The 60,948-nt window shown below is 42.0% G+C and overlaps 2 protein-coding genes and 2 non-coding genes across 7 annotated transcripts; 3 read left to right on the top strand and 1 right to left on the bottom strand.

Annotated features, from left to right (window-relative positions):
* The first annotated feature begins 2,823 nt into the window (after nucleotides 1-2,823).
* On the top strand, nucleotides 2,824-3,189 carry LOC125360978 (26S proteasome complex subunit SEM1-like). Its single transcript, XM_048359175.1, has one exon. The coding sequence runs from the start codon at nucleotides 2,874-2,876 to the stop codon at nucleotides 3,084-3,086; it is 213 nt and encodes a 70-aa protein (XP_048215132.1). The 5' UTR covers nucleotides 2,824-2,873; the 3' UTR covers nucleotides 3,087-3,189.
* A 3,581-nt stretch (nucleotides 3,190-6,770) lies between these two features.
* Nucleotides 6,771-54,891, top strand: Tbc1d31 (TBC1 domain family member 31). 4 transcript variants are annotated; one of them, XM_048359166.1, is made up of 22 exons: nucleotides 6,771-6,913; nucleotides 9,644-9,790; nucleotides 15,549-15,664; nucleotides 18,439-18,617; nucleotides 25,349-25,500; nucleotides 26,703-26,862; nucleotides 28,544-28,744; nucleotides 30,740-30,916; nucleotides 32,729-32,808; nucleotides 33,704-33,850; nucleotides 35,146-35,279; nucleotides 37,334-37,467; nucleotides 38,645-38,824; nucleotides 40,446-40,678; nucleotides 41,196-41,348; nucleotides 41,668-41,803; nucleotides 45,054-45,146; nucleotides 47,940-48,080; nucleotides 48,997-49,191; nucleotides 51,334-51,472; nucleotides 52,558-52,650; nucleotides 54,550-54,891. In XM_048359166.1, the coding sequence occupies exons 1-22, from the start codon at nucleotides 6,837-6,839 to the stop codon at nucleotides 54,681-54,683; spliced, it is 3,201 nt and encodes a 1,066-aa protein (XP_048215123.1). In that variant the 5' UTR covers nucleotides 6,771-6,836; the 3' UTR covers nucleotides 54,684-54,891. The 4 variants fall into 4 exon arrangements, with proteins under 4 accessions (XP_048215123.1, XP_048215124.1, XP_048215127.1 ...); XM_048359167.1 differs by lacking the exon at nucleotides 54,550-54,891 and adding an exon at nucleotides 53,236-53,455; XM_048359169.1 differs by lacking the exon at nucleotides 15,549-15,664 and having other exon boundaries at nucleotides 6,789-6,913.
* On the top strand, nucleotides 35,960-36,090 carry LOC125361121. The gene has a single exon (XR_007212905.1). It is a non-coding gene; the product is annotated as a small nucleolar RNA SNORA54 (small nucleolar RNA).
* Nucleotides 54,892-58,098: 3,207 nt separating the features above from the next.
* On the bottom strand, nucleotides 58,099-58,171 carry Trnam-cau. The gene has a single exon. It is a non-coding gene; the product is annotated as a tRNA-Met (tRNA).
* Between the last annotated feature and the right edge of the window lie 2,777 nt (nucleotides 58,172-60,948).

Below are 60,948 nucleotides of genomic sequence, written 5' to 3'. Positions count from 1 at the left end.
CCCCAGCCCATGGTCACTGTTTTTACTATTATTGTTATTGAAGTTTTGAAGTGCTAAGCAGTTTGTTTGTCTCGCAATAGTCTACCTTGAAACCTGCTGGGTAGGCCAGGGAGCTTTGAATCCCCAATCTTCCTCCCTCAACCTCTGAGTGCTGGAATTAAAGGTATGTACTACTGGTCTCCTTCCTTCCTTTTCTACAGATGCTGTTTTTGTTCTCTCCTCTACCTCATTCTTCCAACCTGAGCCTATCTGTTATACCTCCTGAAACATTCCCTTACTCTTTTTTCCCCTCCAATTTCATATTCTCTAGAAATAGAGGACAAAAATCTAGCTCAGGTAACCAAGAAACAAGGAAGACAGGACAGTTGAGCTTCTGGACAATTGGAATAAGGAAAAGGAACATAGATGCTACCAGAATGTCCTCTTGCTATGGGGTTTGTTTGGCTTTGCTCTACTTTTTCGTGAATCTTCTGTTCACGCACCATCAAGAGAAAGTCGGAACTATTCTGAAAGTTCCCAGTCTTTGCTACTGAAGAAGAGCCTGAGAATCACTCTCGTCGATATTCCACAGGAGGTAAAATAATACACAGACTGAAATAAACTCCAAAGATAAGGACACAAAGGGCCTCTCCTTCATTTGTCCGATCGTTTTGGATGACTCTATTCTTTACCTCATGTAAGGCGTATACACTGGCACATCTGAGGGAAGGTGGGGGAAGGGCACAGAATCAGGTGACAGTGTTCAGCAGGCGGGCCCATCAGCTATACTCAACATTGATGAAAGTGAACCAAGCAAGTCATGGGCAGAGATGGGAGGAAAGGAATGGGAGAGAATGAGGGAACAGATGATACTCAGCAAAAGGAAAGAAATGTACTTATCACCTGACGTATGTAAAGATAACCTCTCTGAATATCACCTCTAAAACAATAATAAATTTAAAAGGTGGGAGGGGGGCTTCCTGCCACTTTACCTAACCAAAAGAAAAAAAATTCCATAGGAGCATTCTGATTGGCTTAGCTGAATCACGTGGCCTAGAAGTGTGAGAAGGCCGTGATGGGGTTGAGGACTTGTCAGGGGAACATGAGTTTCCCTGAGGAGGCAAAACAAACTATGTTTAAAATCCCCCATCCCTCTTCGAATCCCATTTTCATCGGTTCTGTTTTCTGTTTGTTTATGAGACCAGATCTCATGCTGCCACTCTGACCCCCAACTCACAATCCTGCCCTACCTCCAAGTGCTGTAATTACAGGCATGTACCATCTTGCTTAGCTTGCCTAATCCTTTAGTGATTCCTCCCTTTTATCTGTTGGTTAAGATATTAACTGCTGGGGCTGGGAACATGGCCTAGTGGCAAGAGTGCTTGACTTGTATACATGAAGCCCTGGGTTCGATTCCCCAGCACCACATATATAGAAAAACCAGAAGTAGCCCCGTGGCTCAAGTGGCCGAGTGCTAGCCTTGAGCAAAAAGAAGCCAGGGACAGTGCTCAGGCCCTGAGTCCAAGGCCCAGGACTGGCAAAAAAAAAAAAAAAAGATATTAACTGCTAAATTTTCTGATGCCCAGAGTTTAGAGGGCTTTGGCAATGCCCTTCCTTCCTTACCAATTGAGGTCAGGGTCTATCACGATGTTCTAGAGAGCTGGGAATGTAGCTCAGCGGTAGAGTGCTTGCTTAGCATGCATGAAGCCCTGGGTTCAATTCCTCAGTACCACATAGACAGAAGAGGCTGGAAGTGGCACTGTGGCTTAAGTGGTAGAGCAATAGCCTTAAGCACAGAGAGACTCAGAGCCCAGGCTCTGAGTTCAAGCCTCAGGACCGGGGCTGAAGTGGGGGCGGGGGAGATGTTCTCTGGAGAAGACCCAGGCCCCACCTGACAAAGGCTGTGCCCAGCCTGTAGCCTTCACTTAGGCCTCCTTTCCTTTCCCCAAAACCCTTCAAGCCCCTTAAAAACAGAGATTGATCTAGGCAATGATAGCCCATGCCTATTGTCATAGCTACTCAGGAGGCTGAGACCCTTAGTTCCATCTAACCACCAAAAAGACAAAAGTAGAGCTATGACTCAAGTGATGCAGTGCTAAGCTTGAGCAAAAAAGCTCAAGGATACAGTCCAGGTCCTGAGTTCAAGTCTCAGAACTAGGACACATGCACGCATGCATGCACACACACACGCATATACACACAACAGACTGAAGAACTAGCCTTCATATATATATATATATATATATATACATATGTATACACACACACACACACGTACATCAACAATGGCCAAGACATGGTAGGGACTGAGCTAGAGGTTCTGACTGCTGCTGCAGCTCTTACTGTATCAGCTGAAATTATATATTGGAGGGAGCTGTGAATAAACCTGACCCCACCAACTCTTCTTTGATTCCAGTAACATATATGTATATGTACACACACACACATATCTAGAATATGAAAACTCAAAAGTGGAAGCCAGATGGGTGAAGCTTCAATGTGCTCTTCGTGGTGAAGACATGGAGGTAAGGAACAGTTCTGTGTAGGGGAGTAGGGGAACTTCATAGCAAATAAAAGATGTCTTTTTCATCTTATTTTTCAAATAATGTCTTTCAGGTAATCTCTCCATGCCACCCTTAGAAAAATAGATTTTAAAAAAGCCTTTCTGGGGCTGGGAATTTGGCCTAGTGGTAGCGTGCTTGCCTTGTATACATGAAGCCCTGGGTTCAATTCCTCAGCACCACATATATAGAAAACAGCCAGAAGTGGCGCTGTAGCTCAAGTGGCAGAGTGCTAGCCTTGAGCAAAAAGAAGCCATGGGGCGGCGGCTGATTGCGGTAAACGTTTTCCACCTTCGCTGTGGGACCGCATGGAGTCGAGCATGGACGGTTGCGATGTCAGAAAAAAAGCAGCCGGTAGACTTGGGTCTCCTGGAGGAGGATGACGAGTTCGAGGAGTTTCCTGCCGAAGATTGGGCTGGTTTGGATGAAGATGAAGATGCACATGTCTGGGAGGATAACTGGGATGATGACAATGTAGAAGATGACTTCTCCAATCACTTACGAGCTGAACTAGAGAAACATGGTTATAAGATGGAGACTTCATAGCATCTAGCAAATATTGAAGTAAACTTGAACTGTACACTAAATTCTAGGACAAAGAAACCAGGATGAGATATTTCTAAAAAATATATGCATTGTGTATTTCATTACCTGCTTGAATTTGATTTTGTAACAAAAAATAAACATTTTTTTTTTCTCAAATTTTTATTTTCAAACTGACGAAAAAATAAACATTTTGATGTTAAAAAAAAAAAAGAAGCCATGGACAGTGCTCAGGCCATGAGTCCAAGCCCCAGGACTGGCAAAAAATAAAAAATAAAATAAAACCACCTCTGGATGTGTGGGTACATGCCAATTCTTTCCTAGTTGTAGTATTTAATAAGATTCCTAGGTAGGGACTTCAATACAATTACAGTTGAATATAATGGTGCACATGCCTATGATCCCAATATTTAGAGGTTGAGACAGGGATTGTGCAAGTCATAGGGGTGGGGAGGGGGGGGTGTTTGTTTTTTGTCAGTCATTGGGGGGGGGGGCTGAACTCAAGGCTTGGGCCCTGAGCTTTCACACTCAAAGCTAGCACCCTACCATTTTGAGCCACCGCTCCCCTTCTGGTTTTCAAGTGGTTGGAGATAAGAGTCTCAGACTTTCCTGCCCAGGCTGGCTTCAAACCATGATCCTCAGCTTTCCACCTCCTGAGTAGCTAGGATTAGAGGCATGAGCCAGCGGCTCGGGGGGTCATAGTGGTTTTGAGGATCACTCAGGCTACACAGTGAGTTGGAGCCTAAGAGAGAGAGAGACTGGGACCAGATCCAGATTGGGTCAGAGCCAGAGAGCTCTTGATCTCATTAGAGCAAACGCTCAAGAACAGAAAATATTTCATCAGCAAGAGCAAGCTTAGTAATGAAAAGAAAAGTGAAAGGTCACTCTTAAGGGGAGAATGTGGGCAGACTTGAGCACAAGTAACATCCATAAGGGTCCCAAGACCTCAAGATTTTATTGGGATGTGCTGGCATGGCAGTAGTCATCCCTGAAACCTATAGATTGTCATTAACTCCTGGATTATCAGGTTATGTGTCATTAACTCCTACGTGTTGGAAGGGGAAGCTTTTGACCTTGGCATGGTCAGACTAGGACTGTCATCATCTGCGTGCTGCCAGTGCTTTGGGTCAGCAAGCTCCTGCTGTGTCAAAAGGCATCCCATTAATGCAACACCAATGGGCTAGGATATGATTTTTTAAATTAAAACCAAAGCCATTATTCTCAACCATCACTCTGCTACCAGGTTCCCTATCTCCTTATGGCTTTTGGTAACCCTGTACTATTCCCTACATCAAGAAGTGTGAACCCTGTATTATTTTTTTTAATACAACTGTGTTGTATTAAGGTTTTATACAGAGGGATTGTTATTTCAAATTCAATTAATATGTACATTTCTCTCCTGGACAATGTCATCCCTTCTTTTGCTGTCTCCCAGTTTCCACTCCTGTCCTTGCCCACAAGCCACGTAGTTCATTATCCACATAGTGTATATCAAATTCTATGATTGCATTTGTTCACCCACCCTCCCTCCTCTTCTGCATCCTCTTTTGTTTCCCCTCTCCTAAAAAAGCAGGAAAAACATGTGCATAACATCAACAATTGCCAAGACTGAGATGGCAGGATACAGTGGCACAAGGAACTGATCCAGAGATTTTGACTGCTGCTGCTCTTGCAGTATTATCTGAAAACTGGTATACTGTTGTTTGCAGTTGAAACCTCTGAAACTCGATAGTTGGATTCATAGGTGGCTGTGCTGTAGTTTCTGACCATTACAAGAAGAGGTTTCCCTTGTGTATAGCTGGAAGCCACAGTTACCTCTTGGCAGACACATGTTCAGACAGCAGTTTTACTGATACATTATCTTGATTTATGAACACGATGACAGTGGCTTCTCCTCTGGATCCTGGGACTTTCTCAGCCACAGGTTCCTGGCTTGCAGTACCAAACATGGGTCCTCTTCCGTAGAGCAAGCATAAATCTAACTGAAGTGTGGTTGGTTGCACTGTACTAGTTGTGCCAATATTGTACCCGTCAGAATGCTCTGCAGGGCACACTGCCAGGGTAGCAACACGTGAGGCTAGTAGTCAAATAAGACCATTGGTGACAATGCACCCCTGGCATTCAGCCGTCCAGCACTGCAAAAATGGTAGCCATAGAGAAAAGGATTCCATTTCAGTCCAAGCTTGATTTCTGCATATCCCATATCCAGAGCATGGATGTCTTTAGCAACAGAAAACTGCAGTGGCAATAGCCTATAAGGTGTGGGAGCCATTCATAGGAAGGGGACTGCATCCATGGTACTGGGTTGTTTTTTTGTTAATTTAATAACCTTGCTTTATTTTAACTCTTTAACTGTTGTTTTAAGTGCATGTGCCACTTTTTTTTTTTTTTTTGGCCAGTCCTGGGCCTTGGACTCAGGGCCTGAGCACTGTCCCTGGCTGCCTTTTTGCTCAAGGCTAGCACTCTGCCACTTGAGCCACAGTGCCACTTCTGGCCGTTTTCTGTATATGTGGTGCTGGGGAATCGAACCCAGGGCCTCATGTATACAAGGCAAGCTCTCTTGCCACTAGGCCATATCCCCAGCCCCCCCCTTTTTTTTTGCTAGTCCTGGGCCTTGAACTCAGGGCCTGAGCACTGTCTCTGGCTTCTTTTTGCTCAAGGCTAGCACTCTACCTCTTGAGCCACAGCGCCACTTCCAGTTTTTTTCTGCTTATGTGGTGCTGAGGAATCCAACCCAGGGCTTCATGCATGCTAGGCAAAAACTACCGCTAAGCCACATTCCCAGCCCAGCATTGTGCCACTTTGATAGCCAATTTTTTGTTTGTTTTGTTTTTGGTTTTTTTTGCCAGTCCTGGGCCTTGGACTCAGGGCCTGAGCACTGTCCCTGGCTTCTTTTTGCTCAAGGCTAGCACTCTGCCACTTGAGTCACAGCGCCACTTCTGGGCATTTTCTGTATATGCGGTGCTGGGGAATCGAACCCAGGGCTTCAAGTATTCGAGGCAAGTGCTCTTGCCACTAGGTCATATCCCCAGCCCCGCCAGTTTTTTTTATAATGGCCATTTTTGTTATATGCGCCTGGCAATCCATACTTCTTACTTCATTACCTCTGTGAAACAGGCACTCAATGGCCCCCATTTCTTTTTAGACTGTGGTCGATAGATTGGAGATAAAAATATAGGAGCCTTTTTGTCAGATTATGGAATTGAAAAAAGCAGTCACCAGGATGGTGAAAAGTTCAAGTAGAATGGACTGCTCATCTTTAAAAGTTCCAGTTCTCAATGCATTTGCCTCTTTGTTTTTCTATTAGTTGCCTTTATAAATCCATTAATCCTAAACTAAATTTAGAACGGAATGCATGAACCAGAGGGGGGAGGCGGGAAATGTTTCCTCTTTTGGAACATAAAATCCCAGGAGACTCCCAGAGGGCAGAATTCCTACACGCTGTCTCCCAGAAAACTACAATTCCCAAAAGGCTTTGGTCCTGGGGGAGGCGGGGCGGAGTCTAGGAGAAGCTACTTGGTCGATTCCAACGCGTGAAGCTGAAAGGGTGAAGTGGGCGGGACCTGAGCAGGCTCCGCTTTTTGATTGGTCCGAACTAGAGAGGTTCCCCACGAGTGATTGCTACGGGCCCGCAGGGGGCCTCGGACGCGCGGCCGGAGCTTGAATTTCCCGGGCCTGGAGCGCGGGGCCCGCTGGGAGGACTGTGGGACGGTTACCCCACCTGGCTGGCGGGGTTCGCGAGTGGGCTTCGCCATGCAGAGCACAGACCTGGGCAACAAGGAGAGCGGAAAGATATGGCACCGCAAGCCCTCCCCGGCCACTCGGGACGGGTAAAGGCCGCGGCGGGAGGGCGCGGGACCCTCTCTGGAAAGGTGGGGAGGGCAGGGGGCGGGAGGGAGGGTGCTGATCCTGCGAGAGGGGTCGCTCCCGGCCACCCCAGTCCTGAGAAGTTCACGCCCTGGGGATGTGAGGAGTCCGGGGAGCGACTTGCCGGCCCTTTTGAGGCTCAGCCTTTCTCCTGACATTAATGGAAGCCTTTGTGTGGCCTTTGGGGGGGGGGGGGGGCGGGAGGGTCCCCATGGCTGGCTGCCAGCCATCCTGCCCTTAGTGCTTGGGGGTGGCCCTGCATCTCACCCACCCTCCCCCTCAACCCCCCCCTCCCCCCCGCTTCCCTGCATCAGCCGGAGGCGGGGTTTCTGGGACCTTTGGTACTGTTTTGTTTTCTGTTTGATCTGTGGAGCTTTTTGGTTGCCCCTCAACAAAGTGTTTACTCCTTTATAGGCCCGGAGTGACGGTGCCAGACTTGTGCCTGTCACACACTGTCAGTTCTCTTTTTATCAGTGATGCCGTCCCATCTACACCATAGAGAATAAGGAAAGTTTTGTCTAGGCGCTGATGGCCTTGCAATCCTAGCTACTCAAGGAGACTGGAATCTGGATCTGAAAATCTTGGTTCAAAGCTAGCTGAGGCAGGAAAGTCCATGAGACTCTTATCTCCAGTTAACTGCCAAAAAAAAAAATAAAAAAAAGTCCGAAGTACAAGAGGGGTGGCTCAGGTGATAGAGGGAGAGGGACCAGCCTTGAAAGAGGGTCCAGGCCCTGAGTTTAAGCCCCAGCACACACAGCACAGCAATGTGAAAAGTGTGCTGTTCTCCTTAATGAGTCTATTTTTTTTAAATGTTTATATTAGCATGAACTTTTATTTTTCTGTGTTGCTGGGGTCCAACCAACCTAGGGCCTAGGAGCTCTACCACTGAGCTCCGTCTGTCCCCTGAAGAAAATGTTTAATACACCTAATTCAATTCAGCGTGCTTTAATAAGGAAATTTCCAATATTAAAATTCAAAAAAGATTTTAAAATTTTTCACTAAAAACTTACTGCAGGGCCTAGTGGTAAAGTGCTCCCCTCGTATACATGAAGCCCTGGGTTCCATTCCTCAGCACCACATATATAGAAAAAGCCAGAAGTGAGGCTGGGAATGTGGCTTAGTGGTAGAGTGCTTGCCTAGCATGCATGAAGCCCTGGGTTGGGTTCCTGAGCACCACATAAACAGAAAAAGCCAAAAGTGGCGCTGTGGCTCAAGAGGTAGAGTGCTAGCCTTGAGCAAAAAGAAGCCAGGGACAGTGCTCAGGCCCTGAGTTCAAGCCCTAGGACTGGCAAAAAAAAAATGAAAAATAGAATATTTTCTGGCCTTCAGAAACAGAATATTCATTCACACATATACATTGTTTTAAGGAGTTATTTTGTGCAGCAAGTTCCATAAACAGGTACCCCCCCCCCCCCCAGCAGATACATAGGACAGGATCCTCCTCTCAAAATAAAAAAAGTAACTTTAGGGGGAAGGAGAGCAAAAAGCTGTAACTTCAGACAAATACAACTATATGTGTGTCTATAAATAGAAGTGAACTGAGAGCTTTGAACTTGCTAGTCTCATTCTGTGACTTGAGCCATGTCTAATCCCTTTGTATTTTTCTGGATAATGCCATGGTTTGGTAGGGGTCTGGCCTCCAATCTACTTATGCCTCACTTGAAACTGAGATTATAAGGTGCACCACCACTCTAGGTCTATGTTAATACATTTAGTAAATTTGAAATGGAAGTAGTATGTGGTCATTAACAAATACGTACAAAATACAAGAAAGTAGAAAAGGGGAAGATAACTCATTCCTTTTTTTTTTTTTACACATGGCTGCTATTCTGATGTGTTCACCTTTTTTCATATATATCTGTATGCATTTTCCTCATTTTTTTCTTTTAAATGTGTTTGTGGACATATGTTTATATACACGTACCAGTTGTTTGTCACCTAAGGTTAGAATGTTTTCCTTTTAGATAACTTGTTAAAGTATTCTATATGGTTCTATAAGGTATTGAAAGTTCTTTAATCTTTTCACTAGAACTGTAATTTGTGTGGGTTTTAAAAGAATGACTTAAAGCACCCATTTATTCAGTGGGCACAGTCTGAATACTTGTGCGTTGTAGGTCAGGTGCAGGGGCTAAGTGCTGGCTCACAGTACCAAACAAGCTGTGGTCCATGTCCTTACAGAGCATCCTGCCAGGATATTATGATAAATCTATTAGAAAGGAAAACAAAACGCACGGGTACTTTATTCACTTTTGAATAAATTTTATGTCACGACAACAATCTGACATGGTATTGTTAGCCTTTCAAGCAATTGTAGTTCATAGATGTTGATACATGCATTTTTTGGTCTGTACTTAACTACTTACTAAACTAAGCTCACGTGTGCAGCAGAACATGCCTGTCAGTTACTTTTAGCTGCCGGCGTGTCAATGTCTGACATACAGTAAGGTTTTGAGTACTTGATGAAGAAATGAACAGTAGCTACTTTCATGAGAATAATTTCCTGAACTGTTTCCAAAAACCCTTGTAAAACTGATTGTATGGGAGAGAAGGAATAGCAGTAGGAGAGGAAGGAAGAATAGGTGGGCAGAAAGCCTTCAAATAATATTGGAAAAATATCCTATAAAAGGTATACTTTATGTATAAAATAATAGTTGCTGTAGGACTTACTAATATCTAGTTTCTCGTTTTGACAGAGTTATAGTGAACATCATTCACAGTACTTCTGATTACCACCCAAAAGTTTTGCGATTTTTGAATGTGGCCTTTGATAGCTCAGGTGATTGCTTAATTGCTGGTGACCATCAAGGAAATATCTATGTTTTTGACTTATGTGGAAACAGGTAAGCAGATCATTTTTTGTTTGTTTTTATAATACCTTGTTTAATAAGTTATTATTTCACTGGCTACTTGCTATTCATCATGCATTCAGAAAGCTTTATTAATTTCAGGTACCTTAGAAAATAGTGTTGTGAGTGCTGAAAGAATGTAGGAAAATAATAGAAATATATTGTTCAGTTGAGGGGGTTTTGGTGAGAATTTACAGTGTCTCTTGTAGCTTTTTTTCCCCTGAAATTTAGAATTTTTCTTGTTTTATTTTTTTCCAGTTGTGAGGCAAACTTAGGGCCTTGGCAGTATTCCTGAGCTGTTTTGCCCAAGGCTAGCATGCTACCATTTTGAGTGCCAGCACCACTGCTGGTTTTCTGGCGATTAATTGGAGATAAATGTCATACAGACTTTTCTCCCAGGCTGGCTTTGTACCTTGATCCTCAGATCTCAGCCTCTTGAGTAGTTAGGATTATAGGCATGAGCCACTGGTGCCTAGTTTAAATTGGAAATTTCATATTGCTAATTGATCTGTTAATTTCTGGTATTACATTAAGCAATTTAGAACCAACGTAATTACCTTTGAGCATTGCTGCAGTATACTAGATGTAAGAATTTTAAAGAACTGGTCTCTGCTCTTCTCTGTCTATTCCCATGTGGAAGAATTTAGCCGTGAAGCAGTTCAGTGGCACCGATGAGGTAGGTGTTCATGCTACGGGCCTAGGAGCAAGGGAGCACTACAGCAAGAGTAGGATTATCCGCATGTGGGATATTGCAATGATGGGTAGTTAGTTTAATACGGAGGGCTTTGGTCAAATAAGTAAATATATCAGCAAGAATGAAGCCACATTTCTCACTATTGGAAAAGAAGCTTACATGAGAGAGAAAATTAGAATGAATCCTGTAGTATTAGACTGGAATGTGATATATCACTGTGAGTTACTGGTTTGAATGGAGAGAGAGAGAGAGATAGAAGTAAATCAAAATATATGTATAAGAATGAGTGAATTTATATAAACATGTGTTTCCTAGCTTTATCCATACAGAGTACCTGGGAGCAGTAATACACTAGTAATAATGAAAACACCTAGTGTCCAGTTCTTGTTTTCTAAATACCATTCTTTACTAAAAAGAATCAAAGATCCTTGCAGGAAAGGCTGGGCACCAGTGGCTTACATTTCTAACGCTAGCTACTCAGAAAGCTGAGATCTGGAGGATCATAGTTCAAGGCCAGACTGAGCAGAAAGTCCTCAAGATTCTTATCTCCAATTAAACATTGGACTAATGGTATTGTTGAAGTGGTAAGAGTGACAGCAGAGCAACAAAGCCCAGCAAGAATATGGCCCTGAGTTCAAATTCCAGCATTATTCCCCCCCCCCCCAAAAAAAAAAAGACATAGATGCCAGTTTTAAGGATCTCAGCTTTTTGGTAAAGAACAGAGTTAACACGTCTCTGTGGTTCCTCTCACCTGTAGTTCCAGCCATTTGGGAGAGAGAGATAACAATAGATAATCTCTTCCATTTCCACCTTCACCTTCGCAGTTTGTCTGTCCCTCTCCCTCTGGTACTCACCCTCAATGCAGCCCGCTTTGTTTCCAATCAATACCCCTTCAGTGTACATTTATTGTACAAATGGGCATCACTGTTGTATCTCTCATACACATATTTTAATCAGATTAACCCCTTCTATTGCTCTCTCCCCATTCCTCCTACTCAACATTTTTCAGTAGTGTCCTTATACTCTCTATGTATAGCATAATGTATTTCAATATTATTTACCCTCCATCATTCTTTCCCTCTTCCCCTTCACTCATCCACTCAAACACTCCCATAATGTTTTAGATAGATTTTTTCCTACACATATCTTTTAGGTCTAGAGTCCACAAAACATGCAATATATATGTATATCTTTTTGGCTTGGCTTATCATGCAACATGATCTCCAGTTCAATCCATTTTGCTTCAAATGACAATTTCATTTTTCTTTATGACTGAAATTTCAAGATACACATATACACTATATTTTCTTTTTTTTTTTGCCAGTCCTGGGCTTTAGACTCAGGGCCTGAGCACTGTCCCTGGCTTCTTTTTGCTCAAGGCTAGCACTCTGCCACTTCTGGCCATTTTCTGTATATGTGGCGCTGGAGAATTGAACCCAGGGCTTCATGTATACGAGGCAAGCACTCTTTGCCACTAGGCCATATTCCCAGCCCCACTATATTTTCTTAATTCATTGGTTCTTGGGCACCTCAGCCAGTTCCACAGTTTACCCATTGTGAACAGGGATATAGTGTGCAGATTTATATATGTATATTGTTATAACATATGTTATATTGTTACAATCTATATTGATTTACACTTATTCAGATACATGCCCAAAAATAGGAAGGGGTCATAGGTAGATCTATTTTTAGTTTTTTGAGAAACCTCTCCTGATTTTCTTAGCTTTAGCTTACATTCCCTCCCAGCATTTGTTGTTGTTTGTTTTCTTGATAATTAACATTCTAACAAGGGTGAGATAGACTTTTGTGTAGTTTTCATTTGCAGTTCCCTTATGGCTAAGGATGGTGAACATTGCTTTATATATTCATTAGCCATTTCTTATTTCTTCTTCTGAAAACAAATTGGTTCATTTACTCACTTGTTAATTAGGTTATTCATTCATTTACTGTTTAATTTGTACAAGTCTTTGTGGCTTCTGGATGTTAATAATTTCTGTTTTGAATAGCTGCTAAGATTTTCTCCTATTCTGTGGGTTGTCTGTTTTGGAAACATTTTGTCTTGTTTTGTTTTGTTTTGGTCGGTTGTGGGGCTTGAACTGGGGGCTTGGGTGCTGTCCCTGAGCTATTTTGCTGAAGGCTAACACTACCACTTTGAGCCACAGCTCCATTTCCGATTTTTGAGTGGTTAATTGGAGATAAGAGTATGACTGGGCCTTTTCTGCCCAGGCTGGCTTCGAACCACAATCCTCAGATGTTAGCCTTCTGAGTAGCTAGGATTACAGATGTGAACCACCAGCACCAGGCTGGGAAATTGTTTCTTTTGCTATGCAGAAACTTTTTAATTTGCTGCAGTTGCCTTTTTCAATTTTTGCTCTGATTTTCTGAACAATTGGAATCTTATTCAGAAAACAGTTCCCTGAGCTTGTATCTCCCAGAATTTCCCCCCTTTTTTTCTGGTAATATTTTTAGATCCTATTGTATCTTCTTAAAATTGTTTTCTTTATTGAGATGGCATGTTCTGCTACACTGCTGTGCTGAGCAAAAAGTGACCAAACTAAAACTTAAAAAATCAGACAGGGTGATAAAGCCTACTCTACTGGACCCCCTCAGGGTCAATTATCTCTTTTCAACTGTCTTTTTACAAAAGGACTAAACACTTGGCTGATTTTTCTACCCCGCCAATCATTTTGTCCCTCACTTTGCTGACTTCTAATGCTACCTTCTTTAGTGTTGTGCTACTCAAGTATCTGTCCTGGGTGTCCTTCTATATTCCAAGTGCTCTCATAGAGTATATGATAACGTGTGACTCTTGAGCACTTGAAAGGTGGGTAGTCCAACTTGAAATAAAGTATGTTGTATGTGTACAACAAAAATATACTGTGAATTTTGAAGAGTCAATATGAAGAAAAGGTAAAATTGGATTAAGTATCAAAATTAAGTATTGGAACTTAAATGTTTACTAAGTTAATAAGATTTTTGTTGATAAAGACAAAGCAGAGAGACAAAGCAAAGAGCAAAGAGAGCCGAATTCTATGTATATAATATATACACATCTGAAACATGATGAAACCCTTGGTGTAATTAATACATTAAAAAAAAAAAAAGCCAGGCACTGGTGGCTCATGTCTATAATCCTAGCTACTCAAGAGGCTGAGATCTGAAAACTGATTCAGAGCCAGCCTGGGCAGGAAAGTCTATGAGACTCTGATTTACAGTTAGCCACCAGAAAATCAGAAGTGGCACTGTGGCTCAAAGTAGTAGAGCTCTAGCTTTGAGTAAAAGAGCTCAGGGATATAGTCTAGCCCCTAAGATCAAGCCCATGACCAAAAATTAAAAGTATGGCTGGGCACCCATGGATCATGCTTATAATTCTAGCTACTCAGGAGGCTGAGATCTTGGCGATCAGTTTGAAGCCAGCCCAGACAAGCAAGTCCTGGAGTCTCTTATCTCCAGTTAACTACCAAAAAGACAGAAGTGGAGCTGTGGCTCAAGTGGTAGCCTGCTAGCTTTGAGCAAAAAAGGTTAGGGAATGTGCTTGCGCCCCAGTTCAAGCCTTAGGATAGTTGCGTGCGTGCACGCACACTTGCCAGCACACACTCACACACACACAATGATAGGGAAGTAAAAAAGTCTCTATGAGGGGGAGGCTTAACAGTGGGTGGGAGGGGAGGAAGACTAATAAAGATGACTATGTTGGAAGTAGTTTGTTTGAATGCAGGAAAATAGAACAATGAAAGCTGTTGAAAATGGGAAGGATTGTAAGGGAGAGGGGATGAGGTTGACTGATGCATTATATATACATGTGTAGAAATGTTATAATGAAACCTTCATACTAATGTATGCTAATTAAAAACTGTGTATTGTGGTGATGCTCCTAGTGCTTGTAATACTGAGGCTTGAATTTAGGTCCCCACACTTTTACTCAGCTTTTTCACTCAAAGCTGGCTTTCTACCACTTGAGCCATACCTTCACTTCCAGCTTTGTGCTGGTTCTTTCAAGATAAGAGTCTTGGATTTGTCTGCCTGGCCTGGCTTTGAACCTCAATCCTCAGATCTCAGCCTCTGGATTAGATAGGATTACAAATGTGAGCTACCAGAGCCCGGCTTCTTTTCACTTTTTCAATATGCCTCTAGAAATTTTTTAATTATACATGTGACCTATATTATATTCCTTTTGAACAGTATGGCTCTAAATGTTATACAAGGACCTTACATTCAACATGTTTGAATTGAGGTATCTTACTTTTTACTCTCAAGCTTGTTTTCCTTTGTGTAAGCTCAAAGTTTAGTTTGTCTTTTTTTTTTTTTTACAATTAAATTCTAGATATATGCAAATGTCTCTACTAAGTGTTCAACATATATTATTTAACCACATCACTTCATCACTTTGGCTTTCATTTCACATGTGAGGACTTTCCCAGTTCCTGTTTCTTCACATTTGTTTGTTTGTTTGTTTATTTATTTATTTTTGCCAGTCCTGGTCCTTGAACTCAGGGCCTGAGCACTGTCCCTGGCTTCTTTTTGCTCAAGGCTAGCACTCTGCCACTTGAGCCACAGCGCCACTTCTGGCCTTTTTCTATATATATGGTGCTGAGGAATCGAACCCAGGGCTTCATGTATATGATGCAAGCACTCTTGCCTCTAGGCCATATTCCCAGTCCTCTTCACCCTTATTTGATGCACACAAATCTGTTTAAATTCTGAAACTTCTCCTGCTTATCTTTTCATTATGAATCCATATCTCTGGTTGGGACTCTTAGCTTAGTGGTCTCCCTTTGTTCCTTGTCTTTCCATCTGTCCATTGCTACTGTGCCAAAGCCAATCTTCCTAAAACTTAGGCCTAATCATAATTCTTACATTCTAAAAGTTTACCATCAGCTTTCCAATTTGTAGAAGTAAAATCCTTTAGTATGGCTCATAGCATCTTTTAACATCTATTTTTGGCCTATCAAAATGGGAGCTCATTTTTAAGGAAGTCATTTTCTTTTTATGATCAGTGTCAACTTTAAGATCGTTGGTGAAATTTCCAATACTAATACAGTGATCTCTTAATAGGTTTACTCTTGTTCAGCGAACAGCGCAAGCTTGCACAGCTCTGGCCTTTAATCTTCGCCGAAAGTCTGAGTTCCTTGTGGCATTAGCTGATTATTCTATTAAATGTTTTGATACAGGTAAATGTTCTCTTATTTGTCTTTTGAATTCTTGTTTTTCTTCGACAGTACTGGTGTATAGCTACCACTTTGACCCGTGCACACCTCCACCCTTCTTAAGTGTTTGAAGCAGACTGTAAGGAGCTTACCAATTAATACAGTTTGAAAGCTCAGTGGCCACATGGCTGCTTTCACATCTGACAGAGCCGGAAAAGCTTGTGGATCTGAGGACCGTCCTCACTTCAGCTTGTCTGCTTGTCACGTTAGGGTTCTCTACTGCCTTCAGGTTCAGTAATTCACTAGAACACTCACAGCTGAGGGAAGCATTCTGTATGTGATAAGTCTAAGCTAGCAGAAGGATAGAAATCAAGAGCCAGCCACAAGAGATAGAAACCCTGCTCCTCATAGCATCCATTGAGTTCTTACTCTCAGGCTTTCCTCCATCCCACACTACAGCACTTCCGTTGGCTTCAGAAAAGGTAATCCAACTTCATGTCATAGAACAAGGACTCTTAAGTTATAATAGTAGATTAAAAAGTAGTATTGTAAATGTAGCCTTGTGAAAAGTTGCTACATCAGCCTGATTTTTCTCATTTCACTGAAAGCCAACAAGTAATAACAAGTAATCATTAACTAACCCCAAGCTTCAGGCTAGTGTACAGGAGCCACTACTATTTCCCTAAGAAATTTGTTCCTTTATCTTCAGTTCAGACCTTATATCTTAAAATTTCCCACATTTGTGTCTTGCTTTCTGACTTCTTGGTTACACTTTTTTTCTTTTCTTTTTTTTTTTTTTTTTTTTAATGCCAGCCTTGGGGCTTGAACTCAGGGCTTGGCACTGCCTCTGAGCTTTTTTTTTTTTTTTTGGTCAGTCCTGGGGCTTGGACTTGGCCTGAGCACTGTCCCTGGCTTCTTTTTGCTCAAGGCTAGCACTCTGCCACTTGAGCCACAGCACCACTTCTGGCCATTTTCTGTATATGTGGTGCTGGGGAATCAAACCCAGGGCCTCATGTATATGAGGCAGGCACTCTTGCCACTAGGCCATATCCCCAGCCCCTCTGAGCTTTTTTGCTCAAAACTAGTGCTCTACTACTTGATCCACAGCTTCACTTCTTGATTTTTGGTGGTCAATGGAATATAAGAGTCTCATGGCTGGCTTTGAACCATAATTCTCACACCTCGGCCTCCTAGGTAGCTAGGATTATAGGCATGAGTCACCTGTCCTCAGCCTTGATACTATCTTTTTGGGAGAAGAATTCTGATCATAAAAGTGAAACATTCTATAGGAAACTTGGAAATAAGGAAAAATGCGAAGATAAAAAGTTACCTATCATAGTATACCTAATGAAAGTTATCATGAATAGCTTCTAATTGTTATTAAGCTATTATTGTAAAAGGGTTACAATTCCTTAAGTCAGGTTATAAGTACAATACTTGTTGGACAATGTCACCCTTTCCTTTGTTGTCTCTCATTTTTCCCACTTCATGAATAGTTTTTGGTGTTTTCTTAATGGGTCTGTTTCCTCTGCTTACACACATACACAACACCTCAAAACAAATTTTTGGCTTTTTTTTGAGACAGGAGCTAGCCCAGACTGAACTCACTGTATACCAGCCTCAGCCTTCTAAGTATTATGTTTATGTTTATTCCTCTGTGCCCATCTCAGAATTAATCTGTAAATTGCTCTATCTGTTTTTCCTTGTGTATTGCTTACATGAATTACTAACATCACCATCTGTTTACATAACTAAACTGGACCACTAGAGTTTTTAAAAATTTTTTGTTGGTATTGGGATTTGAACTCAGGGCCTTGTACTTGATGGGCTTGAATTCTACCACTTGACCCATTCCCCTAGCCAATCACTGAAGTCTTCACTGTTTCTTTTTTATTCTTATGTATTTATTTTATAGCTAGTTGTACCAAGAAGTTACAGTTCCATAAGTCAGGTATGAATACAGTGCATCTTGATCAGTGTTACCCTTTCTTTTGTTCTTCCCTATATCCCCCTCCTGTCCCTACCCTCAAGTTACATAGTTCAATTTTTATATAGGGAGTCTTTATCTCAATATATTGAATCGATGTCTAAACTAAGTCTTTTGGTATTTATTTCTCCTGAATACCTTTTGAATGTGTTTCTTCATTGACATTTTCTTAGTTTAAACTTTTATCTCCTGTCTGCTTTTTGTTTTTGTTTTTTTTTGTTGGTCAAGGGACTTGAACTGTGGGCCTGGGTGCTGACCCTGAGCTTTCCAGCTCAAGGGTAGCACTCTACCACTTAAACCAAAGCACCACTTCGAGTTTTCTGGAGGTTAATTGGAGGTAAGCATCTCACAGACTTTCCTGCCAGGGCTGGTTTTGAATGACAGTCCTCAGATCTCAGCCTCCTGAGTAGCTAGGATTATAGGCGTGAGCCACTGGTGCCCAGCTCCTGCCTGGATTATTATAGCAACATGAAAATTAGTTTCCTTGTCCAATCTCTTCCCTTCTAGTATTTCTACCATACCATGTATTCTCAGTGTTCTTTGTAAAACATAGACCAGATATGCTATTGTTCTACATAAAACTCTTATCCGTAATACCCAGACTTTCTAGTGTCATGTTTGAGGATATACTTAAACCCTTTGTAGGTTTCATCTCTTGAGATTTCCACAGTACCCATCACTAATACATGCATGGTGCCCTCTATCAGCTAGCCACAGGTTTCCATCTTTTGACTCCGTTTATGGGTAGTGTTTATGCATAATGTGAGATGAATGGTGTCTTACTTGTGTGACAATTTTACTTTTACCACAGTCACCAAGGAGCTGGTTAGCTGGATGAGAGGACACGAGTCATCAGTATTTTCAATCTCTGTGCATGCATCAGGGAGATATGCCATCACTACTTCTTCTGATACAGCACAGCTGTGGGACTTGGATACCTTTCAGAGGAAGAGAAAGCTGAATATTCGCCAGTCTGTGGGTATTCAGAAGGTCAGTAACGGGGGACATCTTGGCCTATTTTGCATCTGGGGTTAGTTTCTTGGTCAGCAGGATTTTGAGATGATAGAATAGTAATGGTGCATGTTGCCTCACAAGCTATGGTCTCATAACTCAGGAAAAGACAAAGCCAAGTAGCCGGCTTGAGTAACTATGTCACCTGTAATATTTGCTTATAAATTATTGAGCATTTCATTTTTCTCTTAATTTTATTTTCCTTTATTCTAATGTGATAGCTATGAAACTTCAACTCTGATAACATGATCAGTGACCAATTTTGTTATAGATAACTTCAAACATTGCAGATAAGGTGAGAATTTAACAGTGAACACTGGTGTACTCACCTTCTAGAGTCTACCATTAGGTTGTTACTGTCCTATATTATGTGCATTTATGTTTTTCTGCCTGTCCATTTTGTGTTTTAAAGTAAATCACAGACATTAGTGTATTGCCTCTTAAATATTTAAAACTGTGTTTAATTGACTAAACCTTAACATCTGTTACTGTGAAATTTATATGTAAAAAGTCTTAAGTACATGTAACTATAGACACAGCTAAATACATATGTATACTAAATATATATGTATATATATGTCTATACCTACACACACGATAAGTGTTCTCAAAATGACTTAACTCTCAAGTATTCTTGTTAAATTTGACAAGTGTCTCACCTGTGTAACCCAGCAGATCCTATCACCATCACTCCAGAAACTTCTATCATGTCTTCCTTGGATAGGCACTATTCTGATGTTTTCTACTACAGATTTCATATAATCTTTTGGAGTATTTAATGATAATTATATAAGGCTTTTTTGAGATTTGTCTATATTGTATGTATCAGAAAGGCTATATCTTTTATTGTAGATTAGTATTATATGTGTGTATGTGTATATATGCATATTTGTGTGTTTATACATATATACACAAATATATATATACACATGTATACACATATACACTTATGCCCTTTTAAAAAATATCCATTTCTTTTACTTTTTTTTCCATTAACTAGATGCAGAAGTATCTGGGTCTCCCATATGATTAATTACTTTGCTTTAAGTTATACTACACACTTGCTGTTGCTTTTAATTTCTTGGTTATTAATATGAACAGCTAGTAATGCATGTCAACCAAAAATTTCTTTTGTAGTCTCCCTGGAAATCCCAGAGTTCTTTAGTGTGCCGTTAGTAATTAAAAAGAAGATAAATGTTGTAGCTAGCTTATTCATTAGGGGTTTAGACCAAATGTCTTAGTAGGTCTTTTTTTAAAAATTGCTTTAGCACTTAAATTGAATTTTAAATTTGTTTCAAAGAAAAGACTATTGGGAGTTGAATCCACAGTGGAAGTAGTTATGAAACAATGACCTGGAGACCATCTGTTCTTTTTACAATGAAATTAAAATTGTATACACCGGATAGTCACAAATGCTAATATTGCTTGGTCGTTTAGACATTTTAGTTTAAAGAGAGGCATGACTAAATATTAGCAATATAAGAATAAAATTAAGTGTATTGTTCTAAAATAATAAAACACCATAGTCTAATTACCAGAAAAATTTTAAGGGACTAGATAGTAAATTGTTTTGGCTTTGTTGGCCAACAGCAAAATTACGTAACCATTGAATAATGTTTTGACATTTTGGGTTGCTGAGCTATGCAAAATTTGGAGGTAGGCTACATGGTTATCGCTTCTGGCTTACACTATGGAGAACCAAAAACAGATATAACTTAATCTTAAAGTAAAACTTTAATTCGTAATAAATTTTATTAATCTTTTTTTTTCTTTTTTGTCTACTGAGGATTGAATCCATGGGCTTGTACATTCTAGGCAAGCACTCTTATCAGCTGAGCCATACCTCAAGCTCTTTTTTTGCTTTCCTTGGTGTTTGTTTTGGGTCTCACTTTTTGCCCATGCTTGTCTAGACTGCAGCCTTCTTATTACTTCTCCTTAGCTAGGAAGATAGATGTACAACACCATGCCCATGTTTCTTCTTTAATTGGTTAAAATGGGGTTGTGAGCTTTTGCCTGCACTAGCCTCAAGCCAACATCTTCCTAATTTCAGCCTTCTGAGTAGCTAGAATTATGGGTATAAGCCATCACACCTACCGGCTTTTGTTATTTTAAAGACAGTCTAACTGGTGGAGTAGACAAAGTGGTAGAACCCATGCTGAGCAAGTGCAAGGCTCTGAGTTCAAACCTCAGTACTGCCCAACAACATCAACAAAAACCAGGTTTCCCTTTTTGTCCAGTATGGCCTGGACCGTAGTCCTGCTGTGAGATTCCCACATGGAAGGGATAGTGGGCTTATGCACCGTACCCAGCTTTTTAGTAGTTGAAATAGATTTATCAAATGTTTTGCCTATGTTGGCCTTGAGTCACAGTCCTCTGCCTTCTGCTCTCTACCTAACTAGTAACTAGGATTTCAGCTATGCCCATGTAGTTATTTTGTAGCTTAAATTATCCTTTAAAAATACATAATTGGGCTGGGAATATGGCCTAGCGGCAAGAGCAGTTGCCTCATATACATGAAGCCCTGGGTTCGATTCCCCAGCACCACGTATACAGAAAACGGCCAGAAGTGGCGCTGTGGCTTAAGTGGCAGAGTGCTAGCCTTGAGCAAAAGGAAGCCAGGGACAGTGCTCAGGCCCTGAGTCCAAGCCCCATGACTGGGGAAAAAAAAAAATAGATACTGTTTTCTGCCTTTTACAAGAGGGGAAATCAAAGTTCAGACACAATGAGTAACTTGTCCAGTGTCACATAGCTTTTGAAATAGTTGTACTTTGAATGAAAGGATGTTCTGTTCTTCAGTTAGGGTTTTGGGAATTGATTCTGGGATTTGTGTTTACTGTGGTTTCACATAGATGAGAAGGGGCTCTCCGTGTGAATGAATTCACGTCATTCTCTGCATGCAGTGGACACAGCTAAATTGTACATTTGGCCTTCGCATCCTAGTATTACTATCTTGAACTCTAAACTTTTTTTACTTTTTGTTTGATGATAGTTGCTGTTTTTTACTTTTCAGTATTGTACATCCAGTATCAGTCCTGATATCCTTGTAAGCGTCTAAACAGCTGGAACTTTTTAAACTTCGATCAGACTTCACCCACCTCTCTCCACTGAGTTGGGAAGGACTGGTTTGGGTATGGTTTGAGTTGTGCCAAAAAAGCTTGGTTCTCCATGTTGGCCACCTTAGGAGGTAGTGGAACCTTTAAGAAGTAGGGCCTGGTAGACGGACACTAAGGGGTCTGCCCTTGGATAAGGGTATTGTAGGCCTCAGGGACCCTGTGAGAAGGGAGGAGAGACTGTAAAGAGATAGCAGGAGCTTTGCCCCCAAATCTCTGTGGTTTCCTGTGTCATCATGTGATACTTCCCTTTCCCACACACTGCCTCCTTGAAGCCATGTTAAATGTAGCCAGAGACCTCACCACCACTTGGCAGACACAGCTCTGAGCAAAATTAAATAACCCTTTTTTTTTTTTACAGACTGTTTAGGCTCAAGTATTTTGTTACAGCAACAGAAAGTGGACTAAAATTTCAGGCTTTCATATTCTATGAAGGGAAAATATAGTCCTGTCCTTGTATTCAATCCCCTAGAAGTAAATTTTGTTAATGTTTTTGAAGTTGTTCCTCAGTTTTTTTATGTTGTCAGGAGGTGACACTATCTAAATAATAATGACATGTTTCATTAGGAACAATTTTATAATCATTAAAACTAGCAATTAAAATCACAAATCTAGTAATGAATAATCATGCAGGCAATAATCTATCACAACCATTCTCCAAAAATAGCAGTTGATGCTCATTAACTTCTTAAGCTTTTGCTTTTCCCAGTAGGAATAAACTTTATTACTTTTCTTGAAAAAATGGCTGCTAATTATAATAAGAATTTGCTGAAATCAGTTTTTGACATCAGTTTTGATAATGTCTTAATGCAGTCATTATAGATTATAATGTATTTATTGCAAATTCCTTCCATAAGACCTTTGCATTTAAAACTCATCCTAACACACTGAATCTATTAGGAGAAGGTCTTCCAGAGATTGTCCTTGGCAGAGCGAGCCAGACACCAAAGTAAGGAGCTATAGCAAGCCCTTGCCAGCTCTGTCAGCATCCTGGGTAGTTCAATTACCTTCTGTTGTTGTAGTGGTGGTGGTGGTTTTTATCATCTTGCTCAGTAGATGTTTTTCACTAACTAGTATAATCCAGAGTGCCCTCTCTGTGTATGTTTGGTACAGATATATTCACCAAATCATATTTGAGGCCATCAAAGCTTTTATGAGAAGAAGATGGTCAGTCATATTGAGATGTTTTGGAATATTCTTGGGGCTAGAGATCAAAACCAGGGCCTCACCCATGTTAGGCAGGCGTTCAGCACTGAGCCACACTACAGGCTGCTACTAAACATTTTTCATCATAACATAGACACGTTGAGTGGGCACTGATGATTCACACCTGTAATCCTAACTACTAAGGAGGCTGAGAGCTGAGGATTTCTGTTCGAAGCAAGCCAGGGCAGGAAAATCTGTGAGACTCTTACCTGCAGTTAATCACCAAAAAAGCCGAAGTGAAGCTATAGCTCGAATGGTAGAGAACTAGCCTTGACTAAAAAAGCTCAGAGCTCTGAGTTCAAGCCCCAGGACCAACACACACCAAAAGGAAGCATGATTGTTTAGAGCTTATATAATAATAGGAAGGCAAAAAACAGAACAAAATGACGTTTTCAACTCTGCTATCAATATATTTCACTCTTGTCCTTTAATTGAGTTGAATCTCTAATACAAGTATCATATATACAAACTCAGCTGTTTGGGGGAACTGAGGTTTGAGATGCGGTTGTCCCTGTATATGCCAGGATGGCCTAGAACTCACTCGATAGCCTAGGCTGGCCTCCAGCTCCTCATCCTCTTATCTCTCAGGTGCTGGGAGTACAAGCATCACCACCAGGCCTTGCTTCACATTCAGTTTTATAAACTTCCAACTAATGATGGCATTTTTCTTAAAACATTTTGCTAATTATTCCTCCAAGGACTAACTTTTATAAGTAAATTGATTCAAGAGAAATTCTGAGACATTTTAAGGTCTTCTTCCTCAACCCCCTACTACAGGGGCCTGAACTCAGGGCTTCAACCTTCTTGATTAGCCTTTTCCATTCATGGCTGCCTCTACCATACTAATTGAGCTGCACCTCCAGTCTGGCTTTGTGCTGGTTAATTAGAGTCGGATTCTCAAGGAGTTTTCTGCCCAGACTGGTTTTTGAACCTCAGTTTTCAGATCTCAGCCTCCTGAGGAGCTAGGATTACAGGCGTGAGCCACCAGCACCTGGCTGACATGTTAAGATCTTTAGCTAATCTTTCACTCATAGCAACACAGTAAGATAGTGCCCATTCCCTGTACTTTCACCATTATTTAGTCTTTCTTAACATTCATTAGTAGTTAGTATTTAATAGTGCTCATTTTAGTAAAGAGTTATGTGCTACTGAACAGCATGGATATAAATTGGTGATCACATTGTGTGAGCGCTGTAGCATACTTATGCAGAACTAGATGGTACTGACCAGTTACTTACCTGACAGGCCTCATCTTAATACCATGAACACAAGATGTGTGAAGCTGCTGCAAGTATAAAATAGTATGGCAGCTAGGAGGAATATAGTCTTAAGTAACACTAAAAAATATAGTAAACAAATCAGAAGCAGTTATTTATTACTATCAGGTTATGTACTATGCTGTATATGATTTATGTCCTTCACTTACACAATAGGTAGTATAGAATGTTTGTTTTCATCAACATCCTCACAAACACTTGAATAATAAGTTGTGCTACAACTTCACAACCGCTATCATGTCACTAGATGATACTAATTTTTCAGCCCTATGAAATCTGAGACAAAGGTTATCTAAAACATTGTTTTGAATGACTGTGTAGTTTGTAATTGTGCACATTAGTAAATATAAACATGTTCCTTAGGTTTTCTACAATTTTGTTATTCATTTTCAGTTGAATTTTTAATACAAGGTAAAGAAATTCTAATTGTTATATAGAATTTTGAGAATTTCCTAATCATTCTTGTCAACTTTTTTATTTGAATTATTATAGTTTACAAAATATCTGTATTATCTTAATGTATAGTATACGTTGATTTTTCTAAAGTGTGAAAAAAGATCATTAGAGCTGGGCACCAGTGACTCACACCTGTAATCCAAGCTATGCAGAAGACTAAAATCTGAGGATCATGATTGAAAATTAGCTGGGTGGGAAAGTCACTGACACACTTATCTCCAGTTAATTACAAAAAAAAAAAAAAAAAAGCCAGAAGTGGAGCTGTAGCTCAAATGGTAAAGTACTAGTCTTGAGCTAAAAAGCTCAGTGACAGTGCCCAGGCTCTGAGTTCAAGCCCTAGGACTGGCACAAAAAAAAAAAAAAGGAAAAGGTAATTTTAAAAAAGACTGTAGGGGCTAGGAATGTGGCTTAGTGGTAGAGTGCTTGCCTAGCATGAATGAAACCCTGGGTTCCATTTCTCAGCACCACAGAAATAGAAAAAGCTGGAAGTGGCACTATGGCTCAAGATGTAGAGTGCTAGCCTTGAGCAAAAATGAAGCCAGGGACAGTGCTCAGGCCCTGAGTTCAAGCCCCAGGACTGGCAAAAAAAAAGACTGTATAATTTTAAGTTTAATAGTTCTGTCTGAACCAGCTGTGAATAATAACTTCTATCTCTCTTTAGGTTTTCTTTCTACCTTTAAGTAACACCATCCTCAGCTGTTTTAAAGATAATTCCATCTTTGCTTGGGAATGTGATACTCTTTTCTGCAAATATCAATTGCCAGCTCCACCTGAAAGTTCTAGTATAATATACAAAGTGTTTGCTGTAACCAGGTAATTATTAATTTTCTGAAAGTATAATATATAATAAAAATCTGTTTTAAAAAAATACAAAAGCAACAACCAGCTCCAGAGCTCACATCCATAATCCTAGCTAGTTGGGAGGCTGAGAACTGGAGGATTGACATTTGAAGACAGCCCGAAAAGTTTATGCGACCCCTTCTCATAGCTAGGCTTGTTGGTATGCATCTGTTTTGTGGGAGGCTGAAAACTGTTCTAAATCAACATGATCAGCAAAGTCCTTGAGTCTCACCAGAAGCAGTTTGGTGTAGTTAGCAGGCACCTGTTATCCCAGCTATGAAGGGAAGCCTAGCAGGTGGGTCCATGGTCCAGATGTCTGTCTAGCAAGCAGTGAAACCTGTCTCAAAAGTAAGTATGGAGAAAAAGGCCTGGAAGTGTGTCTCAGTGGTAGAATGCCTGCCTAATAAGAAGGAAAATAAAAGTTTTTCACTGCTAGGATAAAGTTATTTATTTGTTAATTTGCCTTCCCTAAACTGAACATCCTGTAAGGGCAGAATTGCTGAGCTCATTGACTTGTTCACTAGTCTGATCCTGGGCCCTGCAGTGATAACTGACTTCACAAGACCTTTTAGAATTAACAAGCAACAACCTGGCAAGTCAGTACAACTTTTCAACTCTTCGTCTTGCCCCTCTCTTCTCCTCTCCTCCCCTCCCCTCCCCTTGTCCTTTACGATGATCAAACCCAGGGCCTAGGGCATGCCAGGCAACGTCTTTATCACTGAGCTATGTTTCCAGCCCTTAACTGTTTGTACCTTATAAGAGTAAAATAACTTCCACTGAGCAGGAAAAAAGCTTGGTTCTTTTTGGCTTTCATACAGCAATGCACACACTACCAATTCTTTATGGTTGTATGTGAAATACAGAAAGGTGGATAACGAGTTACTTTGTTGTTATTTAATAAACTATAAACGTTACTGAGAAATTCTTCCAGTGGTTGGTAAGCTGATCCTTTAAGGCAGTATGTAAGAAATGCATATACCATAAACTTGTATGATGGTCACTGGCTACATGTGGCTGTCAAATAAAAGTTTACATCTGTTCCTCGGTAGTTCTAGCCACTTTTCAAGTACCCTGTTGTTCAACAAGGATTAGAATATGTTTACCATCACAGAAAGTTCTACAGCTCTGCTATAAAAAATTCAGCTAGTCTGGCTTCTTCACCTTTCCTTGTGTAGAGATGGGCGGATCCTGGCTGCAGGAGGCAAATCAAATCATCTGCATTTGTGGTGCTTGGAAGCCACACAGCTCTTCAGAATTATCCAGATGCCTACTAAAGTGCGAGCCATCCGCCAACTGGAATTCCTTCCTGATAGTTTTGATGCTGGTTCTAATCAGGTTAGTAAGAGAAGTGTACAGTGTTGTACTTTTTGGGAAAGCTCAGATCAGTTTCCGAACTCTATTAGAATTTAGCTATTTATCTTACACTGTGATTGACAAAAATCTGAAATTACAAGGATATTTTTTGATAAGTTTAGAATTAAACAGTTTCATGATCTCACATTCTTTATATTCATTATAAGTGGTTACTATAATATTCTTATTTTTGTTTTGTTCTTTTGCCAGTCCTGGGGCTTGAACTCAGGGCCTGAGCACTGTCCCTGGCTTCTTTTTGCTCAAGTCTAGCAACTCTACCACTTGAGCCACAGCGCCACTTCTGGCCTTTTCTATATATGTGGTGCTGAGGAATTGAACCCAGGGCTTCATGTATACGAGGCGAGCACTTTGCCACTAAGTCATATTCCCCGCCCTAATATTCTTATTTTAAATTGCCTGTCATGATGTCATATTCTATAGCAACTTAAAACTTTTTTAGAGCCACATAGTAGTTCATATTTTTAACCAGCCCTCTATTATTGTGCACTTAGCCTATTTTGAGTCCTTTTCTACTGTTAAATAATCCACTACTGAATAACTTTCTGTCATGCCATTTTTGTATCCTATATGTATGATAAATTCCTAGAGTTGAAATAGTGACATAAAGTTTCTCTCAATGTGTGATTTGGAATAGGATCTTGCCAAGTCACCCTCCAGAAGGGTTGCATCCACTGCAAATAAGGGGGTTTGTTCCCTGCCAGACAGCCTGCTGAAGGGCATGCTTTCTACATCATCGGGTCCAAACTGCCTTGTGTGTAACAAGCACAATACCAGAATCTCACCATCAGAGGGTGGTCTTACTGGGGAAAGACCCCGTACCTAAGGTACAGGCAAAAGAATTCGTTGGCTTAAACTTTTTTGTTTGTTTGTTTTTTTGCCAGTCCTGGGCCTTGAACTCAGGGCCTGAGCACTGTCCCTGGCTTCCTTTGGCTCAAGGCTAGCACTCTGCCACTTGAGCCACAGCGCCACTTCTGGCCATTTTCTATATATGTGGTGCTGGAGAATCAAACCCAGGGCTTCATGTATACAAGGCAAGCTCTCTTGCCATTAGGCCATATCCCCAGCCCCTGGCTTAAACTTTTGATTACATGCCTTTACAATTTCAAACTACCTTGAAATAGTTTTTTTTTTTTTCTTTAAAAGACTAGTTTCCCACCCACTTCTCTACCACTGCCCTTGCAATTGCAATCCACAATCTCTCTCTACACCAAATGTTAGTTATAATAGCTGACGGTAAGCAAAGCGTGGGAAGCCCCACCAGGAGTCACAGGGTTTAGGCAGCAGGAAGAGAAGGGCAAACCTCCCCCCTCCTCAGTTCTGTCAGCCACTGTGAGGTGGAGGTGAGCTTCATCTAAGCCTAGATGACCGTTCCATAGTCCCCTGCATGTGTTCCTTGTTGACCGTGGTTACAGCTGAGCTTGTCTGGCCTGAAGAAGGCACATCAACCTCAGCTATAGTTAGTGAGTTTTAGATGCATAGGGGCTAAATGAGAATAGAATCTCCTGCATGCAGTTTTCCCCTCAAAAAAGTGTATGTATATATAGATATGTGTGTGCGCATATACATAGTGTATATCTATATAGTTTAACTTTCAGATATTTAGCTTTCAAATGTTTTTAAAACTCATTGTTTCTACTCTTAGGTTCTTGGAGTACTAAGTCAAGATGGTATAATGAGATTTGTCAATATACAGTCGTGTAAACTTCTTTTCGAAATCGGGTGTCTTGATGAAGGGATTAGCTCATCAGTAATTAGCCCACACGGACGGTACATTGCCTCTGTTATGGAAAATGGAAGTCTAAACATATACTCAGTTCAAGCATTAACACAAGAGATAAACAAGGTATGTTATCAAGTAAACAGCAACTTTTTTAGAAAACATTTATTCTTTAATAAAGCTAATTTCATGCTTGTGTATAAATTTTGTTGCGAAAAGACATTTTTAAATCCGCAGGTGGACTGGGACACATGTCACAAGTGGTAGAATACTTGAGGCCCTGAGTTCACCTCCCAGGACCACAAAAAAATAAGCATCCATAGACATCTTCAAGTAGGACTCCTAAAACAAGAAGCAAATAGACTTACTGTCATAAACAAAAAAAAATTAGAGCAGTAGATAACTGAAAATTAAGTGTTTTACTCATCTCCCACCATGTGGACAACACGCCTTAAATTATACATGGGGTCCTGTTTGACCTGTATGTAGGCTCAGGCATGTCTTGGGGCAGTGATAAGCCTAATGTTCACATACTGTACTTGCAGCTGCACCCTAGACAAATGTGTTTTATATAAATGTTCATTAGAATTAAAAGAATTAAATTTAAGCAGTGTTTTTCAGTTGGCACAAGACTGTTACAGTACTTTATTTTCAAGTTATCTGCTGCTTTGGTTATATTAGTCAATAGTTACATTGGAACACAGCCATACTTACTCATTATATATTGTTTTATGCTTTTCTCAGGCAAATAGTAACAATCAACTAAGTAAGTGTGTGGGTGTGGTTATATACGTGCAGGTGTTTATATGCTTAGATTTTCTCTAGCACAAGATACTGTGCCTATTTTATAGTCTGTATGTAATATATAATTGTATCTAGTTATGTTTTTATATATTATACACTTAAGTTTTTTAGAATAATTAATGTATTATTATCTTCTATGACTGGGAAGCTTTTTAGCCTCTTAAGTCAGTTTTATAATACTAGCTAATCCTTCTTAAAAGAGATAGGAAGAGATCTGAGAAAAAGTGGCACAAGTCAGCTGTGGAATTCTCTGAGCTGTTATTGATTGAGTAAATTAAGATCACACTGAAAAGAAAAACTAGTTTAAAAGTGAAATTACCTTTTTAAATTTTAGGACAAGCTAGGCTCTGGTAGCTCACCCCTGTAATTGTAGCTAATCAGGAGTCTGATATCTGAGGATTATCGGTTCAAAGCCAGCCCTGGCAGGAAAGAGCTCAGGGATAGCACACAAGCCCTGAGTTCAAACCCCATGATCAACAAACAAACTAATTTTAGGATATATTATCCAGTGTCCTTATGGCTGTTCCAGGAAGTGTACATGTTAGTACATATCCACTATAAATCTTAACTCATTTGTTTACCATTTTGGAGGATGGATTTAAGTTGTAGAGCACATAGTTCAAAGATTTTAAACACTGGCTTCTCTTAGCTTTCTTGTGTGATATACCTCTGGCCATTAGACTGTTTCATGCCGTCAACTTCATCACACAGGTGGAAAATCTAGTAGGCATTAAATGACTGTAGGCCAGCTCTTAAATTCTAACTTACTATTTATCAAAATGGAAACAAGAGGGTTTTTTTTTCTTTGTTGCTGTTTTTGTTTGTTTTTCCTTTTGTCCTGTTTGTCCGTTTGTCTGGGAGAGTAAGGGGGGGGCACAGAAAGGGTGGGACAAAGGGTGAAGGAATAGTACTCACTAGATACTGTGTTGAAAATGAACTGTACAACTGGTAGGTGGGGATGAAAGGGAAAAACTGGGAGAGGGTGGAGGAAGAGGAAAAGAAACGTACTATTTATCCAACTTACAGAACTATAACCTCTCTGTGCATCACCTTTACAATAACAATAAAGACATTTTTAATCCTAACTTATGACTGTTAACTAATCTTTTGTTTGTATCTAGCAGAAGCTGGCTTTGATTTGTTAGTCAGCAAGATAACATTCTTAGCAATTCACTTGGACTTTTTGCCTGAAGAATGATTATATATAATAAGGCACACTATTAAAGCAAATTTTAGAAATCATATTACTAACAAGTCTGTGTTCCAATATCTACTAGAAGTTTTTTTTCAGTTTTTTTTTCTTTTCTTTCCTCTTAGCCACCTCCTCCTTTAGTCAAAGTGATTGAAGATTTGCCTAAGAATGTACCACAGTCCAGTGATGTTAAGATGAAGATAGCATCAGGTAGAGTGCTGCGGCCAGCAAGATGTAGAGAGCGCAAAACTCAAGCGAGAATAGTGAAGCAAGACCTGACCGGTCACTTAGAAAACAAAGAGGTAAGAAGATCTGGCTAACTTTTGTTCATCATCTCTCTTCTCAAGCAAGTCTCATGGTTCCTAGGTCATCATCTTTTCTCCCTCTCTAGGGGCCTACCAGGATTATTGTATAGAGAAAACTGTAACTAGGATTACAGTATGCTTTCTAACTCTTTTTACATGGATATAGTGTATGTTGGTGGTTTTTACAAAGTCTAAAATTTATACTCTAATATGCTAGTCAGTGGTTAATGGGTGCTTGGAGATGTGGCTAGTATGAATCAAGATCTGCTATAAGTGTGAAATACATAGTAAGACCAAAGTTATATAAAACATCTTGTTAATCAGTGATTTTTATGTTATATGTTGAAAGGATATTTTAATACTGCTGGGTTAAATAAATCGTATTCGGTTAGATATATGTTCCTGCTCCTCTTTACCTTTTCCTGTGTAGTTCTTAGAAAGTTTTAATTTACATGTGTGACTATATATAGAAGATTATAAAGGGAAATCACAAAAGCATGCTTTTCTTCCATCTTGTCCCTGTTCTACTGGCCACTGGGCTCCCCTCCAAGACGCCATATTGTGGGAACAAATTAATACAAGTACAACAAATTTTCATAGACTAAACACACCCATATCACCGGTACTCATACCAAAAATGTAAAACATGACTAGCACCCTTCTTCTCCCTTCTATACATCTCACCTTACCTTGATGATAGTTATCATTCTCTCGTAGGGAGAAGAGTGAATAAAGGCACTGGGGATTGAACTTAGACTCTGCCACGTGCTAATAAGCATGTACTCTGCTGCAGACCTCTACCCCAGCTCAGAAAACTACTCTTGAGATAGCATCATAGTCTAGTACTATCAAACAGTGGTTTCTAAGTGGTTCAGCAGCTCACATTCCAACCAGCAGTTGTTAAGAATTTCAGTCGTTCCATATTCTTACCAACACTTGATATTTTTCACATTAATTTTAACTATTGTGTGTGTGCCAGCATTTGGGCTTTGAGTTCTTGTTTGGCTTTTTCTCTCAAAGCTGGCACTCTACCACTCATAATTTTTTCTTTAATTTTTAAATATTTATTTATTCATTCATTCATTCATTTTGGTCATGGGACTTGAACTCAGAGCTTGGGTGCTGCTCCTGAGCTCATTTGCTCAAGGCTAGTGCTCACCACTTTGAGCCACAGAGCCACTTCCAGTTTTTGAGTGGCTAATTGAAGATAAGAGGCTCACAGCCTGGGCTGGCTTCAGATCACGATCCTCAGATCTCAGCCTCCTGAATAGCTAGGATTACAGATGTGAGCCACTGACACCTGGTTTTCTTTTAAGGGTTTTTAAATTGTGAAGTCTACATGTATATAAAGCAGCGTATAGGTCAGTATAGCTTAATGAAAAAACTTAAAGATCACACATAAAACCTAAGTTAGGTGCTCTCAGAGTTTCTTCAGATTTCATGCTTCATTAGGGTTCAGTATATAATCATTCCTATTAGAGTGGAAAAATACAAAGCAGAATCAGCACAGGATAAGGGTCCATGAGCTGAGGTTCAAAGAAAAGCAAAAGCTTCCAAAAATCTTGACTGCTTGATTCTTCTAGCAGTAAATTGTAACACACAAGCCAAGTGTTGTCTGCTAAGGAAACCACGAGACACCTGGTGCCTACGTCTTCCACGTGAGGCTGGGTATATGGGCTGCTCGGCCTCCCGAGTGCCCAGATGGCGGAGGTGCGCCATCACGCCCAGCAGGCGTGCGGATTCTCAGATTACAAGTAAGATCGCCATGTTTGTACTTGCCTATCACTTGTTTGTACTCTCTTTTTATAGAATGAATTGCCAGACGGATTAAACAAAAAACGTTTACAAATCTTATTAAAAGGCTATGGTGAATATCCAACAAAATACAGGTAAATTTTAAAGTCTTTTTTTTTGTGGGGGAAGGGTAATCTGTCACCATTTTTTATGGGTGTTTTTTTTGTTTGTTTGCTTGTTTTGTTTTTTGCCAGTCCTGAGGCTTGGACTCAGGGCCTGAGCACAGTCCCTGGATTTTTTTTGTTTGCTCAAGGCTAGTACTCTGCGTTTTGAGCCACCGTGACACTTCCAGCTTTTTCTGTTTATGTGGTGCTGAGGAATCGAACCCAGGGCTTCATGTATACGAAACAAGCACTTTACCACTAGGCCATATTCCCAGCCCCTGTCACCAGTTTTTAAATTAACTTCTCAATCATGATCTGGAAAGAAAACATTCTCAAGTAATATTACTACAAACAGCTCTGATAATCCAGGCACTGGTAGCTCAGGCCTGTAATCCTAGCTCTCAGGAGGCTAAGATTTGAGACCACAGTTTAAAGCAAGCCTAACTAGGAAAGTCTGTAAGACTCTTATGTTCAATTAACTGCTCAAAGAAACCAGAAATGGCACTGTGGCTCAAGTGGTAGAGCACTAGCCTTGAGCAAAAAAGAGCTCAGATGGCACCCAAGTCCAGAGTTCAAGCTCCAAGACTGGCAAAAAGAAAAGAAAAAAACCCAACTCTGATACAGCAGTCACTCCTGTGTGCCATAAAGCAGGCTCAAAGTACTTGGGTTCTGGGAGGTAGGATACAGTCTGTCCTACATCTGTACTACCAGGGGACACAATTAACAAGATGTTATTTGAGGCTTGATTCTACTTTTTCCAGCAGAGGGCCCAAAGAGTGGTTTGACCCAGCCCTGTAAAGAAATTCACTTTCTTGGATTCAATCCTTTATACTAAATCACTTTTTTGCTCAAAAAGTTTTGATTTGAAATGACATTTTAATTTCAGGATGTTCATTTGGCGCTCTTTATTACAACTGCCGGAAAATCATACGGCATTTAGCAACCTGCTAGATAAGGGCACACACATGGCATTTCTCAACCTTCAGAAGATATACCCCATCAAAAGTAGGAAACTACTTAGAGTTTTACAGAGGTATGTTCCCTGTATTGCATCTATGGACATGAAACCTATAGCTAGTCATTGCAATGTTTTAAAATCCCGTGTTTACAAAATGTTGTTTAGTCACTTTGATTATCCTGTGTGACATCCTGTGTTGGTTCATTTCAAAATCAGACATGTATATATAGTACGTATGAATATTAGCTGTGTTGTAGTCTAGCAAAAAGGAATCATTCGGATTATTTAAAGAAACAAAACGGTATAGTAGAACAAGCTTAGAATTTGAAGTCAAAAGACCCAGTTTTGAAATCTTATTCCACAGCTTAATAACTGATGTAGGACGTGTCATTTCTTCATCATTAATTTATTTACCAGAGAATGGACTAATAACACCAGCTTTCAAGGATTACTGGCATAATTAGAAGAGAACCTCTTAGAATTCAACACATTGTCACTGGTTCCTAAGATGCATTACTTCCCCAGAAATCAGTAAAATACTGACAATCCAATCCTATCACTTCTTCTCCTTTTATGAGCAGGGTAATTTCTATAAAGAAAATCTTTCTGTTATCAACTATTATGTTACTGTACGATATAATATAGTGTCAGTGGCTCACGCCTGTAATCCTAGTTACTCAGAAAGCTGAGATCTGAGGGTCTTGGTTCAAAGCCAGCCTGGGCTGAGATTCTTATCTGCAGTTAACCATTCAGAAATAGGAAGTAGCACTGTAGTTTAAGTGGTAGAGCGCTAGCCTTGAGCAAAAGATCTCAGGGACAGAGCCCAGGCCCTGAGTTCAAGTCCCACAACTGACAAAGAAAAAAAAAAAGATATAATCTATATAGAAAAGAAAAGTTGAATATTTGGGATTTTTCTAAATTTACTAGTTTTAAGAATAGAAATTATTAATTTTTGAGGACACCATAATGAAAAGTGTGTGTTTATGCTGGGCACTGGTAGCTCATGCCTGTAATCCTAGCTGCTCAAGAGACTGAGATCTGAGGATCACTGAAGCCAGTGAAGTCTGTGAGGCTCTTAACCCTCCATTTAACCACTGAAAGGCCAACAGCAGAGCTATAGTTCAAGTGGTAGATTGCTAGCCTTCAGCTCAAAAGCCCCTGAGTTCAAGCTCAAAAGCCCCTGAGTTCAAGCTCCAGGACTGGCACAAACACACACACACACATTTTAGCAGTGGTTACTTCTGAAGAGGAGCTATATTGTAGAACAATTTTCTCCAAATGTACCTTTTGTATGGAACTTTTTATGATGTAAGTGTGTTGTTATACATATGGATTTTAATAATGTTACTGATCTCTACTCTTTATTTCAGAACCCTGTCTGCTTTAGCTCACTGGTCTTCCATCTTTAGTGACACACCATTTCTTCCACTCTTGGCATTTCCATTTGTAAAATTATTTCAGAACAACCAGCTCATCTGTTTTGAAGTTGTTGCTACTCTCATAAGTAAGTAATTATTACAGAATGAAACCAAGAGTAGATTCTTACATATTTTCCTGATGTCTTCATACCTTTGCAACATTTAACAATGCTTGACATCTTTACTTTTAAGTTAAAGGGTGAAATAATCAAGTATAAAGTAGACATTTCTATCTAAACCTTTATTTACAAGAAAATTTGAAAAGAAAATTGAGGAGATACAAATTTCAGAAGATCATTATAGACAGATTTGATTAGTAGGGAAAAAGCAGATCTCTCACCTACTGAAAATCAGCTGTGTTTATAGAACTATTCTAAGCATATAAAGCACTTTGAACACCATGCCCAGTGTTTAGTGCCTAAGTGGTGGAGTGCTAGCCTTGAGCAGAAAGAAATCCCAAGACTAGGGAAAAAAAAAAGTTTAAAGTCCAAAGAAACACTTCAGCAGAAAACAGAAATACTTCAAATAGTTGTGCTTGTTTGTTGGCTCATTTTAATTGATACAATTTTAATGACAAATCTGAAGAAATTTGCAAAATTTCTGTTTACCTAAGATACTCTGTTAACATGATGGAATTTTTAAGTCTCTTGTTTAATAATTTAAAAGTTAGTCTTTCTCTTATTTATTCAAAATCATATTTAGAACAAAAAAGAATTGATTCCTTTAAGCACTCCCCTGAACCTCCCCCCCCCCCCCACAAAAAAAATAGCACTGTTCGTAACCTGCCAGTCTGGCTGGCTGTGGTTGGTGGGTTCCATTCCAGTGCTACAGCATTTCCAGTGACACCTGACTGGCTGAATGACTGGTGGCTTTCAGTATCAGGTCTTGGGGACAGGTTATTAAAAAACAAACTAGCCAGGTGCTGGAGGCACTTGCCTATAATTCTAGCTACTCAGGAGACTAAGATCCTAGGATCAGTTCAAAGCCAGCCTAGACCGGAATTTACCTCCAATAAACTACTCAGAAAAACCTGGAAGTGGCACTGTGACTCAAGTGGTCGAGGGCTAGCCTTAGCTCAGGGACAGTGCCCAAGCTTGAGTTCAACTCCAAGGACCAGTACCAAAACAAAAAGGTTCAAGGGGCTGGGAATATGGCCTAGTGGCAAGAGTGCTCGCCTCGTATACATGAAGCCCCTGGGTTCGATTCCCCAGCACCGCATATGTAGAAAACGGCCAGAAGTGGTGCTGTGGCTCAAGTGTCAGAGTGCTAGCCTTGAGCAAAAAGGAGCCAAGGACAGTGCTTAGGGCCTGAGTTCAAGGCCCAGGACTGGCCAAAAAAAAAAAAAAAAAGGGTTCAAGGCCAGCTTGAACTATATAATGTAGTAAAACACTATTAAAAATAAAAGAAGAAGAAGAAAGAAAAGGGGCTGGGGATATGGCCTAGTGGCAAGAGTGCCTGCCTCATATACATGAGGCCCTGGGTTCGATTCCCCAGCACCACATATACAGAAAATGGCCAGAAGTGGCGCTGTGGCTCAAGTGGCAGAGTGCTAGCCTTGAGCAAAAACAAGAAGCCAGGGACAGTGCTCAGGCCCTGAGTCCAAGCCCCAGGACTGGCCAAAAAAAAAAAAAGAAGAAGAAAGAAAACATCATGGTATTAAGTATGTACTTGGTAGAAAATGAACTATGCAACTGTGGGCAGGGATGGGGACATGGGGAGATTGGGGAAAAGCAAAGGAAGGGGTGACATTATCTAAAAGAGAAGTGTGCGCATTGCCTGAATTTTGAAATAGTTACCCCTGTATAACACCTTAATAATAGCAATAAAATTATATTTTTAAAAATTAGAGCTCGGGTGCCAATCCTACCTACATAAGAGGCTGAGATCTGAGGATCACAGTTTGAAGCCAGCCCAGGAAGAAAAGTCCCTGTGAGACTTTTACCTCCAATTAACCACCAGAAAACTAGAAGTGGAGATGTGGCTCAAAGTGGTAGAGTGCCAGCTTTGAGTAAAAGAGCTCAGGAAAGCACCCAGGCCCTGAGTTCAAGCCCTATGAGCACCACCACCAACAACAACAAATTAGAATTCTTTGATAATACAGAAAAATATTTAAATTTCCTGTAATTTTTTTTCTTTGTAGTAAATTGGTGTCAACACTGGTTTGAATACTTTCCTAACCCTCCCATCAATATTCTTAGCATGATAGAAAATGTTTTGGCATTTTGTGATAAAGAACTGCTACAGCACTTCATAGATCATGATATAACATCCCAGGTAAGAAGTATAGGCCTTTTGGAATTACTTAATTTGTTTTGGGAACTAACATTGATTCTGGTATAAATAAAATAGTACTTCCTTGGAGTAATAAAACATACTATGCTTTGTATTTTTAACACCATTTCAGTCTTTTTTATTATACTACCTTACTCAAAGTCACTGTGGCTCAAGTGGTAGAACACTAGTCTTGAACAAAGAACTCAGGGACAGGGCCCAGGCTCTGAGTTCAAATCCCAGGACCTTCACAAAAAAATAAAAACAAAAAACAACAATACAGAATTACTGTCTGAAGGCTGGGAATATGGCCCAGTAGTAGAGTGCTTGCCTCGTATACATGAAGCCCTAGGTTCAATTCCTCAGCACCACCTATATAGAAAAGGGCCAGAAGTACAGGTGTGGCTCAAGTGGCAGAGTGCCAGCCTTGAATGAAAAAGCACAGGGACAGCACTCAGGTCCTGAGTTGAAACCCCAGGGCTGGCACACACCCAAAAAATCTATAAAGAGAATCTCTGTCTACCTGAAAGTTTAAAGCTATGTGGCCAGTGGTAGCCACTTGCCAGCACTAAGGGGAAAAGTGGAAGGGGGGGGGGTGAAGGTGTCCAAATTCAGATAGTAATTTTTTTTTGCCACTCCTGGGCCTTGAACTCAGGGCCTGAGCACTGTCCCCGTCTTCTTTTTGCTCAAGGCCAGCACTCTGCCACTTGAGCCACAGTACCACTTCTGGCCCTTTTCTCTGTATGTGGTGCTGAGGAATCGAACCTAGGGCTTCATGTATATGAGGCAAGCACTCTACTACTGGGCCATATTCCCAGCCTTCAGATAGTAATTCTATATTGTTTGTTTTTTGTGTGTGTGTGCTGGTCCTGGGATTTGAACTCAGAGCCTGGGCCCTGTCCCTGAGTTCTTTGTTTAAGACTAGTGTTCTACCACTTGAGCCACAGTGACACTTCCAGTTTTCTCTGAGTAGTTGATTGATGGCTTTGAACTACAGTCTTCAGATTTTAGCCTCCTAAGTAGCTAGGATTAGTCATGAGCCACCAACACCGAGCCAGATACTAATTCTTATAGATCTGTGTTTAATATAATGCCTTCACAGACAAAATGTAAGAGAATATTGTCAGTGACTGTGTTTTAACTTCTCTATAGAAGGCTAATATGTTATTCTTCACCCTAGCTGTATGCTTGGCCTCTTCTTGAAACGGTGTTCTCAGAAGTGCTGACCAGAGAGGAGTGGCTCAAATTATTTGATAATGTCTTCTCCAACCAACCTTCCTTCCTCCTGATGACTGTGGTAGCCTACAACACATGTTCTAGAGCTCCCTTGCTCAACTGCACTCTAAAGGATGATTTTTTGGTAAATACCCTGTTGTTAAGAGGAGGTTGTCTGGGATGGGGTGTATAGCTGAGTGGTAGAGTACTTGCCTAGCACTTACTGGAGACCTGGAGTTCAATCCCCAGTACTAATAAATAAATTAAATAGATAAGTAAACAAAGTGCTCAAATCTCACTTATTTCTATGGAAAATTATATTGATTGACTTCACACCTATTATACATCAGGCATTGATGCTCTGTGGTAGAAATAGAATAGATAATCACATTTCTGACCTTTATGTAAGTATATAGACAAAATTTCAACAGACTGTTGGTCTTAGAATCATGGCATCAGAAAACAGCTGTAGCGTTGGGGTTTTGTCCTTTGTGGCCTTTATAAATGAGTGTTGGATACCTTCCCATGCAGAGTCTTAGCAGTGACCTTCTGGGTCTCCCACAGGCTGGATGCTTGGTTTGTGTATAAGAGAACTTTGAGGTTGGGTAGGAAAATGACCGAAAGAAGGCAAAAGCATCAGAGCTAGCTTCACAGGAGCAGGGTGGTCGGCTCAGGTAGTTGCGGTTTTCCTGTGTGTAAGCGACTTTTTTTATTTCTGTCTGATTGCCTTTGCTTTATGGTCACATAATGCACATATGCACGTTTTAGAGTTTGGCTCTTAGCACAACAAGATGACATGGAACCATTTCAGATCTGTTAAGCAACCCAAAGCTAACATTTTCAAAGGTTCACTTGCTTTCTAAGTTGATTTAGATTTTGAGTTTTGAAAAACTTGAACAGAAAAAGATCAGTCCATTGGTGAAGCATCTTTTGCATATTATAACAGCTTTCATTTTGAGTTAAAATATAAGTGTGATTTCAAAATTTTATTTTGACATTTTACTACTTTTTGTTGTGTAGTACTTGGGTTTGAACTTAGGACCTCATGCTTGCTACCACTTGAGCCACATCCTGGCCCTTTTCTGCTTTCTCATTTTGTGAATAGGGTCTTACATTTTTGCCTAGCCACCTGGGACCATGATCCTCTTGTTACACTTCCCATGTAGCTGGGGTCACAGATGTGGTGCCACCACCCAGCTTATTGGTTGAGATGTTTTCCAGACTGGCCTTGAACTGTGATCCTCCTGATCTCTGCTTCCTGAGTAGCAAAGATTATAGGCATAAGCCACCACCCTTGGCTAACATTTTAACAATATGAACTTGAACCTTTAAAAAATATGTTTTTAAAAAAGCTTCAGTAAATTTGCAGAAAAGAAGGTGTTGAATTAAAATTCTAGATAATTTTCAAAAAAGAAAGAAAAATATTAATGATTTATTCACATCTAATTTTTTTTTTGTTGGGTGGGGGGCGTCCTGGGGCTTGAATTTGGGGCCTGAGTACTGTGCTTGAGCCTTTTGCTCAAGGCTAGTGCTCTACCATTTGGAGCCACAGCTCTACATCCAGTTTTCTGGTAATTACTTGGAGATAGGAGTCTCAGGACTTTTGCCCAGGATGGCTTCATACCACAGTCCTCAGGTCTTATCCTCCTAAGTAGCTAGGATTATAGGTATGAGCCACTGGCACCAGCCACATTTAAATTGTTGAACTCTTGTTTTAGTTAATTGCTTTGCTTGCTTTGTTAATTAAACCTCATGTTTTCTTACAGTATTTTTTTCATCATCGGAATAACCTGGATATAAATGTTGTGATTAGAGAAGCTTATCATCTCATGGAAACCACACCTGCGGATATCCATCCAGACAGCATGCTGGACGCTTTTGTTGCACTGACAAAAGGGCAGTATCCAGTATTTAATCAATATCCAAAGTTTATCGTGGACTTCCAGACACGGGAAAGAGAAAGAATAAGGAATGATGAATTGGATTACTTGAGAGAGAGGTAATCATTATTTTTTGATAGAAATGGAATTTGTTATAAATCTACACAAAAACTTGAATGAAAGATGCATTTAAGCAGGATGCTGTTGGCTCACGCCTATCATCCTAACTACTCAGGAGGCTGAGACCTAAGGATCGTGGTTTGAAGCCAGCCAGCGAAGGAAAGTCTGTGAGACTCTTATGTCCAATAAACTACTCAGAATTAGCTAGAAGTGGCACTGTGGCTCATGTGGGTAGAGCACTAGCCTTGAGCACAAAGTCTCAGGACAGCGCCCAAGCCCTGAGTACAAGCCCCAGAACTGGCAAAAAAAAAAAAAAAAAGCAAAACAAAACATTTCATTTATTAAGTATTAGTGTAGGATCAAAGTTTGAAGATAAGAGATATATTTATTTATTCTCCTATCTGTAAATAAAATCAGGTCTTACCCACTAACCAAATATATATATATTGTGTCATGGTTTATCTAAGTTACTTTGCTTCTTTGCATTTTCCTAATAATGAATATCGTACACTTAAGGCAGACACTTGAAAATATGCAAGCTGAAGTAAATCAGCAAAGACTTGAAGATGAAGCTTGGTACCAGAAACAAGAAGAGCTCCGTAAAGCAGAAGAGGCAAAACGAGAAATGCTCTTGCAAGAGGAGGAGAAGATGGTGCAGCAAAGAGAGAGGCACGTGTAACTACTTTGAAAATGTACATGCGTGAGTTAGTGAAATCATTTTTATTTTGTTTCATTGTTTCTTTTAGAAATAAACTGTGGAACTACCTACGTTAATTTCTACCAAGTATTTAAGTTAATAGAATAAAAAATATGATATGAGGTAGAATTCATTCTAAAGCTTACCGCATATAACATTGCACATAGCTTTTGTAAGTAAAAGATCTAGTATACTTTGAAGCATATTACTTAGAAACATTATTTTATAGTAGGCAGGAAAAGTTAAACCAATATTGGAAAATGCTTTATTTGAATGTGTTTTGAATTGAAGACTAGCCGCTGTGAAAAGAGAGCTGAAAATGAAGGAAATACAGTTACAAGATGCCGCCCGGAGGCATTTCCTGAAGCTCCAGCAAGCCCAGCGTGAGTTGGAGCTGCGAAGGCTGGATGATGAAATCGAGAGGAAGGTTAGGTATCTCTAACTAGTCCTTACACGTCGCCGCCTACGTTCATTTGGCTGTAATAAGCACCCTCATCTTAAATAGTAATCCTGTGTCCACAATAAAACTTAATAGCCCTTTTAATTTTACTTATGTTAGCCCTCTGCTATTTTTATTATCTTTGGTATCTCATTAATGGTAAAATATTTATACTAAGAAGATTAGGCAAGTTGACTAGTGTCCTTGGTAACTGAAAAAAACAAACAAACCAAAAAATCAGTACCAGATAGCTATTACAATAATGGTGAAAAGTTTTTAGTACAAAAATTTGTACATGGCCACTATGAAAAGATTTCGAGTATAAGATAGGTAGGATTAAATGTGAATTCTTGCTAAATTCATTTTATTTCCAGGGGTAACCTTCAAAACAAAAGTTAATTAATTATCCGGGCACCAGTGGCGTACTCCTAGTGAGCCATTTAGCTCAAGTCTAGCTACACGGGGAGGCTGAACTTGGTAGGATCATAGTTCAAAGCCAGTCCTGGCAGAAAAGTTTATGAGACCTCTTCTCAAGAGAGAGGTGAGCACAGTGGTTTGTGCCTGTTCCTCGAACTAAGACGGGAAGTCTGACATCAGTGGCTCATGCCCAGACACAAGCCTAGGAAAGACACATCTTATCTCAAAAATAACCATCCAAAACAGCTGGAGATGGGGCTTGCCAGTGTTTGCCTAACAATCACAAGGCCAACTTCAAACCCAGTATACCAAAAAGAAGGTTAAGTATGCAATTAGTATCTATTTGCTTACTTATATTTCTGTATTTATATAAAATGAGATCTTTCTCCATATATCTTTTGTGCCATGCTTTGAAAAATTATATAGCTGAATATCCTTTCGGATTGTTACCTATTTCTTTTTTTTTGTGGTTATCGAGTATATTCTACTGGTGAACATATACCAAAGCTTATTTAACTCTTTGCTATTGGACATTTAGGTTGTAAAAATAACTTACATTTATTAATTTTAATTGTTTTATAATGTAATTATTTAAAATTATCTAATGAGTCATATTCGTATCTCACTATTAAAAAATGTACTTCTTCAACCAAGAGCAATGCAGGTTCAGAATTCTGACACCTTTATTTGACACCCTTTAAGATGGGGCAAGGTGTTTCTCAGCCAGAGAATCCTGAACCACTTTCAGCATCCTGATGAGGCCTCTCCCTGCCCTCCTGGCCTCTGCAAGTCCTCGTAGCCTCCTTCCTTCCAGCTTCCTTTTCCCATCTGCTCTCACCCCACCTGCCTCCAGAAGCTGAGCCCAGGCTCCTGCAGGAAAGACTAAGTGCAAATTCACACACACACACGCACGCTTGCAAACAGCTGCCAGCAGCAAGCACAGTACATTTGTTTCGGCTCTAGCACATAGCTGTTGGTGTGTCTCAGAATGTATAAGCGAAAGAGCTGTAGCTGAAATTCCTCAAAACCGTTTGATGCTTTTCCAAACCTCCTGGAGGTGTCCTCCACCTCCTGGCACTATTGCTGTCGCTTTGCAGACTCAAGTTTGAGCTAGCTGCTTTTGCAGTAACCTCCTTAAGGTGAATTTTTAGCCCTTGGATGTGTTTCTTTGTGCATCCCACTGTATTTTATTTTTGCTGCTTCTCCTACTAGGAGCATTTGGTAGCTTGTCATTTAGCCAATAATATCTAACACATGATAATATCAAAGGTAGTAATGCAGTTATTAAATATTTGCCAAATAAATGCGTGGTGGTAGATGACTAAGAGTTTTGTTGTTGTTTTGTTTTGTGTGTACTTTATTCTAATCCAAATTGGTAACTAGTTTTTGTTTGGTTGGTTGTTTTGTTTGTTTGTTTGTTTGTTTGTTTTGCCAGTCCTGGGGTTTGAACTCAGGGCCTGAGCACTGTCCCTGGCTTCCTTTTGCTCAAGGCTAGCACTCTGCCACTTGAGCCACAGCGCCACTTCTGGCCATTTTCTATATATGTGGTGCTGAGGAATCAAACCCAGGGTTTCATGCATACTAGGCAAGAGTGGTAGAGTTACCACGAAGCCACATTCCCAGCCCTTGTAACTGGTTGTTTAGGCAGCCAAATATATAAGATTATTTTTAAAATTGTCTAGACAGTGCCTTATCCAAACCCTCTGTGATACAGGAAAAAAATTCTTTCAAGTAACCAAATTTTGGAGAACTCTGAACTAACTGAATTTGAGCAGAGCACATATTGGTTGAACATTCAAAGATAAATTTCAACCTGTAGTTACTAGGTATCAGATTGAATATATTTTTTAAAAGCATAATTAAAAACTCAAGTACAAGTTATATTTAATAGGATTAAACATTCTGCCAGTGGCTTACACCTGTAATCCTTGCTACTCAGGAGGCCTAGATCTGAGGATCACAGTTCATAGCCAGCCCAGGCAGGAAAGCCTGTGAGACTCTTATCTCCAATTAGCCACCACAAAACTGGAAGTGGCACTGTGGCTCAAAGTGATAGAGCACTAGCCTTGAGGGGGAAAAAATGCTCAGGGACAGCACCTATGCCCTGAGTTCAAGCCACACACCAATAATAAAATAAAATAATAAATAAACATTCTGTATTTTTAACCAACCCTCAAATTTTAGTTATTCAAGTTTTTCTGCTTCATTATTGGCTACTCTAATAATGAAGAGCCACCCCTTTTCTTCTACTCTATGTATACAGATGGTATAGCACATGGTAGTTATGCTTTCTTTTTAAAATTAAGCTTATCCCAGGTCATTTCTTAATTGTTCAGTGAATCATAATATATTACTAGTTACTCTAGTTTAAAAACATAATTCCTGCTGGACTCTGGTGGCTCATGCCTGTAATCCTAGCTCCTCAGGAGGCTGAGACTTGAGGATTGTGGTTCAAAGCCAGCCTGGGCAGGAAAAGCCAAGAAACTCTGATCTCCAATTAACCACCCAAAAAACGGAGGTGGAGTTGTACCTCAAAGTGGTAGAGCACTAGATTGAGCAAAAAAGCTCAGGGACAGTGCCCAGACCCTGAGTTCAAGCCTCAAGACCAACCAAAAATCCCATAATTCCTGGCTTTTTTGTTTTATAAATGTCCATATAACAACATTACTGTCTACTAAATACTTTGTAAGCCAGTCCTGGTGTCACATGACTATAATCCTAACACTTGGGAGCGGGAGGAAGGAGGAGTAAGAACCTATATATTTTTTTTAAGTGTTTTGTACATTATTTTTGGTATTCACAGTCTGATGTTTGCCCTTAGGTACAAATGAGAGATCGGGAAATTGCTACCACAGCCAGAGAACTAGAAATGAGACAGCTGGAGCTTGAATCACAAAAAAGACTTTATGAGAAGGTATAAATTATTTCCAATGTAGAAAAAGCACAGTTTGTACAAACACTTTTTAGACTATATTCATGGTTTATAGTATTCATTTCATTCCATGTTTAAGCAGAATATATTGTCATCCAGAATTATACAGTTACCAAAATGTCTGGATGTACAGTTCGTTGTAATTCTTCCGTTCACATTTCTGTACTAGCTTAGTCTTGTGTCTGAAGCACCAGATGAAAACCCCAGATTTTGCCTCAGGATTTTTTTCTCCTTACCAGTTTACTAAGTTTCCCTATAGCTATGCAATAGTGAATGAAATTATCCTAATAAAAATGAATTGTCCTTAATTTGAAAAAAAAAAAAGAAAAAGTATGAAGTGCTCTGCCTAAAATTCTTTGGGTGCCAACTTGATGCCCCAAACATTTCAAATTTCAGAGCATTTCAGACTGGAAGAGGATGCAAAACCAGAAGTCGATGCAAGTATACAAAATCCAAAAGAGTCCATCCGAAACATGCTCAATACCAAGCATTTCACACAAAGGATAGTCACCCTGAAATTTCCAGGAGTATTGTAAGGTAAATGAGACAAAAACCATATAGTACTTTATATTAGAATCTTCTGGCATTCAATCAGCAAATATCTGCTTAGGACATGGAAGTCAGTTTTGTTTTTTGTTTTGTTTTGTTTTGCCAGTCCTGGGCCTTGGACTCAGGGGCTGAGCACTGTCCCTGGCTTCTTTTTGCTCAAGGCTAGCACTCTGCCACTTGAGCTTCAGTGCCACTTCTGTCTGTTTTCTGTATATGTGGTGCTGGGGAATTAAACCCAGGGCCTCATGTATACGAGGCAAACACTCTTGCCACTAGGCCATATCCCCAGCCCCGGAAGTCAGTTTTTAAGTCACTAGAAAAAGGTGTTAATACAACATTTTTTATTTGGGGAAAATATTTATTTATTTAGTGTTAAAACGATAAGTCTTTACTTTTTTCCAGCTTTCTTAAAGTCAACGTTGAGTTTGAAATTAGTCTTTATCTGCAAATTCATACCAGGTCACACACTTATTGTTTGTTGTTCATTTTTTGTAATATTTGAAACATAGCATTTAGTAATACCTGTAACACTTTAAATTTCCACACTGAATTTCTTCTAGAAGTGAGCAGAGGATTAGCAATTTGCCCAGTGGAGTCAGTCTCCTGTGATTTTGAATTAAACGTAATTCACTTGGACTAAGCTAACGCCTACATTTGTTTCTCTAGTCTGTGGTGCTGAGAATCAGACCCCGGGCACTTACATTATGTATCAGTCATACTTTCTTGGTGTTTTTAGTCATGCCATTTTTTGTTAAAAACCTTTTGTGTTAATATGTTAGTTATGAAAATCAAGTTGCCTCACACACCTGCAGTTTCTGGCTATTTGCTTAGTGACGTTTTCAAACCAATTCTGTAAAGCCTCTGTCCTTTGTAGAGTGTAGCCATTGAAGTCTGTTTGGCTTGCTTGTGGTCAGCTAGTAATTGGACAGAGCATTTCTTACTAGGTGCTTTGAACCAGAAAGCCCTGCTGAGAGGCTCTGTGTGCACGTGTGCGTGTGCATATGCGTGTGCATGATGTTTAGCAAGACAGTTCACAGTGCTCACTTAGATTTCACCTGGTGGTTATGCAAAACCTCACCAGTAACCAGAAGTGAGAGCTCAGTCCTTCTGAGTCCTGAGCACGCACAGCCCTTGCCCTGGGCACAGCCTTGCGCATGCACATGAGTTCTCCTGGAAGTAAGTGGGAGTCCTGTGGTCATCTAAATCCCCAGCTTTCCCCTTAAACTGTTTGGTTACCCATCCTATTGTTTGCTTTCGCCATAACCACTGCCTCAGCCAGACAAGATGTTCAGTGTCCTCCGGTTGTTCTCTACGAATGTTCCAGAGGGCAGGCTGGCTCTCACCCCGGGTGAGTTCTGAGTGAGGTCCCGGGAGGCAGCCTGGGTGTGGAGCCTTGGCAGGGAACTTCCAGGAAGCCTTTGCTTAGTTTTGGCAGTACCGGAGGTTGAACTCACTGTCCTCAACTCCATAGGCAAGCGCTCCGCTCCTTGAGCCGTGCCCCTAGCCCTCTGTGGGAAGCTCTGAAGGAGCGCTAGCCTTGTCTTTCTCTCACCCTCCGCTGCCGGGAGGCTGGTGGTCAGGGCCAATGCAGAGCTCAGAATCGGTGAGAGTGGGAATTTGGTGACCTCTGGCAGTGGGGAGCTTGTTCTCACTGTGGTTCCGCCACGTCAGTGAATCAAGAAGGCTCTCCAGATTGCTACACGCTTTGGTTCATTTCCAAAATTCTGAACAAGTTGGATGTGACAAATTTTGCCAATATTCAGGGGTTTCATGAAGAAGAGAATCTTCACAAGTCTTTACTTTGTCATTTTCATCGATAGTGCCACTATTTGCTTTCTACTTTGAAAATTAAGTGGTACCATTTGGGTTTGGGCTTTTTGTTTTGTTTTGTTTTTTTAGTAGGACTTGAACTCAGGGCCTCTAGCTCTTGCTTGGCTTTTTCAGTCACAGCTGGTACTCTACCACTTGAGCCATACCTCTGCTTCTGGCTTTTTGCTAGTTAATTGAAGGTAAGGATCTTTCTGATTTGTCTGCCTGGGCTGTCTCCAAACCTCAGTGCTTAGGCCTCAGCCTCCTGAATAGCTAGGATGATAGGCCTGAACTCTTGCATCTGCCATCATTAGTTTTTAGTTGTATGCATAGCATATTAGTAGCCTGAAAAGGGGAAAGTTGCTTTGTATTTTATTATTGTTATTACTACTTAAATTGGCCTTTTTTTTTTAACAGAATCTTACTAGAAACCTAGGGGCTTTCGCAAAAGAATTTCGAGAAGATGCAGATGCCTACAGACAAAAAGTGGATTTTGAAGAGCACATGTTTCATAAGCTGATAGAAACTGACCAAACTCAGAGCAGAAATGCTCAGAAGGTAAAAAAAAGAAAAAGAAAAAGCCAAACAAACGAAATGTACTGTATACATAAAAGATCATTTTTTAAAGAGAATAACAATAAAACTAGGCTGAGGGTTATGGCTCAAGTACAAGGTTTTGCATTCTACCTCTGGTACTAACCCCACTTCCCAAAAGAGATCAAATAAAGAAAGTTTAGGAAGTTGAGAACATTTATTCCTTTGCTTTATTTTTCAAAGTTCCTAGAGCTTTACTCTGCGTTATTTATTTGTTATTCATTGATAGTCAGATAGTGTGTGTCCACAGGGAAATAGTAACTTTACAAATGCTAGCCTCCTGCTGTGTTCTGACTCAGAAACTGTCCCTAGTGAATAAGGTGGCAGAACATCAGGTCCTTGCCTGGCAAATCAATCAACACTTCAAAGAATCATTGGTGAAATATTAATAACTGTTACCCAGTAAAAATAGGGATAGTCAAGTAAGTATTAGAAATGGTGTCTTAAAGTTGGGGTGGGGGGTGAGCAGGGCACTGGTGGCTCATGCCTGTAATACCAGCCACTGCAGGTTGAGATCTGAGCATCTCAGTTTGGAACCAGCCAGGCGTGAAAGTCTGTGAGACTCTTGTCTCACTAGAAACCAGAAGTGGTGCTGTGGCTCAAAGTGGTGGAGTGCTAACCTTGAGCTGAAGAGCTCAGGAACAGCACCCAGGCCCTGAGTTCAAGCCCCATGACCAACAACAAAAAAGTGCCAGTGTCAGGCTGCTTGTGGAGATGGGTTTAATTGGCTTGTGGCAGATCCTGGAAGTCCATTTGTTTTACACACTCCCAAGTGATTAGGCCAGGCCACCAGAGTTAGAGACACTTGCATACATTGAAATGAATGTTCCACAATTTGAAATAATCTAACCTTGTATCTCAAATTCAACTTTTCTCTTAGTTAATTGAAGAAAATTTGGCAAAAGCTGAGCAAGTATGCCTGAATACTGACTGGAGAATTCACGCTTTACATAAACAAAAATGTGATGATCTACAACGAAATGAAGGCTACCAGGAAGTGACCACACTCCTCCGGAGAAACAGAAGGAAGGAAGTAGAGCTATTAAATGCAATGGTGGAGGAGGAAGCTAAGAAGGTAGGAACCATGTTATAAGCTTTTTATTACATGAAGCATTTGAATTTTTGGTACATAGTCAAATGCTAAAGTATCTGGCCAAATAATTGTTATTGGAAAAGATCATCTAATTTTAATGGGTGTTTCTCAGAGAAGTCATCAAATGTTGATGTTTACTAAAAATAATTAAATGTTTTCTAAAAACGTTTATATTGTATATCCTAGGTTTGTTCTACCTGGTTGGGTAATATTACTACTTTAATTTATATAGTTTCTTGCATAAGATACTTATAAGATTTTCAATGCATAGAAAGTATTTGTAGCTGCTACAACCAAGTGGAAATAACTGACTAGAAATTGGAGAGGCATGCTATTCTTCTCAAGGGAAGTCTAGAGGTAGGCAGTCTAGGTTGGTACCACGGCTTCCCAGTCCAGGTTCCTTCTGCCCCTCACTCCTGGTGTGTGGCCCTCATCCTCAGCTATTCTTTATCGTCTAAGATGACCACTCCAGCTCCAGCCATCGCACATATAGTCCAGACAGCAGGAAGAAGGAAGAGCAGGAGTGTAAGATGTTCTACTTCCCATCTGAGCCGACTCCTTTTTAATTCCTTGCCAGGAGTTCCATATCTCATTTTAGCTGCATTTGGCTACAAAGGCAGCCGAGAAATGTATTTTGTAGCAGGGAGTATGATGATCCCAAAGAAAATGAGGAATAGACATGGAACCTAAAGAGACAACTGAGAGCCTGTGTCGCATATGCACAGCTTCCGGTGGGTCCTCCCAGCCCTCGGGTTCTCAGCCAGGGGTCACAGACGCCGTGGACCAGCCGGGGAGAGAGCAGGCTCGAGTAACTGACGGGATTGCCTTCTCTCTGCTCGTAGCTCACGCTGGCTGTTTCTCACCATGGGTTTCCATCACAGCCTGATCCCAGGTTTATTTTCTCACTGCCTCATTGCAGTGATGTAGGACCCTGTCTTACAATGATTACATTCAACAACGGGGGAAAACCTCGCGAGAGGTGGGGGTGAGCCCTAGGCTTTGCCTCAGGAAAGTTGTGGTGAAAGCCTTCTCCTCGAGGTCAGGATTGTTGGTACTAAGGCTAGACTGTAAAATTTGGTGCTGCTATACTTTGGGGGAAATAGTACTTTGAGAGAAGATAGAATCCTTGTAAGGACTTTTGGCATTAGGCAAAAATCCTCTGTCAAGGGTCCTGGATTCTAAAGCTAAGTTAACTGCCTATGGCCTTGGGAAATCACAGTGTAGATGGACCTCCCTGGTCCTTCCTGCCCTTCTATGTGTTCTGGGTGTGTTTTTTGTTTTTCTTGGTTGGTTGTGGGGTTTGAACTCAGAGTCTGTGCACTGTCTCTGGACTTTTATGCTCAAGACTTGTGCTCTCCCACTTTGAGCCACAGCTTTACTTCTGATTTTCTGGTGATTAATTGGAGATAGGACTCTCACAGTGTGTTCTGCCCAGGCTGGCTTCAAACTGTGATCCTCAGATCTCAGCCTCTTGAGTAGCTGGAATTACAGGTGTGAGCTACCGGAGCCCAGCTATCTTTTGTTTTTAATGCATTGGTCTCTGTTCCTAAAAATCACATATGTAAAAGCTATAGCATTTCCAGAGCATTGGCAACCATGGGCGATGGTTTAGTAGTTTAAGGTAGTTAGTTATCTTAGTTTTCCACTGAGCTCATCTTAAGATGGCTGTTTACTCATTTTCAGGTAAAACAGGGCCTCATGAAGATCACTTGACTTCTATATGGCCTTATCTTTGTAAAGCTAATCAAAGACTTAGTTGTTTGAGTTTTATAGGCTTTATTTATTAGTAAGGCATGACATCAGAATTAAACAGGTTAATTGTCACTACTAATGCAAAGCTAGCTTCGTCTCGTATTTGAAACCTATAGAAATGAGTTGTTACTTCGGTGGCGGTCAGGACCTCTGCTTCACAGCACTCCGAGGTGCTGAGCGATAGAAAAGGGGCTTCTGCTCCCAAGGTTATTCCACCACTGGGGCCACCGTGGTACCCAGTTCCCCTAGTGTCAGGCAGGCCCTGCACACCGTGACCTTGAAGGAACGAGGAGAAGACACCAAGGGCGGGTCACTGGGGAGGGCGGTCTGCCTTCCTCCATTTCAGTCATCCTTTTCTGTCACTGTGTGCAGTGGAAGGAAGCTGACGAAAAGGAGTTTCATTTGAGATCAGAAAAGAAAGCTTCTGCCCTTTCAGACGCGTCTAGAAACTGGTTTTTAAAGCAGGAGCTGGGTGCTGCGTTAGAGCATGCTGAAAGGCCAGTTTCTAAAGGTGAGTCTCTACAAGTGTCTCCCTCTAGCTGCTCGCACAGACGCCCCCCTAAATGCAGACCCCGCACTTGGATCTTGGCCTTTTTACTTCAAGATGCTCAGTGAATCACTTCTCAGAGATACTCAGTAGTAATCATTACGGTTTGGGGGGTGGGGGAATCGGTTGAAGATGTGACACTTGCAAAAACAGCTCCGATCAAGAGAAAAGCGTCAGCCGTCCTCCCTGGTTCCCGACGTCCTCTCCATCTTCCATAATGGGATTTGTTTCCATGGGTGTGTGTAAATAGATGCTTTTCTGGCCACCAGTGGCTCACTCGCATGTAATTCGTATCTATACAGTCTGCCTATTTACAGTATACAATGGTATTGTATTGCTGTGTGATAAGAAATTTATTCAAGCTGTGCATAGTGCTATATACTTGTAATCCCAGCACTTGGAAAGTTGAAGCAAGAGGATTATGAGTTAAAGACTAGCTGTGGCTACATAGCAAGGCTGTCTACAAGCAAGAAACTAGCTTTCATGTGACTGAGGCCTGGAAGGGAGCTTAGAGGACCACCCATGGCCCTTGAGACAGGAGAGGGGCCTCCAGCTCACACAGGGGCGCTGGAGCGTCATCCCCAGATCTCAGCCTCCTGAGGAGCTAGGATTACAGGCGTGAGCCACCAGCGCCTGGCTAAAATCTGTATTTCTGTTGTTTGTTAGTTTCCGTTTTAACTGAAGGTGTTTGAAACAATTACCCAAACTAGCTTAGCTCTTGATTTCTTTTTTCCTTTTGCCAGTCCTGGAGCTTGCACTCAGGGCCTGAGCACTGTCCCTGGCTTCTTTTTGCTCAAGGCTAGCATTCTGCCACTTGAGCCACGGCGCCACTTCCGACTTTTTCTGTTTATGTGGTGCTGAGGAATTGAACCCAGGGCTTTGTGCCTGCAAGGCGAGCACTCTACCGCTAAGCCACATTCCCAGCCCTAGCTCTTGATTTTTATCTACTATTTTCCTTGTCTCTTGAATGATAGTTTTCACCAGGGGCCACTTACCATTAATAATATGACTTCCCTCCTCAACATCATCATCTTTACCTTGTGTTCTAGAAGCCTGGTTGCAAAGGGAGCAGGCAGCCTCGGGCTCTTTGCCCAGAACTTCACAACTAACTGACATTTCTGAAGTAAATCCCTCAACACGTGGTGAGTTGATAAATAAGAAGGATTTCACCTGTCATTTTGCATTTCACAATATGCCAACCAAAGTGGCTCAACTGGTTTCCTAGCGTGCTGATGCCATTTTCCCAGGGCCTGGCAGTGGGAAACCTGAGCTGAAGGCAGCAGGGCTGGGCTCCAACTTCCAGCCCCAGGAAAGTCGGTCTGCTGCACACCTCCCTGCCGCTCCCTCTCCCAGCCCAGCCCAGCACTGCCACCCAGAACAGGCACCGGGGCTCGCCCCTGGCTGAGGGCATAACAAGAGCCATACAACGGCTTCCACATCGTTGTGAAGCGAGAAATCTCTTCCCCTAGGCCCGGTGCCCTCTGCCAACCCCAGGGGGCGCATGCTGGCTTCTGCTGCGTCCATCCCTCGACTGGAAGCCACGATGGTGGAAGGGGCGGGGTGGGAACACCTTACCAACACAGCATCAGCCCCCAGAGCCAGCAATCCCCACAGTGAAGTCTGTTATTTATTAGAAAAAGGAGGGAAGGGACATGGCTTGGAACTGACGTTCAGTAAGCTGCTGAAGAGATCAGGCAGAATTTCCTGAGTCTTGTGAATTATTTTAGGACATAGTTTTGGACAAAGTCTCCAGGAGGTGAGTTTTATTAGAAACATTGCTGATAACAAGTCACGAGATTCCAGTATTTTGTAAAGTATTTTTGCCAAATTGTATTTTTATATGTATCCATAAATTCTGGGCCCGAAGAAGAATTAAGCCAAAAGTCATTTGTGAGTCAGATGAGGTACAGGGGCTTCCCAGCTCTTCTCTGTTTTGAATGCCAGAATGTTTTTCAAGTTAGAATTTTTTGAGACTATTTTTCCAGAATCACTTAAGCAGCTCCCCACCCCCGACCCAACCTCCAGAACAGCGGAACTACAGGCACACACCACTGTACACGTGAAGCTAAACTTTTAACTAGCCGGTTCTACATTCCAGAATGAAGTGAAGGAATTGACTAAGTTTAGGTCATTTGACAGCAAAATGGAAAATACATGAAAGTTACTTTCCCTTGGGGGAAGAAAGCAGTTTTTCAGAAATAGAACATCACTGTTTTATATATAAATTTCAGAGATATGTGTATGTATATGTACACACACATAAAAGCATGCACATATATATGTATATGTGTATATATATATATATATATATATATAATTTTATTTTGTTTTGTGCTGGTCCTGGGGCTTGAATGTGGGGCTGAATACTGTCCCTGAGCTTTTATTCTCAAGGCCAGTGCTTTTCAACTTCTGGCTTTTTTTTTTTTTTTTTGGAAATTAATTAGAGATAAGAATCTCACGGACTTGCCTGCCCTGGCTGGCTTCAAACTACGACCCTCAGGTCCCAGCCTTCTAAGTAGCTAAGATGACAGGCGTGAGCCACCAGCACCAGGCTAGGTGTAGATTTTTGAATACTCTTCACCTCCCCAAATTCTTCCTCAAGTCAGTGTGAAGCAGGCATTCCTCTTAGATGAATTATGTCATTGAGCCTGGACTCTGGATTCCCCCAGCTGGCTGCTGCCAGAGGCGTTCAGTGCTGGTGTTACTGGCTAGGTAGTCCGGGCCCACATTTCCCACCTGTCCATTTGGGCAGCAGAGGGAGGGAGCACTGGTTTGAAGAACTCACGCGCTCTCTCAGTTGAACGCTGCTCTTAATGTGTAAATTGAGGTGCTAGCCCCAATCAGGTAAGTTCTAACCTGCCAGTAAGTCCTAAGAGGAAGTTCAACAAGTATTTAGTGGGGTAAGTGGCACCCCAGGGGGTCAAGGAATCCATTAGGCTTTTTGTTCGAAGTTTGGTTTTTACAATATTCAGTTATTTCATTATTGATTGTTACAGCATATACCAAATTCATCTACTAGTAACTTTACATTTTGTGTCAAGTTTCCCTAAGGAGAAGCACAGCAGAATGGAATGGCATGGAAGAGAATCTTCTCAAGAAAGTGAGAAACCTCCGCCAGAGACTCACTGCGCAGGCTCAGAACAGACAACTCAGCCGCAGCCTTCTGGTTACGTAGAAGGTGCCACCGTGACCCACGGAGAGAGATACCTATTTACCATGGATCAATGACACCTATTTTTAGATTATTTATTCAGAAATTTTTAAAGACTACCCTTTTATATACAAAAACATGAAAATTATGTGTTCTATTTCATTCTAATACTTTTGGGCTTATAAATGGCTTCCTGAGCTTTTCCCAATAAATGTTTTAGAGTCTTCTTAAAGCTGCGCTGTGATTGGCTGGATCGCAGCTCCCCTGCCCTAGCCCGCCGCGGGATCTCCTCTTCGTACGTGACCTGTCCTTCCGGCTCTGCTTCTTCAGTGCTCAGCAGCCACCGACTCTGGCTCTAGGCCCCCAGAACGGCCCAGCGGGGCTGCGCCTGGTGTCATGAACCTGCTTCCAGACTCTCAGACTCCCCATTAGTAAAGGATGGAAGAAGCGGCTCACACACTTGATGGAAGCGCTGTGTACGGTGTTTCTGGCTCAGCACTTAGCAATGTGAGGGTGTGAAACACGATAGGACCCCTACATTCATTCTGGGGGCACAGAGGATAATCTTGTGGTGAACCAAGTGCTTTCAGTCAGCAAAGTGCTCTCTTTGTCCCAGGGGCAAAGTACTAGAGTTAAGTGCTATGGGAAGTGCTGTTGTTAGGTTAGGCACTCCTTTTCTAGTTTGTTTCCCCGGCCCTATTGGTCCTAGGTGTTTCAAGTTGGGCTGTGTGTATTTCCCAACAGAAGTTAGAAAGTATAAACCTAGTGGGATGGACACTTTGAGGGACTAGAAACTCCTAGCTCACCCAAAAAGCATTTGGACCCCAAAATACTGATTCTGCCTGTCAGAATCAACTGTAGGTTGCCAATTTTTTACCCCTTTTAGCTTCTCTCTTACTAACATGTATTCCTTTCTCCCTCTCTCTGATATGTAGGTATACAAAAGTAGTCATACACTCTTATATATCATGTTCTTTGCATCACATTCTTCAAATTTCTCTGAGCTGATATTCAAAACTTTTGTTGTTGTTGTTTGTTATGGGGCTTGAACTTGGGGCCTGGGCACTGTCCCTGAGCTGTTGTGTTCAGGGCTGGTACTCCATCACTTTGAGCCACAGCTCCATTTCCAGTTTTTTGGTCATTAATTGGAGATCAGAGTCTCACCCAAGTTCCTGCCCAGGCTAGCTTTGAACTGCAACCTCAGAGCTCACATTTCTTTCTGAATAGCTAGGATTACAGGTGTGAGCCACGAGCACCTGACCCAGCAATCCTCTCTACATCACTGCGGATTTCAGACACTGAATGCCTTTGGCCATATGTGCTTGGTTGAAGTATATAAAATACATTTCCAGTGATCTTTTCTTGACATTATATCCCAGTCTCTGATTTCTTTGTAACACAAATTATCTGCGATTATAAAGGGCTGAGGCTGGGAATGTGGCTTAGTGGTAGAGTGCTTGCCTAGCATGCATGAAGCCCTAGGTTCGATTCCTCAGCACCACATAAACCGAAAAGGCCAGAAAGGGCGCTGTAGCTCAAGAGGTAGAGTGCTAGCCTTGAGCAAAAAAAAGCCAGGGACAGTGCTCAGGCCCTAAGTCTAGGACCCAGGACTGGCTAAATAATAAAAAGGGCTGAACTTGGCTGAAACTCTTTTAACATACCACCTCCATTCAAGAAGATTCTCTCCACTTCTCTTTTGACCTTTTTGTGATGGCTACGTTCATACCATTTCTCCCTAGCGCTGACCAGCCAGGCTCGGCTGACTATGCATCAGCTACCTCTCCCTGCATGTCTGAAGGAGAATTCCCAGTGTGGATTGAATGGCATTGAAAAGGTTGCTGGCCTGGCCGCTTTTCATGTCTGATTACACTCATTCACAGGGTTTCCTCTGAACTCAGTTCTTTAATACTGAACCAAGATTTCAGCATTTGCTAACGGCCTTTCCACAGTGACCACATGCAAACATGTTGACCACCGCAGCAGTTAACAAGGAGCACAGAAGGCTTAATTTATGAATGTGGGTATACTGCATCAGAAGGTCTGAATTTAGCACTTAATCTCAGCCTTGTCACTGTCCAATCTGCAGACAAACCATAAAATAGTTTGAGCAGTAAGAGACTCACATTGGAGACTTAAATTGACAGGAGACCAACTATCAATGTCAAAAGAACACTAACTGAGCAGGACAACAGTGGCCAACACCTGTCATCCTAGCTACTGCACAACAGACATCCCAAACCAGTGGGTGAACATGCACTGGGGGTCAGAGTGCCAGGGTCCCACGCACTGAACAGAGTGCCCCGCCATGCACACTCCATGTGGGAGGCCACTGGAAACCACCCTCAGACAGACCCACCGCGCTGGAAGGCCATGTTCAGAGCTGGTGGCCAGGACCTGTTAGCGGGAGGTGGGGTGCCTGTGTTTGTTGCGTTGGGAAGACTACAGGAAACAGCCATCGGGCCGGGCTGTGCCCTCTCCCCAGGCCTCAGAGACGCTGAATGCCCCCCACACACTTTGCCCAGGGACCCTAAAGTGCAGAACAAGGCAGAGCTGGTAGACACCCCTTCCTGCCACGTCCGCAGACGGCTCTGGAGCAGGTCCAAAGGGACCAGGCCCTGTGGCAGGGCAGGACCCCCAGGGGGCCTGGGCAGCTGAGGGGACAGTGGGTGACAGGCGGCTCAAGTTGACAGCCATAGACTCAATGTTGGCCTCTACCGGGTGCAAGGCCAGGATTTCCCTGGCAGGATGGCAGTGTCCCCTAGCTTAGGAGGAAGGGGGAGGTAGGCGTGGATTGCTAACTCCTGGGGGGACCCCCCGGAGTGAAGGGGGCGTCTGCAAACCAGGACCTTCGCCCCAGACCCCATCCACAGTGAGGGGCGACAGGGACGCAGGAGCCCCAGGGGCTTCGGCCGTCGGTACTGGGTCCCCAAGGAATGAAGCAGACAGGCGCCCACCAGAGTGTTGGGCGTGGGGTGTGTGACAGGAAGAGCGCCCCAGTCCTGACTTGGTTTACCACTGGAGAGCACCTCCATCCCGGGGAGGCCACGCCCCTCGAGGACCGGGCCGCGGGACCCTCCCCGGGGGTCCTGTACCTGCTCACCCGACACCCGTGCCCGAGGCCACTCAGGCCCGGGGCCGCCCGGGCAGGTCAGCGCGTGTAGGTGGTGAAAAGTGGACGGATCTCAATCAGGACGCGAACATCCTGCAGCAAACACTTCCACCCACCGCTGGAGGGATGTCAGCCCAGAAAGAGCCTCCAAGGGAGGCCGGCCCCCGACACGGACCACTGCGGCCCACGTCTACCCAGCACGCACGGCCGCCACTGCTTTGTCTCCTCCGTGTCTCAGATTCAGAGCGGTAAATAAAACCAGACTCTTGCTGGGGGGGGGGGGGGGGGGGGGGAGGAGGGGAGAAGGACGGGAAGTGAACAAAAGTATTGTGCCCCGTGTGAGGATCGAACTCACGACCTTCAGATTATGAGACTGACGCGCTACCTACTGCGCTAACGAGGCACCTACCCGCCGGTTCCGGCTCTAGCCTAACGAGGCTACAGCGACACCAAGTGCATTGCGCATGCTCAGGGCGTTCAGCTTGCCTTTCCTATTGGCCAGGCTCGTGGCCCGGGAGGGGGGGGGGGGGGGCGGGGGGCGGAATCGCTGGAGCTGCGGATCCCGGCGCCGCCGCCGGGCAGGGTCTCGGCACGCAGAGGGCTGCGAGCGTTTATGAGGCGCCTGCTGTATTCCTGACCCTGGAGAACCGAAGGCTGAGGATTTGGGGCGCGCGCGGGGGGCGGGGGGAGGCGGAGCGGGGCCGCAGGGACCGAGCGACCGCGGGACGGCGAGGTGGGTGCGGCCCGGGCCGCGGCGGGTGGGGGAGGCCCGGCGGGGACACGCCGCGCGGGGATCGGAAACGAGACCTCCCCGGGGCAGCCTCACCAGCAGCTGGGGTGACCGCCCCCCACCCCCTCGGGGGCCAGGGGAACCGAGGCGGCCTGGACGGGTTTGCTTTCGACCCTGTCAGGGCCACGAGCAAACCCAGCTTCAGCCTAGAACTAAGTCCAGCTCTGCCCCTAGAGCTGAGGGAGAGAAGCCAGACACGAAAGGACAAATAGTGCGATGATCCTACTTCTGAGAAACAAGAATAGGTAAGGGGTGAAAGGGTACAAGGGCAGGAGGAGTTTTGTTACTTAATGGGTGCGGAGTTTCTGTTTGACATGATGGGGAAAGTTTTCAAAGTAAATAGGAGAGATGGTTTTACAAAAATGTGGATGTCCTTGATGATCCTGAGTTGTACATTTTGTTTTAAAAAAAAACAGTGACAAGTTGTATGTCACATATAGTTATAACAATGAGAAAATAATGTGCCAGGCGCTGGTGGCTCACACCTGTAATCCTAGCTACTCAGGAGGCTGAGATACTGAGGATCTCAGTTCAAAGCCAGCCTGAGCAGGAAAGGTCCATGAGACTTTTTTCTCCAATGAACTACCAGAAAACCAGAAAAGCGGTACTGTGGGCTCAAAGTGGTAGAGCACTAGCTCAGGGATAGCACTCACATCACCCTGAGTTCAAGGCTCATGACCAACAAAAAATAATTAAAATAAAATAAAAAAAGAATGTAAGGCTGAGTTCCAGGGGCTCACACCTGTAATCCTAGCTGCTCAGGAGGCTGAGGTCTGAGGATTGAGGTTTGAAGCCAGCCTGGGCAGAGAATCAGAAGTGGTCAGAAGTGGGGATGTGACTCAAGTGCTAGAGTGTCAGCCTGGAGCAAAAAGGCTACCGGCAGCCTCGGCCCTGAGTTCAAGCACTGGTACCAGCACAATTAACAGAAATAGTAATAGTAGTAATATGATATATCCCGTCAGATGGCACACACCGTCTAGCACCGAGGAAGCAGGATGACCAATAGTTCAAGACCAGCCTGAGCTCCATAGCTAGATGCTGTATCAAAAAAAGACACACACGGGGCTGGGGATATAGGCAAGAGTGCCTGCCTCGGATACACGAGGCCCTAGGTTCGATTCCCCAGCACCACATATACAGAAAAACGGCCAGAAGCGGCACTGTGGCTCAAGTGGCAGAGTGCTAGCCTTGAGCGGGAAGAAGCCAGGGACAGTGCTCAGGCCCTGAGTCCAAGGCCCAGGACTGGCCAAAAAAAAAAAAAAAAAAAAAAAAGACACACACACCAAAAAAAAAGGGGGAGAAAAATGAGGAAGTAACAAATTTGACAAGAAATGTACTCAGTACCTTGTGTGTGTAACTGTAACCCCTCTGTATATCACCTTGATAGCAAAAAATTTTTAAGGAAAAAACATACAAAAAATGGTAATGCCTCTGTACATCACCTTTATAATAACAATAAAAAAGACTAACATTAATAAACTATATCAAGCTCTATTAGAAACTATATCAACAAACTATAACAAACTATATCAAGCTCTATTACTGTGAGTACTACATATTGCTCAATGTTTTAAAATTTCTCTTTGTCTTCACATTGTCAAAACAAAACAACAAAAGGAAAAAGAAGAAAAAAAAAGCCCCAAGCTGGGCCGGGCACATTAGTTTATGCCTGTAATCCCAGCTATTTAGGAAGCAAAGATGGGGAGGTTTGAGGCTAGCCGAGGCAAAGTGCTGTCAAGATCCCAATCACAACAAACAAGTCAGACGCGGTGCGTGGTGCGTGGCGCGTGGTGCGTGGTGCGTGGCGCGTGGTGCGTGGTGCGTGACGCGTGGTGCGTGGTGCGTGGCGCGTGGTGCGTGGTGCGTGGTGCGTGGTGCGTGCCTGTTCCCTGCGGAACACCTGGGCGCCCTGCACCTGGAGTGCTAGAAGACCTAATGCTTCCCAATTAGAAACCAATACTGTGGTGTGCCTGCTTACATAGGTTGGACTTTTCTGGACTCCCAGAGTTTGCTGCTGCACCCCACAGACAATCCTCCATCGCCCTGAAGGCAGAGACCAAAGACCGATGCTCTGCTGGAGAGAAGTGTGACTGAGAGAGTTCCAGAAGTGGGGGGTCCTGGGACTCCGGGCCCCTTTTCCAGGCCTCTCTGCTTAACTCAAAGCAGGAATAAGCCGTGGAGTCCCGAGCTGGGCGTGTGGGAGGCAGGGAGGGGCTCCAGGAAGCCCCTGTGAGCTGCTGTCCCGAGGGGTAGCGCTCCTGTCTCCTCTGCCATCTGGCCAGGGCATCTGGGTTCTGTGACCTGGCAGTGGCCCTCGGGGCATGAGTCAGCCTGTTGTTCTTGGCCCCATCCAAGCGCTGACAGCGGGGAGACAGGGAGAGAGGGAGGTG

The sequence above is a fragment of the Perognathus longimembris genome, chromosome 12 (genome assembly GCF_023159225.1).
Source record: "Perognathus longimembris pacificus isolate PPM17 chromosome 12, ASM2315922v1, whole genome shotgun sequence".
Classification (NCBI taxonomy): domain Eukaryota; kingdom Metazoa; phylum Chordata; class Mammalia; order Rodentia; family Heteromyidae; genus Perognathus; species Perognathus longimembris.
This window is presented reverse-complemented; position numbering and strand designations above follow the sequence as displayed.

What these genes read in the sequence shown, in the direction of transcription:
- LOC125360978 (XM_048359175.1), top strand. Translation starts at nt 2,874, where the DNA reads ATGTCAGAAAAAAAGCAGCCGGTAGACTTGGGTCTCCTGGAGGAGGAT.
- Tbc1d31 (XM_048359166.1), top strand. Translation starts at nt 6,837, where the DNA reads ATGCAGAGCACAGACCTGGGCAACAAGGAGAGCGGAAAGATATGGCAC. An exon ending in GTCACTTAGAAAACAAAGAG is followed by an intron (nt 30,917 to 32,728) that starts GTAAGAAGATCT and finishes CTCTTTTTATAG; the next exon opens with AATGAATTGCCAGACGGATT. An exon ending in AAAAAAGACTTTATGAGAAG is followed by an intron (nt 45,147 to 47,939) that starts GTATAAATTATT and finishes TTTTTTTAACAG; the next exon opens with AATCTTACTAGAAACCTAGG.